The sequence below is a fragment of the Acinonyx jubatus genome, chromosome X, assembly GCF_027475565.1.
Source record: "Acinonyx jubatus isolate Ajub_Pintada_27869175 chromosome X, VMU_Ajub_asm_v1.0, whole genome shotgun sequence".
Lineage (NCBI taxonomy): Eukaryota > Metazoa > Chordata > Mammalia > Carnivora > Felidae > Acinonyx > Acinonyx jubatus.
Window position 1 is genome coordinate 23,201,560 of NC_069389.1, and position 72,089 is coordinate 23,273,648.

The following is a 72,089-nucleotide window of genomic DNA, read 5'->3' on the forward strand; positions in this document are numbered from 1 at the left end:
CTGTTTTGGTTGTTTAATCAGATTTGGCAATTGTTTTAGAGCTTCTAGGTTTTCAGCTTCCTTAAAAAGTTCTTGCTCTGGGGCACCTGGGTGGCTCAGCTGGTTGACCAATCTGACTCTTGATATCATCTCAGGTTGTGATCTCATGGTCGTGATCTCAGTCCTGGGATTGAGCCCCGTGTCAGGCTCCACGCTAAGTGTGGAGCCTGCCGGGATTCTCTCTCCCTTTCTCTTTGCCCCTCCCCTGCTTGTGCTCTCTCTTTCTCTCTATCTCTCAAGAAACAAATAAACATTAAAAAATGTTCTTGTTCAAAGTGAAACTATAAAATAGGTATTTTTAAAATATACTTGTTTGTTTGCTTCAGTGAGAAATGTGAGATCATGATCTGGGCCAAAATCGAGAGTCAGATGCTTAACCAACTGAGCCACCCAAGCACCCCTAAAATATGTTTGGTTTTTGATCTGTGTATTCCCAAATGTTTTTTGGATTATTGACTTGAGATGAAATACTACATTTAATATTTGCTCAATATTCATTTATTTTGGAAATCTCTTTCTGAATTCACTATTTTATTTTTTAAAATTTTTTAATGTTTATTTATTTCTGAGACAGAGAGAGACAGAGCATGAGTGGGGGAGGGGCAGAGAGAGAGGGAGACACAGAATCAGAAGCAGGCTCCAGGCTCAGAGCCATCAGCACAGAGCCCGATGCGGGGCTCGAACTTACAAACCATGAGGTCATGATCTGAGCCGAAGTCGGTCGCTCAACTGACTGAGCCACCCAGGTGCTCCATCTGTTTTGTCTTTTTTGATCAGCCTGTCCTTTACATTTATTGATACAAATATATTTAATATCTACCATTTTTGAGTATTACAGTTTTTTTTATATGAAATTTATTGTCAAATTGGTTTCCATACAACACCCAGTGCTCATCCCAAAAGGTGCCCTCCTCAATACCCATCACCCACCCTCTCCTCCCTCCCACCCCCCATCAACCCTCAGTTTGTTCTCAGTTTTTAACAGTCTCTTATGCTTTGGCTCTCTCCCACTCTAACCTCTTTTTTTTTTTTTTCTTCCCCTCCCCCATGGGTTCCTGTTAAGTTTCTCAGGATCCTTTTTTACATAAAGTTAAATATATGCAAATAATTATGTTATTTATCAGGGTCATATAAATTTCTAGATTAACTTGGGAAGAAATGGTAAATTTACCATTGGTCTTCAAGGCTAAGAGCAATCTTCAGCTTTTCATAGTTTTAATTCAAGTGAGTTTTAAGTTTTCCTCACATAAAATTTTCACATTTCTTAACTGTAATTTGCTCTTTTTTATTATAAGTGGTATTGCTTTATTTCATTACATATTCTACTTGGATGCTATGTAAATCTAAAAGCAATTTTAATTGTTATTCCTTAATTTATAGGTCAGCAAATTAAGGCCTTTAGGTCATATCCAGCCCTCTCCTTGTTTTTGTACCTCAGCTTTTATTATCAAACACCCATGCCCGTTTGTCTACATATTGTCTACAGCTGCTTTCATGCTAAAAAGCAAAGCTGAATGCTAAAATGGATCGTATGGCCCAGAAAGCCATATAAGAGTAAAAAATTGGTGACCCTTGACTTTATTAATTTTGTAACCATTTATATTTGTTATTATTCTAAGTCATTAAGTCAATTTTTTTTTTTTGCCTACAGGCATATCAACACATTATCAAATAATAAAATATTTCCCTCCCTTCATTAGTTTATGTATCTCTTATTTCTTTTGCTTGCCTAATTCCAATGGCTAATACTACAATGCAAAATAATGGAGATGACAATAAAAATATTTTTCACATTCCTAAAAAAAATTTTATGTAGTTTTTAACAAGTAACAATAAATTGTTTTTTATATTCACATTAAAGTATCTTTATGTTCCTATTCTATAAAAATATTTTATCCTTTCAAAATTAGGATTGCTTTTGAATTTTATGAAATCCATTTGTACACCTACAGTGAGAATGATATATTTCATCTCATCACAAATTAATATCACAAAAATTTCATAAATATCTTAATTACTTTGCATAATTATATTAGTACTAGCCATTGGAATTGGGCAAGAGTAAGGAATAATAGGTATGTAAACTATGCTATTTTGGTAAAAAGAATTTGGTACTGTCCCTCTTCTCTATGCTCTCGACAGTTTAAAATCATTGGGTTCTCCAGGACCAGATGGCTTCCCAGGGGAATTCTACCAGCCATTTAAAGCAGAGATAATACCTATTGTTCTCGAGCTATTCCAAAAAATAGAAAGGGAAGGAAAACTTCCAGACTCATTCTATGAAGCCAGCATTACTTTGATTCCTAAACCAGACAGAGACGCAGTAAAAAAAGAGAACTACAGGCCAATATCCCTGATGAATATGGATGCAAAAATTCTCAATAAGATACTAGCAAAACGAATTCAACAGCATATAAAAAGAATTATTCACCATAATCAGGTGGGATTAATTCCTGGGATGCAGGGCTGGTTCAACATTCGCAAATCAATCAATGTGATACATCACATTAATAAAAGAAAAGATAAGAACCATATGATCCTGTCAATGCAGAAAAAGCTTTTGACGAAATTCAGCAACCTTTCTTAATTAAAAACTCTCGAGAAAGTCGGGATAGAAGGAACATACTTAAACATCATCAAAGCCATTTATGAAAAGCTCACAGCTAATATCATCCTCAATGGGGAAAAACTGAGAGCTTTCTACCTGAGATCAGGAACACAACAGGGATGTCCACTCAACCGCTGTGGTTTAACATAGTGTTGGAAGTGCTAGCATCAGCAATCAGACACCAAAAGGAAATCAAAGGCATCAAAATTGGCAAAGATGAAGTCAAGCTTTCACTTTTTGCAGATGACATGATACTGTACGTGGAAAATCCCATAGACTCCACCAAAAGTCTGCTAGAATTGATACATGAATTCAGCAAAGTCGCAGGATACAAAATCAATGTACAGAAATCAGTTGCATTCCTATACACTAATAATGAAGCAACAGAAAGACAAATAAAGAAATTGATCCCATTCACAATTACACCAAGAAGCATAAAATACCTAGGAATAAACCTAACCGAAGATGTAAAAGATCTGTAGGCTGAAGACTATAGAAAGCTTATGAAGGAAATTGAGAAGATATAAGAAATGGAAAAACATTCCGTGCTCATGGATTAGAAGAATAAATATTGTTAAAATGTCAATACTACCCAAACTATGTACCCATTCAATGCAATCCCAATCAAAATTGCACCAGCATTCTTCTCGAAACTAGAACAAGCAATCCTAAAATTTGTATGGAACCACAAAAGGCCCCGAATAGCCAAAGTAATTTTGAAGAAGAAGACCAAAGCAGGAGGCATCACAATCCCAGGCTTTAGCCTCTACTACAAAGCTGTCATCATCAAGACAGCATGGTATTGGCACAAAAACTGACACATAGACCAATGGAATAGAATAGAAACCCCAGAACTAGACCCAACGTATGGCCAACTAATCTTTGACAAAGCAGGAAAGTATATCCAATAGAAAATAGACAGTCTCTTTAACAAATGGTGCTGGGAAAATTGGACAGCAACATGCAGAAGGATGAAGCTAGACCAATTTCTTACACCATTCACGAAAACAAACTCAAAATGGATAAAGGACCTGAATGTGAGACAGGAAACCATCAAAACCCTAGAGGAGAAAGCAGGAAAAGACCTCTCTGACCTCAGCCACAGCAATTTCTTACGTGACACATCCCCAAAGGCAAGGGAATTAAAAGCAAAAATGAACTACTGGGACCTCATGAAGATAAGAAGCTTCTGCACAGCAAAGGAAACAATCAACAAAACTAAAAGGCAACCAACGGAATGGGAAAAGATATTTGCAAATGACATATCAGACAAAGGGCTAGTATCCAAATCTATAAAGAACTCACCAAACTCCACACTTGAAAAACAAATAACCCAGTGAAGAAATTGGCAGAAAACAGACACTTCTCTAAAGAAGACATCCGGATGGCCAACAGGCACATGAAACGATGCTCAACGTCGCTCCTCATCAGGGAAATACAAATCAAAACCACACTCAGATATCACTTCATGCCAGTCAGAGTGGCCAAAATGAACAAATCAGGAGACTATAGATGCTGGAGAGGATGTGGAGAAACGGGAACCTTCTTGCACTGTTGGTGGGAATGCAAATTTTTGCAGCCACTCTGGAAAACAGTGTGGAGGTTCCTCCAAAAATTAAAAATAGACCTACCCTGTGACCCAGCAATAGCACTGCTAGGAATTTTCCCAAGGGATACAGGCGTGCTGATGCATAGGGTTACTTGCACCCCAATGTTTATAGCAGCACTCTCAACAATAGCCAAATTATGGAAAGAGCCTGCATGTCCATCAACTGATGAATGGATAAAGACATTTTGGTTTATATACACAATGGAATACTACGTGGCAATGAGAAAGAATGAAATATGGCCTTTTGTAGCAAAGTGGTTGGAACTGGAGAGTGTGATGCTAAGTGAAATAAGTCATACAGAGAAAGACAGATACCATATGTTTTCATTCTTATGTGAATCTTGAGAAACTTACAGAACTCCATGGGGGAGGGGAAGAAAAAAAAAAAGGTTAGAGTGCAAGAGAGCCAAAGCATAAGAGAGTCTTAAAAACTGAGAACAAACTGAGGGTTGATGGGGATGGGAGGGAGGGGAGGGTGGGTGATGGGTATTGAGGAGGGCATCTTTTGGGATGAGCACTGGGTGTTGTATGGAAACCAACTTGACAATAAATTTCATATTTAAAAAATAAATAAAAATAAAATAAAATCATTGTGTTCATACTTCCTGAAGGTTTGCTAGCAATTTTCTGTGAAACTACTAAGGCTTAGTACTTTTTGGGGAGTAACTATTGAAAAGTATTCTCAGTTTGCTCAATGGAATTGGAATGTTTAGACTATTTCTGAGATAAAGGTTAGTGTAATTAACACCCTACAGTATGCAATTAATGCATACTTTATGCTTCTTTGCAAAGATTTGAGGAAGATAGTCTCATTCTTTTCCTCAAATGTTATTACCCTCATTTTTGTTTTATTTATTTATTTATTTATTTATTTATTTATTTATTTGGGAGAGAAAGAGAGAGTGTGCACACAAGCCAGGGAGAGGGGCAGAAAGAGACAGAGAATCTTAAGCAGACTCCATTTTCAGCACAGACCCCAACGCGGAGTTCAAGCCCACAACCCTGGGATCATGACCTGAGCCAAAATCAAGAATTCGATGCTCAACCGAGCCCACCCAGACACCCACCATTTTCATTTTTAAATACGTGTATTTGTACTTTTTTATTTTTTAAGTTAGTTGATTACATTAGTTTTACTCCATTCTCCCTCAAATAACCAATTTTCAGTTTGTTTCTTCGTATCTAAGGTTTACTAAACATTAACATTAATTTATGTTGCTCTTTTTCTGTTCCCTCCATTTCCTTCCCTTATATTTATTTTATTGCTCTCTAACTTTTAACATTTTTTTCTTAATGTTTATTTATTCTTTGAGAGAGAGAGAGAGAGAGAGAGAGAGAGAGAGAGAGAGGGAGGGAGGGGCAGAGAGAGAGAGGGAGACACAGAATCCAAAGCAGGCTCCAGGCTCTGAGCTGTCAACACAGAGCCTGACATGGGGCTCAAACCCACAAGCTGGAGATCATGACCTGAGCCGAAGTCAGATGCCTAACTGACTGAGCCAATCAGGCACCCTGCTCTCTAACTTTTAAATTGAGTGCTTAATTCATTTATTTTCATTCTTGCTTATGGTATCACTTTTTGTTGAAAGAGAATATCCTTGTAAATGTGGTTGAAACAATAAGGACATTTATTATCTCATATAACAAGAAGTCTACAGGCAGGGTGATTCTACAGATGGTTTAGCAGCTGAATGATAGCTTTAAGGGCCACCTTGTATTTTCTATCTTTCTATTCTACCATTCTGAACATATCAGAGTTATCACCACTCATGTTTTATAGGTAGCTAGAATAGTTCCCAGTTCCACATGCAAATTCAACTACATCCAACAAAGCATTTGCTATCTTAAGCCTAAAACATGGAAAGTAACTTCTGCCAGCAAGTAATTAGGGGTAGGGAGATGCTGGTTAGGAAATAACAGTATCTGCCACACTTCTTAAGATTTAGAATATTTTAAGTTATTAGAACACTGAACTTTGCTTTAGCCATATCTTACTGGTACTGATATACAGTGTTTGCTTATGATTCTGTTAGGTATTTATGACTTCCAACTTTTATTTCCTTCCTTACACAATTACAAGTGTTTAAAAGTTATGCATGTGTTTTTATTTCCTGTCATAATACTTTTTTCTTACTATTAATTTGTGGTTTCATTATATTATGAAAAGAGAATATGGTATACTTATTTTCAAATATTTAGACAATTACTAGCATTATTATGTATGTGACCAAATATACAGTTGATTTTATTTTATTTTTTTAATGTTTACTTATTTTTGAGACAGAGAGAGACAGAGCATGAACAGGGGAGGAGGGTCAGAGAGAGAGGGAGACACAGAATCTGAAGCAGGCTCCAGGCTCTGAGCTGTCAGCACAGAGCCTGATGCGGGGCTCGAACTCACGGACCGCGAGATCGTGACCTGAGCTGAAGTCGGACGCTTAACCCAATGAGCCACCCAGGCGCCCCGCATTTGATTTTATAGAAATGTCATGTGCGCATTTCAAATGAAGATACATTCTCTGATTTTATGGCACAGATTTTGATATATATCTTTTAGAGCCATTCAAAATTTGTGTTTAATTGAATGGACATGAAATGACAGATGTTAGTTAAAGATGCTCAGTGATATTTCATTCTCTTATTTCTTTTTATTTTTGCTGATTTAAATTTGACTTTCTTTTGATGACTTTTTTCCTTTTTTTTTCTGCATTCTGCCAGTTTGTCTTTCTCTTTTATTCTCATTTCCCTTCAGTGAATTCTTACACCACCCATTCAAGCCCTGTTTCAGAAGAGGCATGTTTACTTTAACATCCTTGACTAAATGTAGAAAATTTTTTAAATTTGTTTTTAGTATATGCAACTTCTTTCTAAATTTGTCTTTTATTTTTAATGTTTGACTCTCTTGTTTATTTGCATAATTTTTGTATATGTCATATCCTGGACATGTTATAATTCATCTTTGTAGAGGTAAACTTCTTTTGGGACAAGTTTCAAACAGATTCCAGTTATATGGAACATAAATATTTGTAGCTATTTTAAGAACAGATTAAAGAAATTTTAGGGAATGGGCTGATAGGCATTATTTCATAATGAGCAACATAGAACAGACCCATCTGTTAGTGCTGCTACATCTTGTATTATCAAGTGACATCAGGAAGAGGTCACTGAAACTAATGCCTGCAAGCACACACCATCATAGCTTCAATCCAGTGATCATTACGTGGCTCCAGCTCGTGGCTCTAGAGCTATGCCATTCTTTCCAGATCCTCATCAGCCCCAAACAGATAATCCATTCTGCCTCTTGACACCTTGGATGCTAGCAATTGACATTCAGTGTTTGTAGGGGTGGGGACAGGGGAACTTGGCCTTCTTGACAGCAGAAAAAAATAGAAACAATGCTTCATTCCAAAATTCACACAAACACATCTAACTTATAGAATCTACCTAAGTTTCATGTTTCTAGCTAAAGAGAGCTAGAATATATTGTTTTTAGCTTTTCAGACTCTGAAGTACAAAAACACAAACTAAAATGTGGTAGAAATGAATAAAGTGCCAGTTGAACATATCTTCTACACTCAAGCTTTCATTAAATAGTGTGAGGGAGATGGGGCGCCTGGATGGCTGAGTTGGATGGGCGTCCGACTTCAGCTCAGGTCGTGATCTCACGGTTTGTGAGTTCAAGCCCTGTGTCGGGCTCTGTGCTGACAGCTCAGAGCCTGGAGCCTGTTTAAGATTCTGTGTCTCCTCCTCTCTCTGCCCCTCACATGCTTGTGCTCTGTCTCTCAATAACAAATAAGCATTAAAAAAAATTAAACACATATAGTGTGAGGGAGAAAGACTCAAAGGATGAGTTGAGGAAGCATCTTAGATTGAAATCAACAGAATTAAAACTCTTTCTCCTTGACATTCAGCACTGAGAGTATTTTCCATCTACCAAATGTTAGAAGGCCTGATTCTCAGTAAATCCAGTACTCTGGTGATCCTTCATACGCTGATGTAGCTTCCACTAAACTTCAGCTAACCAAGATCAGCAACCATAGATATTTATTCTCACCTGCTAGTCATCTATGCTCAGCCATAATTAAAATCTGATTCCTCCAATGATGGTACATCTATCTAATTCTTTGATCTCTATTTTCCCCTGAACTTCATGGTATCACATGAGTTTTGCCACACTTCTTTAGCCTGTCTATGGTAAATGGATGGCCAGTTTAGTAGGCTAATAACATATGAATAATTTTGTATGATAGATGCCTGAGAACTGAAAAGGCATGTAATTTCTATGGGGCTACTATCTTGATTTGGTCCAAATTTTACTCTAACTCATTTGGGACTTGATGATTTGGATTTGGGTTCTTTCTTTTTCTTTCTTCCTTTCTTTCTTTCTTTCTTTCTTTCTTTCTTTCTTTCTTTCCTTCTTTCTTTCTCTCCTTCTTTCCTTCTTTTTTTTTGGGGGGGGACTAAGTTTGAGGTTTTACTTATTTATTTTTCCACGTTGTTTGTCCTTAACTATTTACAGGGATGAAGATGATCCCATTTTATGTATTTATTCCCAATCCAACTTGATAATCAAACAAGATCAGTGTAAACTGGAATATGAAGAAAGTGAAGAAGAAATAAAAGGTACCAAAAGTTTTTCACTTGTGTGATCAAGAAATATAGGAGCTTAGAAAGCTAAAATCACACAAGATGACTCAGAAAAAAAACTGCAAAAACCAAGTATCTCCCAACCTCCTTATTTTATAAGTTAGGAAACTTATAGGAACACATTTGTTTATTCTAGACTTTATCAATTTTCAGGAGTGGACAGGAGAAAACTCAAATCATAAACACAGTATTTTTAGGTTAGGAGTATTTTCCAATATATATACCCAATAGAACATTTGACACAGAATTAGTTGAGTCTGTTCATTCAGAAGCACAATCGTTCCAACAACTTTGTAATGTATTATCTTTTAGTAAAGCTCATTCAGTCCTGACAGATTCTGATGGTTACAGCCTCATAAATATAAGTCACTCATTCAAAACGTGGTCCTGTGTAAAGGGAACTTAAGACACAACAAACACAGCTGCTGTAATCTTCAGTCTTTATAACTTTTTTAAAACAAATCTGTCGAAGTCACCATGTTCTCCATGGTGATATCAATTTCTTTGAATATAGTTGGACAAAAATAGAGAAGAAAGTAATAGTAAAAAAGTGTGGGAAAGTACAGAAGTAGATATTGTGGGCACAGGACTTCTAAAAAAGTAAATTTTCAAGCACATGTTTTCTTAATACCTGGAATAGTCACAAAGGAATGATCAAAGGTCCCATACATGATCCAAAAAGCCTAACATATCCATGTTTATTTTTTTTATTATATGAGCAAGAGTATCCCACAAAGAAATGAGAATGAAACATATAAAGGCAAGGTTGATAAGATGGCCACTTAATAGGAAAGCTCTAGATAGTGATTTTAGCTTAGTTCAGAAAATGTACAGAAATTGATTTCCCTCAACACCGCAAGTAAGTGTTAAAATCTCCCAAGCCAGTCAATTACGGCGTTCATTTTCCAACCATTTTCAGCCTATGGGCAGTAAAGGTGGAATTAAAGAGCAATCACCTTATAAAAAGAGCTTAATGTAGTTTACAACTCTTATTTATATCATCTTCTTAAATGCTGAAATGCTTCATTCAATATAGTATAGCATAGACTATTTTTATAAGTCTCGCTTATAAAACTGCAATCACTGTGCAATTAAAATACCACTGCAATTAAAGTGTGTGTAATGGAACATTCAGAAATGTACACAGGACTTTCCTTTATAATCACCAAGGGAAACATTTTATATTCAAGTCTCCCAACTTATAAGATTCATTCAGCTAACAAGGGAACTTCTTTATTCATACAATAGCTTTACACACACACACACACACACACACACACACACACACACACACACACACACCCCTACCCACTCTGGGGTGTTAGATGTTTCCAAACATCCAAAAGAAAATTTAAAAAGTTTATACTTTCAAAGTTTGAATTGCTATATGAAGATAATATTCATTTTGTGTTGTTTATAGGTTGTTCTTTTACATTTCAATTTTTTTCAACTTAGAAGAGAAAGTGAGCAACATTATGGCGCCAGACATTACACTGATTGCTTTATATAAGTTTTCTTTTTTTTAAATGTTTATTTATTTTGAGAAAGGGAGAAAGACTGCAAGAGAGAGGGAGGGGCAGAGAGAGACTGAGAGAGAGAATCCCAAGCAGCCTCCAGGCTCAGCATAGAGTCCAACACAGGGCTCAATCTCATGACCACAAGATCATGACCTGAGCCAATGTCAAGAGTTGGACACTTAACCGACTGAGCCACCTAGGCACCCCTATGAAAGTTATCTTACTTGATTCCCAAAACAGGTTGGCAAGGCAGTCTCTTTCTACAGTTTCACAGAGGAGATTGAGACTCAAAGTGGCAAAGTCACTTGCAGCTAGTAAGTTTTAGGGATGGAATACAAACCTAACTCACAAAACTGTTGTTCATATATGAACTCTATTCATCTAGCATTATTCCTACTATAAATATAGGTGGTTAATGTATTTAGAATTTTTTTTGCATCATTAGGTGTGCTCACTGTGAAAAGTTTCCCATGCATTTTGTTTTTTTTAAATTTTTTTTAATGTTTATTTCTGAGACAGAGACAGAGCATGAGTGGGGGAGGGGCTGAGAGAGAGGGGGACACAGAATCTGAAGCAGACTCCAGGCTCTGAGCTGTCAGTACAGAGCCTGACGCGGGGCTCAAACTTACAGACCGCAAGATCATGACCTGGGCTGAAGTCGGATGCTCAACCAACTGAGCCACCCAGGTGCCCCTCCCATGCATTTTGAATGTGCTTTACTTAAATACAAATAGACTCTTATAGATGATGTGGTTTCAAATACTATTGCAAAGCAAAGATTTGGGGATCTAAGAAGGTGAGGTGATTACTTCCAGTTCTCAGCAAGTAAAAAGGGTAGACTCGAGTTTAAAATCCCAAACACCTAACAAGAAGCTTGCTATTTATTGTTTACAACTTTCCAACAAACTTCGGTCTAATAACTATACAAGTATTGTAGACTCTAAATGTGAATCATAAATATTTCAGAGTATTCAACAAATCTAGATTTAAAAACTACATATATACCACATTAAGCACTGAGGGCACAAATATTACTACACATTACTATGTAGATCTTCCAAATGATCACATTTTCCTTTATATATTAACAGTACCTACCTCATAGGGTTGTTGTACAGATTAAATGAAATAATTTAAGAGGAATACTTAGAACAATCCATGGCAGATAATGAATTGTTAAGCATTTATTATTATTGGTAATATCACCAATCTAACCCCCACACTCTCTCCATCCATTCCATGTAAGCATTTCCTATCTGCCCCGGAGAATACAGCTCTATTTCTTAAAGCAGCTTAAAAAAACAAAGAAGAACTGTAATTGAAAAATTATGGAAATGGCATAGCAAGTTTGATTTAAAAAAAAAGATCAAGCTGAAATTTAAAAAAAAAAATCTTCGGGGCACCTGGGTGGCTCGGTCGGTTAAGCGTCCGACTTTGGCTCAGGTCATGATCTCACGGTCCGTGAGTTCGAGCCCACGTCGGGCTCTGTGCTGACAGCTCAGAGCCTGGAGCCTGCTTCGGATTCTGTGTCTCCCTCTCTCTCTGACCCTCCCCCACTCATGCTCTGTCTCTCTCTGTCTCAAAAATAAATAAACATTAAAAAATTAAAAAAAAAATCTTCTCTTTGATTCCTTCTGATCCCTATGGTGGCCTCCATGTTACCCACCACCCTGTATTTCATGCCCTGTACAATAACCCTCCCCTTGAGTGTGGAAAGGACTTGCTTCTAGCCATAGAATATGGCAAAGGTAAAGGGCCTCTGCAGATATAATTAAGATCCTAAATCAGTCTATACTGAATTAACCAAAAAGGATATTTTCCAGGGTAGGCCTGTTTTAGTCAGGTGAAAGCCCTTTGAAAAGGGACTTTGAAAAGGGACTTTGAAAAGGGTCTCTGGACAGCTTGATGAAGCAAGTGGCCATGTTGGAAAAGCCCATATGGCAATGAACTTTGGGTAGTCTCTGGGATCTGAGGGCAGCTTCTAGATGACAGCCAGCAAAAAGCCAGGGCCCTGAGCGATACAAGTGCAAAGAAATTAGTTTTGCTAATGACTTGAATGAAGTTGACAGCAGATTTTTCCCCAGTAAGGCTTCCAGATGAGAACATAGCTCAGCCAACACCATGAATGAAGTCTTGTGAGATATGGGATTATGTTTTATTTCATTTATTCCTCTCTATAGCATATTGGTATTGCAAACTAGAAAGAAAGAATAACACACTTTAATATGGACAGAAAGGAAAGAATAGCTATTTGGTTTACATGCTAAAGAATCAAACTATGGAGAAAACAATCCTTCAGTTTAGGGAGTAATTTCTTTGTAATGAACTTAAAACCATCAAGCAAGCTATCTCTGACAAAGATTTCACCATCTTCTTTCCCTGAAATTCCCATTCTTACCTTTCCCTACGGTGAAACACAATGAAGGAAACATTTCACATGCTACCATCCTAATGATAACACAGAAGTGTCCAAATGCTTTCATAGTAATGGTCTAATTTGAGTTTCATAACAATTATGTGAGGTAAGAACAAAAGAACTAGGATATTCCCAAATGCAGGGGCATAGTTGTGAGCCCAGTGGTTGTCCGTGGGCCTGAACACATCAATGGCCCTCAGGAAGCACTAAAATGAATGTAGATTACTTTTTAAGATAAAGAAATTATAGTTCAGAAAATATAAATGACTTGCTTGGCAAAGCCTGTACACAAAAGTACAAGAATTAAAACTCAGACCATCTGTAACAGAGGCCAAAAGTTATTTTCTATAATAGCATTTTACTCCTGAAAGGAAAACACATTTAGCTTTTAACAGCCATTAACCTTTTTGCTCAAATTTGCATCTCTCCTTAGCAGAGAACCCTGAAGGAAGGGATGCAAGGAGAGATGAAAGGAAATATCATGGGTATGGAGCACTGACCAGCCTGTGGAACACCTTGAAAATCTGAGCAACAGGAGGATCACAGTGGATGCCTCTAGGTAGAGCTGCCTCCTGACAAAGGGAAGATGAGTTGGAAAATGAAACATTAATATTTTAAAGGAAAACTACCTACTTATTTCCTTTTCTAGCATGGCCTTTGAAAATGCAAATCAATAATTGTTTTTTGAAAATGAATTTTCCAAAAGCTTTTAAAAATAATTTTCCTACTAACACTTTCTCTTACTCTAATATGACTTCAAGCAATAGCTCATCATATAAGTCCCTGTCTCACTGAGAGTACTGGATTGACTTGGAAACCACACCATCAGATGTTGAAAATACCAACTGAAGTGGAATACCAGTAGTGTCTTCATGCTGTCGTGAGTATACAGTAATTTGTATCCTGTCACCCGAAGACTTCTCATTGTTGTTTAACTTAAATATATGATTTGCCAGGTTTTTCCCACACACAAAAGCAGTGGTCATTGAAAAGAAGCTATGATTCCCTAAGCAGTAGTCTTGTGATATCAATGCTTGCCAGCCAAAGGCCACCAGGAAAGATACCTGGGTTTATTACTTGCTGCAGCAAAGAAGCCTGCATATCATGGTAACATGTCAACAAAAGGCTGTTAGAGAGGGCTTATTTTAGGATTTGGGCTTGTGGTACCTTTGGCGAATTTTCAAGGAAGTGGAGACTTGGTGTGGACTGGGTGCTCTCAGAAAGCAGAGGCAATTTACTGACAGGATATCTTAATAACTTTTATCTAGGAGGTATGAGAAATAGAGTAGGGTTGGAATTGTTAAAGAAAGAGCAGTCACCTTGTAAGCTGGAAAAGGGCAAGTATGGACAATTTCGTTGTTTTCAGCATTCTTGTTTTTGGCTGAGCTCAGACATGATTATGAAATGGCCATGTTTTTGTCTCACTCCATCAGGGACACAGATGGACTTCATCTGATGTTGGTATTCTGTGCATCCTTGTTCATGTTCAGCAAGAAATCCCTACCAGAATACAGCTGTCAGGGATGCTTTGTTCTTTCTCAGTGTACATTCAGGTTGTCAATAGAGAACCACTCCCCCTATCCGCAGACTGTTTGGTTCAGATGAGTCTAACTCAGTCCCTTTCCCTAAGGATGGGCACATGATGCAGGTCTGGTGAATGAAAGTTTTGCATCTTTCAGTCCACAGTGAATGTTTCAGAAATGAGCACTTGACTCAAGAAGGGCCAATTACAGACAATATCCACAGAAATTTTGCTGAAGCTACCTGGAAAGAGGTATATTGCTTTAATGATACCATTTAGGTGCAGAGGTTATAAAGGGTTAAGATGTTTTTACTACCTCTACACCAGGAGTAATAAGCCCCTACCCTAAAGCATGTCCATTTCCTGCTAAACACAAGACTATGTTTTCTTAAATTGTCCATTTTCCTTGTTAAATTTGAACTGGAGTATGTACTTTCCCAGAATTGCTTATCCATAAAACATCTACTTCAGAAAACTGGCAATTATCCACTTGCTTTGTCTCATATGTCATATTTTCTGTTTTTCTATTCCTTTTTCTTAACCACCGGAGTGCCTGTAACACATGAAACCTCAGCTAACTGCCACAAGGCACGACAATCTCATTTCAGACTATGATATTGTGTTTTATAAGAAATATATATATATATTTGGTCATTCAGATGACCAAAATTTATTTCTCATATATATTTGGTCTTTGTTCCCCATTTCTGGCACAGAGCTTCTAAACTCCTTGGAATTTTCTGTCATAAAAGCAATAAAGGTATCTTTTGCTACGTTAACAAGGTGATTCCTGGAAAACCCTTAGGTGAAATATAAGCACAAGGGGTCTGGTTGTCAGGAGAACCAACAATGTGGAGGGGAAAGGCTTGTGTAATGAAGCCTCTAAAAACACCTAAAAAGAATGGGGTTCCAAGAGCTTCTGGGTTGGTGAGCACTTAGACATGTAGGTAGAATGGTGCACCTAGACAGGGCATGGAAGCTCTGTGTCCTTTACCCATGCCCTGTCCTATGCATCTCTTCCATGTGACTGTTCCTGAGTTATACCCTTTTATAAAAATTGGTAATACAGGAAGTAAAATGTTTTTCTAAGTTTTGTGAGCTGCACTAGCAAATTAATCAAACCTGAGGAAGGGGTAGTGGGAACCTCTGATTTATAGCTAATTGGTCAGAAACACAGGTGATTACCTAGTCTTGTGATGGTATCTGAAGTGAGGTGGGGAGGCAGTCTTCTAGGACTGGACCCTTAACCTGTGGGATCTGACACTATCTGCAGGTAGACGGTGTCAAAATTGAGTTGGTTTGTAGGACACCCAGCTGGTGTCTAGAGAATTGCCTGTTAGTGGTGCAGAAAAACGCCCCCTCCACACGTTGAAAATTGGGTCCAGGAACCCAAAAGACAGACCAACCCTCCTACTAGCAGCTGATGGGGAGCAGAACTTGTCACCCCAAAATATACTCCTTGGGCGTAAGGATTATTTTAGGCTGATTATTTTTAAAAAACAGCAGACATGAGGGAAGTTCTGAAAACCAAGTAGAAGTTACCCTTTCATAAGAGACATTTACATTTATAAAGAAACTTACATTTGAGTTTCTCCCTCTCTGTATCAGAAAAATAACTCAATTTCAAGAAATTCTTATCAATGAAGAAGGCAAGGACTTAAATCTGCATAACAACCCTACCCTTGATTACTCTGCTTTGCCTTGTAACCTCTCATAACTAGCGTCTCACCCCTAACATCTTTTATCTTTAGCTGGAGATGTTATTCATTGTGGTGGTTTGGGGAGTTACAGTTTTCCTGTGTATCTTCCATGCATACAGGAGGTATATATGTTATTAAAATAATTTTTGTTTTTCTCCTGTTAATCTTTTTATCGCAAGGGGCTCTCAGCCAAAAATCTAGAAGGGTAGAGAAAAAGTTATTTTTCCTCCCCAATACAGCCAATACAAGCTTCCTTGTTCCACTGTGGAGATCTTTCAAGATCCTTTTGAGAAGGTGATGGTGGCCATTTTTGTCTCTACATTGGCAGAGCTTTCTTAAGAAGTAAACAAAGAAAAAAGCAGACTCAAAAAAGAAAATAGAAAAAAGCAGAGTCAAAACATGGAGAAAAATCGTAGTGTCTAAATGGGGTGTCTCTCGATTAAATGGGGCCTCCCAAATGTCTGGCAACTAGGGGGTGGAAGCCAGCCAATTGGGTGGAAGGCAATGGGGCAGGAGGTGAAAGAACTCCCCTGAGGAAGAACAAAGGAGATAGTTTATTGAATACACTGCAAGGGAGCCCTGGGCAGAAAAGCAGAGGAGAGGCTGTCTGCAAAGAGGCAGAGAGTGGGGGCTGCTTTCAAAAGGGAAAGATGAGGAAGTATGGCAATGTATGTAATTCTCCCTTTCTTATTAACTGTTCCTGGTTGTTAAGTAACCCATTGGTCAGTTAGAGCCTGTGGATATTCTGAAGAGGGTTGCCTGATGGGCCTGTCTGTATTCATCCAGGTGATCTCTGTGGCCCTTTTTAAATTCCACTGCTCAAGTCTGTTTACCTAAAAGTGGCCTCTACAATGATGTCCGTTGCTCTTGTGAATATTTGCCTCTATTTGAACTAAAAAACACCTCTGAAATTCTTAGTTATCAATAAATTACCTTTTTGTTTCAAGTATTTTATAGTTGGGTTTCTGTTACCTCCAACAGGAACTTAGTTCTCCCACTCCCTCACACAAACATTTTGAACACATGAAGTATGTCAAATAAAAAGAAATCCAAACTAACATGGGGACAGATTTTAATTAGCAAGAAAGACAGGGGCACCTGGGTGGCTCAGTTGGTTAACCGACCGACTTCGGCTCAGGTCTTGATCTCGCAGTTTGTGAGTTTGAGCCCCGCATCGGGCTCTGTGCTGACAGCTCAGAGCCTGGAGCTTACTTCAGATTCTATGTCTCCCGTTCTCTCTAACCTTCCCCTGCTCACGCTCTGTGTCTCTCTGTCTCTCAATAATAAACAAATGTTAAAAAAGTTTTTAGAAAGACAAAGGCAGTTGTGAAAATACCCAAGTCTCAGAAATCTGTGTCTCAAAATCAAACAAAAACTTCTTGCATTGTGTGAAGGAAGGGCAAGCAGAGACAAGGTTAATCTTTTAAGGGGATGCTGGACAGGCAAGGGGAAATGATCAGCAGGGGTTGACAGGAAGAGGGTTTTGCTGTGGTCAGCTGATTTCCAGGGAGAAATTGATAAGGAGGGTAAGTTCTACTTTTCAGTGCTTGCTCAGGCTGTGGAGCAGCAAGTGGAGCTCAGGGCCCTATAGGAAGGAGGGAAGCCTAATTAGAGTTTGGTCAAGTAGAAGGTAAGAAATGGGCAATAGTGAACACTCGGTCAAGTACAATCAGGCAGTTTGGGTTCTAAAGATCCACAAGTGTCTTGAGAAGGATAATAATCATTCCTTTACATCTAATGCATTATTACTTTAGACTGCCAATTAAGAGATTTAAAATTTAATCCCCATTTCCTTAAGTGTAGCATATGTATCTGTTCTTATAGACCACCCTGTTTTTAGACATTATCCTTTTCTTTAAGATAGTATAAAATGGCTCAAATCCCAATTCCATGAACAGTGGAAAACAGTCATCAGCAAAAATCTGTGAGGTTTTCAAGAGAGAGAGAACTTATTTTCCCTGATTCACTCCATACTGCAGCCTGCTTTTCCACCACTATCTCACTCTCCACTGATAATATGAGCTCCAGAGCTTCAGTCCTTCCATTAGAGGGTAGAGAAAATGCCTTACAAATTGCCCGTGAAATTCTCTTTAATGCCCCTGCTTCTACAACCTCTACTTGTTTATGCACTGAAATTGGTGACCCCACTGGTATTTTTATGTCTCCTTTCCAAGTCCTAATTTGGGAATAGGAAGTTATTGGTACCTAATACCTTATGGCCTCAGACATAAATAAGGCTAAACAGTTAAATTTAACATCCTGTTTTTACATTATTCATATTATGAATGGGTTATGCATAGAAAAGTCAAAATAGTTAAATAAAAATACACTGGAAAAAATTATAACTAAATTATCAGATACAACATTTTTTAAATCACACAGCTATGGAATATGTAGAGTGCTAGGACAAGAACAGGAGAGTACAATGGGAAAAATAACAAAGAAAAAAAGATTAGTTAGCACTTAATTTTTAGTGTGTCATTCACTGCTTTTTAAAATGCATTTTTATATTCCTAATTCCCCAACCAACAACATTAATACTGATAGGGTTCAGAATTAGTCTCCCCAGAATGAGGCACTTTGGCATGTAGAATAGTTTAAGCTGAAGACAATCAAGACCCAAAAGACTCAAGAAGAGCTTTTACCTCCCCCTTAGCCCTCTCAAAGAATTTCAATAGAGGGCCTGGTCCAGAAAGAGAGCTATCACCAGAAATAACTATAAACAATGGTAAGATGGCAGGGAGACCTGATAGAGCCTGTTTGTACATAGTCCTGTGTCCCATTGTCTCTACATGGCATTATAAACATATGTTCATGAAACATTTTTCTTCCCACCTTCCTGTAAAGTGTTTTCCTGGAAGGGCAGAGGAGAGATTTTTCCTTCTCTAAAATACCAAGGATGATTTTGTTGAACTACACACCATAGAGAGTTACTCATGCTGATAACTATGTGTTTCCTTTCAGATATACACCCACTGCAAGAATGCTTTTTAGCTGTGTTATTGTTCTCATCTATCAACCCAAAGCTATCTTAATAGGCAAACTAATAAGAGATTTATCAATATTTTATTTATTTTACTCATAAATGGCAGCTACCATTTCAGAATTCCAACAGGGCAAGGAAACAATTTCTTCAAAAGAAATATTAAGAGATCTAGCTTAATTTAAGTAAAGGTAAAATTTAACAAGATTTAAAACACTTAAAAATTAAAAGAGCAAAAAAAATACACTTAGCAAATAATATTCCTTATGGAAATAAAAAATTGTTGAATCAGAGAGTCACTAAAATATTTTTGTTTCAATAAAATATCCTTTAAACATTTTTACTTATAATAAGGAATATGCTGCTATTGCTCAAATGATAGAGAATCTATGCTTATACTGTCATTCCATGATTCAGGCCAGAAATGAAGGGAAGTCTTTGCTAATATATAGATTGTTTATTTTAGGGTTTTCCCCTGGGAAGAAGAAAAATTAGAGCTTAATTAGTAGGCTCAATACCAAACTGTGCATATTTTGTATTACACATTTCACAACTACCTCACATATATTTTAACATGTTTTAATTAATTGAAACTATAGAGTTAATGATACAAATAAAAATTAAGTCATGGAACAATTTTCCTGTATTTTTGAGGCTATCTTCATTTGATACAGCTACCAAGTGAATTGGGAAAAGCTACAAAATATATTTGCTCCTTACCTCTTGACAGACAGGCTTAAACATTTACATAGGTTAAAAACCCATTTGGGCTGCCTTCACTGCATCATCAAGAACTCATTCTGGAATGTTCATGTCAATTAAGCAACATTATTCTTCAAAGGATTCAGAGGTTGAGCACTATACTAGGTTGCATAGGGAGATATGCCTGCCTTCAAAAATCTAATGATCTGGGGCACCTGGGTGGCTCAGTCTATTGAGCATCCAACTTCAATTCAGGGCCTGATCTTGTGGTTTGAGAGTTTGAGCCCCACTTCAGACTGTGCGGACAGCCCAGCCTGTAGCCTGCCTCAGACTCTGTGTCTCCCTCTCACCGTCTGCCCCTCCCCCGACTCATGCTCTGTCTCTCTCTCTCTCAAAAATAAATAAAACTTTAAAAAAATGTAAAAAAATCTAATGATTATTTGAGGTTCATAGGTGAACAGGTATAATCCATATGTATTAGCAAGCTTATGAGAACGAACCAATAGATGAACTGATATTACTGATGACCATAACTCTGAGGTCAAGCAAATACTATACTTTTGATTTCTTTCTGTGTGAAGGCAGCATATCATAAAAACAACCACACAAACCAAATAAAAACATGCCAACTAAAATCCCTACTGGTTTAAACAAACAAACATGAGATAAAATCTTGGCCAGTAGTTCTACAAGTAGGATAATTTTTTAATCTCTCTGAACCTGTTTCTTCCTCTGAGAAATGTGAAAAGTTATTTGTCTCCTAAAACAGAATTATGCAAAGATCTGTTCCTGGCATACTGTAAGCATTCTATAAATGTAACTCTTTATTACGATGCATATAGTAACAATTGCTGACAGATACATAACCGGGGGAAATCCTGGTATATATGAAAGCACAAAGCAATTTTTTTCTCACAAAAAAACTCAAGAAAATAAAAAGAAGTTAAAATATGAGAGTATGCAGGGGACTTGCCTATGATTTTGCCATTGCTTGTTTGTCCCTCACTGCAATTCTCTCCTATTTCTGAATACACCCATTTTGGCAGGTTAAAAAAATAATTAAAAAAATAAATAAAAAGAGAAAAAGTATGTAATCACCTCTAAAACCATAAAAGGAAGTTAAAATTTAGATTCTAAGCTTAGAGAATGTAATTTAACAATTTGGATTATATTGGCAATGGGATTCTGGGCTCCACTTTTAGAAAGGAAGGCATACAGAAGTGAATAAACAAGAAGACTAAAAAGAAAAATTTAACTAATATATCCAAATAGAAAATTATATTTTAGGCATGAAGATGGCACCTCACAGAACTTACACAGAAAGTCTCCCTACAGAATCTAGTGCAATTAAAAAGATAAAATGTGGGAAAAGATTTACAGAGAAACACTAAGCACACGCTAAAAATTTAAATGAACCCTAAAATTCTTTTTTCTGTCCATAAATTTTCAACCCTTTGGCTTATTGTCTAACAGGAAAAATCATACAGTATTCTGGTAGCAAGAAAGCCAAAGTAAACCCTATTATACCATTTTAGTGCCAGAAGCAGGGCCAGAAAGAATGCCACCATCAAACATTTTCAAATGCCTGTATTCATGGATCTCTCAAAGAAATATCCATATGCTGAATCATATATAAGTAGGGGAAATAAATCAAACTGGGAACTATATAAACTTATAAAAGGAGAAGAGACTAAGAAAAATGTAGGAAGAAGAAGAAAAAGAACGATGGAGAGGAGGATGCTCTTGAGAGAGGAGGAAAGGAGAAGGAAGGCAGACGGGCAGGAGAAATCAGGCAAAACAGACAGGAGTGTAGCATACCTTAGAAGTATTATTTAAAAAAAGGGGGGGGGGTACCTGGGTGGCTCAGTTGGTTAAGCATCCCAGTCTTGATTTCTGTTCTCATGGTGGTGAGATGAACAGTCCCGAGCTGGGCCTGGAGCCTGCTTAAGATCCTCTCTCTCTCTCTCTCTCTCTCTCTCTCTCTCTCACTCTCTTTATCTCTCTTGCCTTCTCTGCCCCCTCCCTGCATGGGCATGGGCGTTCATGTACAGACAAACTCTTTCTCTCTCAAAAAAAAAAAAAAAAAAAAGAAACAAAGAAAGAAAGAAAGAAAGAAAAGGAAGGAAAAGGAAAGAAAAATGTTTAGATAATCCTTCATAGTTTCAAGGAAATTCAAAAGAAATCTGCCTCTATTAAAATGAAGTTATGTGTTATAAACTGAGGCAAAAACAGTATGAGGTAAAAAGAAAACTTCCAGAAATAAGGAATTAAATCTGAGGATGAAACACAGAAATTTAAAATGGATGCAAAGTACCAAAGAGCAAAAATAATGCTTCCAAAAAGTGAATCAGTGGCCTAGAAGCAAGTATTGGAAAAATTACAGAGAGAGTAAAGAAAGAATAGTGGGTAGCCTCAAAAAAGTACAGAATTTGGAACAGAAAATAAATGTTTCAAGAATATGATGCAAGGAAATTTTTCTATAATAAAAGACCACGTATTCAATCTGAAAGTGCTTACTGTGTACCAACACAATTCATAAGGAATGTTAGTGCAATCACATATGCTAGTGGAATAACTAAACCACAAAGGCTTATATTCCTATAAGCCTCAGTCAGAGAAATCACACCATTTGTTGGGGGAAAATATTAACATTAACTACTATTTCTCTTCAAGAATATTAGACCTAAGAAGTATAAGTGGCAATACCTACTGAATTTTCTTACATAATATTTCCCCCAAACTTTTAAAACTTAAAATAGGCATTATAAAAATGAAAAACCCCAAAAGGACACAAAAACATCCACAATCACAGCAGTTTACAGTTGGACTTAAACTTCAAGTTCTGTGTATGCTTGCATGTGTGTACATTTATACAAGTGAGTGCCCATATTGTGGTTAAGATCTGATAGTATGCATCATTCTTTTTCACATGTAAATATATTTAACAATTTAAATCCCCAATTGGTCATTACTACTTTACAATGTAACACACCAATTCAATCAGGATAGAAATGAAATCTTACCTTTCTCAAGGTCAAAAACTGCTTAAATGACAAAAGTGACAAGTCTTTGGATAAAAAAAAAATTGTTGGCAGAGTTACAGTTAAACTCTATATCCCAAGGGGCACCTGGCTGGCTCAGTTGGTAGAGCATGCTACTCTTGATCTCGGGGTCTTGAGATCAAGTCCCACCTTGGGTGTAGAGATTACTTTTAAAAAAATACTACATTCCCCTAATATTCAATTTAAAAGGAGACACAAAGCAGGAGTGCAATAAATATAAAGGTTTTAAGAGAATCTATTATCAGGTCCATAGCATTAAAATAATAGGTAGCAGGTATTTCCGTTGAAATGTTTTATGATGTATTCATATAGTATGGACAACAGTAAGCACACATGCATCAATCTTCTCCCTCTTTGTCTGACCCAGTAGTACAGTGTGCACTGCTCAAAGAGGTTTACCCATTACTTTCCCCAAACACAAGATTTCATATGAATTTTAAACAAGAAAAACCGTATTTATGAAATGTGTTACTTTACTAGCTCTATTTTAATATACTTCATGCATCTCAGAAAATGTATAAAGAGTAGATATTTCAAAAAAGGACATAACAAAAACTAGTAGGGAGGAATAATATCATCTCTCTGTATTTCTCCCTTCCAACCTCTTTCACTCCAATGCTCAAGTCCTGATAAACTATACAGAAGTAGTCTACCAATTATATTTTTGAAAAAATACTTCCCATCAATATTTTCAAAGCTATCCAAAACTCTTATTTTACTACCACTACTTTAAATACGTTGGGAATTTAGACATATGTAGAAAATTTAGCTATCTAAAGTAAGAACTTGTTTGTCCACTTTATACATAGTACCATTAAACACAACTACACATATGTAATGATGATTACCATCCAAGGTAACTTCTAACTGTGACCATCCTGGCCCTCAACCATGTCCTTCTCACTTCCTTCTCTATACTACCAATCCAGGGATAAATATGTTGTTCAGAGGTGGCTGAACAAATGCAAATTACTTTCCAAAAATATTTTACAGAAGACAAAGTTTCAGATGTGTTTCAACACAAAGTGTACAGATGGGCTAATGTGATTCAGATGACTCTTAAACACCTAGATACTAGATGCTGCAACATTGGGATTTATTTATCCTTTAGGTACTATGAACAGAGCAAAACAAAATATGGCTCAAAAAGGTTTAGCCATTTCATTCCCAAACAGTAAGATTTCACACAAATTTGAATAAAATATTAACAAAATGTGTTCTTTTACTACCTCTACTGTGTGTATGTGTGTATATAGATATAGATATAGATATAGATATATAATTTATTGTCAAATTGGTTTCCATGCAACACCCAGGGCTCATCCCAACAGGTGCCCTCCTCAATGCCCATCACCCACTTTCCCCTCTCCCCTACTCCCCATCAACCCACAGTTTGTTTTCAGTATTTAAGAGTCTGTTATGGTTTGCCTCTTTCCCTCTCTGTAACTTTTGTTACCCCTTCCCCTCCCCCATGGTCTTCTGTTAAGTTTCTCAGGATCCATATATGAGTGAAAACATATGATATCTGTATTTCTCTGCCTGACTTATTTCACTTAGAATAATACTCTCCAGTTCCATCCAAGTTGTTGAAAATGGCAAGATGTCATTCTTTTTCATCGCCAAGTAGTATTCCATTGTATATATAAACCACATCTTCTTTATCCATTCATCAGTTGATGGACATTTAGGCTCTACCTCTACTTTTAACAAACTTTGTGCATCTCAGCAAATTTGGAACATGAAAAATTAGATATTTCAAAAAAGGACACAACCTTATCAACTATGTAGGCAGAAGTAGAATAAAATGCATGCACAGATGGGTGGTTATAATATGAAAATATTCTTCAAATTCGAACTCTTCCTTCTCAAGGCCTTTGTTCCTACCTCTGACCCACTGAACAAATGTAGTCCCTGTGTGGCTCCTGGTGTTCATCCTAGTGGTGGCCTAAAGATTCCATTTCCAAAAGGCCTACCAGAAGACATTCTGGACATGTTTTTTTAAGATATGTTTTTTTTTTTTTTAAGAATTTTTTTTTAACACACAAAAAGTTACTTAATAAAACCTGTGATTTCCAACTCTACTTTTTTATCAAATGTCAGCAACCTCTTTAGGTTTAGAAACCTAGATGCAGCAAAATAAGAATCTGAAGTTGACTTCCAAAAGGCTGACGGAAGAAGTGAGAGAAGACTTTTTACACCATGTGTGTCAAGCGTTTTATAAATGACCAGACCATCTCTCCAAATGTATGGCTTGCCCTGCTGGCTCAAAGCGGTACGTCGTTCTATCCTTCCTGTGGCCCACTCCCTCTCCAGGCCCAGCAGCAGGCCTACTGCCCACCTGCTTGTTGCTGACCCCTCCCTTGGCCTTGTCCAGGGCTCCACTCACCTGCGGGGCCAGCAAGGCCTTGCGCTGTCCTGGTCAGCATGAAGCGGTATCTATAGCTTCACCCTGGGACACATACATAGTGCAGCCGGGTCCCGGGATGTGCATGTCCCCTGACATGGCGAGTTCATCTCCGTGAAGGTGCCTTCCCCGAGCCTTTGGGCACTCTGGCATCTTCCAGCTTCTGCGCCCCACTGCAGGAGTCAAATGGCAAACCACAGTCTGGAAGCGGGGTGGCCTCCACCCTTGCAATCCTGTCACAACACAGGTCGTCGCTGCCGCAGGGTCTGGCGGACTCCACAGCGCACAGCGCTGAAGCAAATGCGCAGGCGTCCTCAGGCGCCTGAGCGCACGGGAGGTTGACGGGTTCAAAGGGCTTCCGGAACCCTAGTGGGAGCTCACACGTGTAATCGGAAAAGCCCCCAGGGGGCACCAGCTCAAAGGCCGGAAGTGGCTGGAAAATCACCCTGTTCACGCGAGATCCAACAGTGACTGGAAGCTCCTTTGTTTCCACGGCTTTGGAACTGGTGCGTTCCACAGCCATCGGGCTGGGTTGTGGCGTGAGGAGCCCGGCGAATCCCCACCCCAAGAGTCATACTGTGGCAGAAAGGGCCACTGGGTAAGGAACTCAAAGGCGGGCGGTGACTGGAAAGTACCTCAGGGCATCAGTGTGGGGCTGGGATGGTTACTTTTGAGTCCTAGGTTCCGCACCACGTGGGCAGATTGATGACTTAAAGGAGCCTCCTGGCACCAGTGTGTGGGGAAGGATGGTTGACGAAAGGAAAAGCCCTCAATTCCCCAGAACGCTGGCAGGCCAGTGACTGGTAACCAGAAGTGCCCCAGATTAAGGTGCAAGATGATCAGAAGGGCCTTAATTTTCCCAGCAGGCAGGCACACTGTAGGCAGTAGTCTGTAGGCAGACTGTGTAGTCTTGTCCGGGAAAAGTGCACGTCTGGAAATTAGTAAAGAAAGTCTCTCTCTCTCTCTCTCTCTCTCTCTCTCTCTCTCTCTCTCTCTCTTTATAGACAGAGCAGGAGCGTGAGCTGGGGAGAGGGGAAGAGGGAGAGGGAGAGAATCTTAACCCCCAGCGCAGAGGCGGACACGGGACTGGATCCCACGATCCTGGGATCTTGACCTGAGCCAAAACCGAGTTGGATGCTCAAGTGACTGAGCCACCCAGGTGCCCCAGGAAAGTCTCTTAATAGAGTCATTAATGCAATAGAGAGAGAGAGAGAGAGAGAATTGCACTAGGCAGATGTTTAAAGCCTAAGCCAGAAATGGCTTAGAGATGAGGCGGGCAAGCAAAGCTTTTATATACACAGACCATGGGATGGATAGGTGGCTGTGGAAGGAGAAAGGAGTATGCTAAAAACAGCTAGCAGGAGGGCTTACTACTTAACAACTGTTTCAAATATTGCAGTAAGGGAAGGGTTGAGGCAGAAAATGTTTACCTGTGCTTAAGCACCTGAGTCAAAAGTTGGGCCTAAGGTGAGGAAATGAGTTACAGTGCATGAGGTTCACATTAAGTTTACAGCTTAGCTGCCCTAGTCAAGCTAGTCTAAAGCTATGTCAAGCACACAGTGTGATCTTGTCAGTCACTTCTCTTGTTAAAGACAGGTTTCATGATACTGCCTTTGGACAACTCAGGGATGAGGAGAATCTGAAGTAGGGAATGGTTAAGTGTTAATAGTTCTCAGGGTCAGTGTTTTCTCATATTTTTGTGTCTGGGGGACCAGTTAGACCATCTGTTGGACCCAGTGGCAGAGGTCACTTGTTTCAGGGTCCTACAAATCAGGCATCCGAATCAGGCATTTGCCCAAAATGCAAATGATAAAAATTATTATGAGAGGTCATATTCAAGTAAAGAGCAAGGAGTTGAACACTAACAGTATCCAGTCCAATGAATTCCAAGAGGTCAGTGGTTAAAAATCTTGGGATTACTTACCTTTGCTCATTGAGTTGGTGATATTGTCTATAGCCTTTGTTACTTCTCTTATAAAGGCATGCCTTGCCTGAGCAATTCCCTGACTTTACCACTGGCCCAGACACTTGTCCTGGAAGAAATTGGCTAATGCACAGTCTGCTGCAGTGATGAATCCTTCAAGGTATAAATCAAGTTGGTCTGGCTTTAGCTCAACAGTGCTTCTTCAGATCCTGAAGAAAGGCCAGCTATGAGGCCACCTATAATCCTCAGAAGGATCTGGTAGTCAGGTTTTAGTTCTTGTCATACCAAGGCAAGAGGGTGTAGAAAAATTGGAAATGTTAGTTTGGAGAAATGTAGCCAGATATTAAAACCAACTGGAAGAATGAAAAATTTGGTACAGTTTGGGCAAGGTAATAGGACCCATTCCAATTTACAAGCAGATAACAAAAATATTTTTTCCACCTTGGGAGACAAAGCCAATTTAACCTGTACCATAAAAGACAGAATTTGCGTATCCATCATTTACCTCCAACTTACAAAGAGGTACAAAATACGTCAGAGACAATGAACAGGACCAGAATTTGATAACCCAGAATGATGTACTATAGTTTTTGTTTGTTGGTTTTGTGTCAGGTATACAACATACTGACTTGACAATTCTATACCATGTGCAATTCTCACTACAATAAGTGTAGTTACCATCTGTCATCATACAACATTATTACTCTGTTACTGACAATATTCCCAATGCTGTATTTTTCGTTCTGTTACTTATTTTATAACTAAAATTTTGTACCTCTTAATCCCATCACCTATTTCACCCACCTCCCCCCCACCTCTCCTCTGGCAACTACCAGTTTGTTCTCTGTATTTATGAGTCTTTTTTTGTTTTTTTGTTCATCTGTTTTGTTTTTAGATTCCACAGGTAAGTGAGATCATATGATATTTGTCTTTTTCTCTGACTTATTTCATTTAGCATAATATCCTCTAGGTCCATCCATGTTGTCACAAATGGCAAGATCTTATTATTTTTTATGATTAATATTCCATTGTGTATATATGTGTATGTATGAGTGTGTATCCCACATCTTCCTTCTCCATTCATCTATTGATGGACACTTAGGTTATTTTCACATCTTGGCTATTCTAAATAAAGCTGCAATAAAGTAGGGGTGCATATATCTTTTCATGTTAGTGTTTTTTATTTTCTTTGGGTAAATACCCAGTAGTGGAGATACTGTATTGTATGGTATTTGTATTTTTAATTTTTTGTGGAACATCCATGCTCTTTTCCACAGTGGCTGCATCAATGTACATTCCCACCAAAGTGCACTAGGGTTTCCTTTTCTCCACATCCTCTCCAACAGTTATTTATCTTTTTGATACTACCCATTGTGATACATGTGAGGTGGTAGCTCATTGTGATTTTGATTTACATTCCCCTGATGATTAGAGATGTTGAGCATCTTTTCATGTGTCTGTTGGTTATCTTTATGTCTTTTTTGGAAAAATGTCTATTAAGGTCCTCTGCCTATTTTTTAATCAAAAAAATTTTTTTTGGTGTTGTCTTCTATGAGTTCTTTATATATTTTGGATATTTACCCCTTATCAGATATATAATTTACAAATACCTTCTCTCATTCAGTAGGTTGCTTTTTTCTTTTGTTTATGGTTTCCTTTGCCATACGACAGCTTTTATTTGGGTGGTCCATATAGCTTAGTTTTGCTTTTGTTTCCCTTGCCTGAGGAGACAAATCTAGAAAAATGTTGCTAAGGATGGTATGAAAGAGATTACTGCCTATGTTTTCTTTTATGAGTTTTATGGGTTGAGGTTTCACATTTTTAGGTCTTTAGTCCATTTTGGGTTTATCTTTGTGTATGGTATAAGTGGTCCAGTTTCATTCTTGCATGTAGCTGTCCAGTTATCCCAACACCATTTGTTGAAGAGATTGTCCTTTCCCCATTGTATATTCTTGCCTTCTTTGCTGTAGATTAATTGACCATATAAGTGTGGATTTATTTCTGGGATCTCTATCCTGTTCCATTTATCTCTGTGTGATATAGTGTGTTTTTTTTGAAACATAATAAAAATTTTTAATCTGATTCATTTTTTTCTTTTAGTTTTATTGAGATATAATTGACATACAACACTGTATAAGTTTAAGGTATACAGCATAATGACTTGATTTACATATATTGTGAAATGATTACCACAATTAGTTTAGTTAACATCTATTATCTCATGTAGATTTAAAAAAAAGTAAAAAATGTTTTTTTTCCTTGTGATGAGGACTTTTAGTATCTACTCTCTTAGCAGCTTTTGAATGTACCATATAACAGTATTAATTATAGTCATCATGTTGTACATTACTTTCCCAGTACTTACTTATCATATAACTGGAAGTTTGTACCTTTTGACCCCCTCATCCAGTGCCCCCACTCCCACCTTCTCCTCTGCTAGCTACAAATCTTATCTATTTTTCTATGAGTTTTGTGTTTTAAATTCTCTGTATTAGTGAGATCATACAATATTTGTCTTTCTCCAACTTATTTCACTTGGCATAATGCCCTCAAGGTCCATCCATGTTGTTGAAAATGGCAGGATTTTCTTCTTTTTTATGGCTAAATAGAATTCCATTGTGTATATGTATCACATTTTCTTTAGCCATTTATTTATTGATGGATATTTAGGTTATTTCCATGTCTTGACTCTGTAGATAATGCTGCAGTAAACATGGGGGTACAGATATTTCTTTGACACAGTGATTTCATTTCCTTCAAATATATACCCATAATAGAATTGCTGAATTATATGGTAGTTCTGTTATTAATTTGGAGGGGGGGGAACCTTTGTACTGTTTTTCCATAGTAGTTGTACAAATTTACAGTCCCACGACTGTGCATTTTTCTCCACATCCTTGCCAGCATCTTTTCTCTCTTGTTTTTTGATAATAGCCATTGTGGCAGGTGTGAGGTAGTATCTCATTATCGCTTTGATTTGCATTTCTCTAATGATTAGCGATGTTGAGCACCTTTTCAGGAACATGATTTTTTTCTACAGTCACCCCCCCCTCCGTTTTGAGCAACAATAGTTTTAAAGAAATATTATTATGGATGACACAATAAGGCTGGTCTCGTTAGAGTCTGCCTCCTTATTTACATGGATGTAGTAAGAATGATTCTCTACATAAGCCTATTTAAGTTTGTTGAAAGTTTTTGCAAGGAATTTCAGATTGGAATTTTAAAAGCCTCTTGAGGCCAGGAAGCTAAGTACCATCACATCTGACCTGCGATACCTATAGATTTGGGTGAATCCTTTTCTGGAGGTCACCAAAATATCCTAAGATTCCCTTGGCCTGTCAGGCAATGATTTTCCATGCTTATTTGTAAAGCTAGAAACCTTGTGGTCCAGGTATCAGACCAGTTTTCCCAAGAGGGGTTTTTAAACATTTAAACCTTAACTCCTTAAAAGTGTCAAGACATACCTCATGAGATGAACTTCATTGTCAAATAAGAAATTGTAGACAAAGCCTCAGTTGCATAACCAGTGATTCCGAATACGTTCTGTTGACAAGGAAAATGGACTCATTGAATCTGTGCAAATAGCTAATATTGCCATAAAAGTAATACTCAATAAGAGTTTCTGAATTAATAGCGGGATCAGGAAGGGAGAGAAACATAAATGTTTCATTCTTTTTATAAAAGCATAGTCTACTAAATTGTCATGAGTTAGAGATAGCTTACATGCAGAAATAGAACATTAAAGTACCAGCAGTATTCCTAACAAACCCTATAATCATCCTTTATCAGTTCATTCAGTCCTATGTAATTAATTCTTGTTCCATTTGATTTGGGTTACCAGTCTTGTGAACCCATCTGTTTTTCCACTAGAGTTCTGGAAATCCTGCCTCTATCCACTGGTATAGTTTTAAAGTTGTTAAAGTGATGTCATCAGAAGCCTGTACCCACAAATACCAAGCTAGCATGGCATAGTCCTTTTCCATGGGTCTCTGAGACAGTCCTTTGTAGAAGACAAACATTCTGGCCTGTAGCTGATGGCAGGCACTTTCAGGTAAGCCTCAGAATAAACAAAAACTATCTATATATGACAAAAGACGAAATAGCTATGGTTAACTTTAACTTCATACTCATAATTTTTTAATGTTTATTTATTTTGGGAGAGAAAGAGAATGAGTGGGGGAGGGTCAGAGAGAGAGGGAGAGAGAGAATCCCAAGCAGGCATTGGCTGTCAGCACTGAGCCTGACATGGGCTTCAACCCATGAACTGTGACATCATGACCTGAGCTGAAATCAAGAGTCGTGTGCTCAACCAGCTGAGGCACCCAGGCACCCTTACTCATGATTTTCAAAATGAATGATCTGATATGAGTTCATTATAAAAATAATGTGACTAACCAGAAAGTTTGCTTGTTTTATGGCATGAAAAATGAAAAAGTCAATCCAAAAAAGTTTTAGACAAAATCTATAAACATAATGATCAGCCCTGTTTTCAAAAGAAAAGTGGATATCTAACTTATGAAAATGGATGAATGTAATGTTTACAGAGAAAAAAATCTTCAAATGTAATGTGTAATACTCCCAAGAACCATGAATGCATCAATAATTTATTTAGATTATACCAAGAAAATATCAAGAATATCAAGTAAAGAATATCAAGTGTAAGGCAGGTCCTAAACATCTTTGTATTAATAAAATTTCATAGGTAAGTGATGTGAATTCTCGGTTGAAAATCACCGGGTTAGAACATTCTGGATTCACTTTTGAGAAGTAAAATTTGACCAAGTTAACATTTAAAAAAATAACTGAAATTATCATTAATAACATTATACTGCTGTTGTCTAATATCAAGTAAAACAGCACCAGGACTCTGACGTAGCAAAGGCTTTGATATCTAGGAACTTCATTTAATTTATTAAATATTTTTATTAATAACATTTCTACACATACATATTTAGCCTCGGAAAGGCTAAGTGTCTCTTCTGATTTATAGTGCTTCCCATGTAACTCAAAACATCAGATAAATTTAATTATTGCTAGCAACTTGATTTTTACAAGGTGAAAGAACAAATGTTTTGTGATTTTCCAGGGACCCTCTGGGAAATACAAAGACAGTTTTAGGTACAAAAGATAACACTTAGGATTCAGTCTGAGGATGGCAGAATGTCAAAAGTGGTCAAAACACTTAAGTACTTAATTAAATGGGATCATGGTTCAGTGAAAAAGAATACTTGGCTACCCATTTAACCCAAGTGACAATGGAAGATTTTTAAAGTAAAGATAGGAAGGAACATGATTATTAGAAAGCTTAGGTCTTTTAAAAGTGAGAACATTTTGTTTTCTTAAATAATCAAGGCCATTATAGAGTAACATAAAGCACAGGAAATTATTCTAATAAGACATAGCCTATTGGTGTTCAAAACAGATTACTCAGAAGATAAAGAAAAAGCTTTTACAACTCTTATTAAGAGCAGACCAATAATGTAAGAAAATTGTGTCAATTCAACAGAGGGAAAACCACATTCTAGTTTTACATGAGTTTAGTATTTGATGCTAAAGCTCTTTTAGAAATCTTATAAATAAATTTTTCAACAAAATTCCCTGTACGACAAAATTCACTGCTGATGAAACTTTTAAAACTTGTCAGGTTTTGTCCTACACTTTTTTCTTTCTCATTCTGGGACAACCAATTCTTTTACTTTAGGACAAAACTATCCTCTTTTCCATAATAAAAACATACTCTTAATACCTTGTATACAAGAAATATTAACAATTGGTAACTTCTGTTACAGTGAGGAAACTTGGAAGTGGATAATTATGAACTATCTGTCATATACTAGCATTTTAGAGTGGACTAGCAAGACTTACAGATAAACATCTCACAACTTTCTATGGTTATATAAAGGATATAGTAATATATTCTTGTAATACAGTTTCTCAACTTGGCAAAAATAAAAGTGTTGATTAATAAAACCAAATATATATACCCTTAAAATTATGCCTAGCAATTAATATTTCAGTTTTTTATCTCATTTATAATGATCTAGTTATTTAATGAATATCTATTAATTAATTTAGTATAAGCCTAAGGTTTTTAGTTACCTAAAGATCTTTAAAAGCGGGGCACCTGGGTGGGTTAGTCGGTTGGGCAACCAACTTTGGCCCAGGTCATGATCTCACAGCTCGTGAGTTCGAGCCCCGTGTCGGGCTCTGTGCTGACAGCTCAGAGCCTGGAGCCTGCTTTAGATTCTGTGTCTCCACTTCTCTCTGCCCCTTCTATGCTCATGCTCTGTCTCTCTCTGTCTCTCAATAATAAATAAAATGTTAAAAAAAATTAAAAAAAAATAAAAGCATCTTTTTATTTTATTTAATTTTTAATGTGGTTTTATTTATTTATTTTTAAGTAATCTCTGCATATAATGTGTGGCTCAAATTCATGACCCCAAGATCAAGAGTTGCACACTCACATGACTGAGCCACCCAGGTACCACAAATGTATTTCCTTTTTAAAATAAAATAGCATAATAATGTATACTCTGTTCTTTGCATAAAATCTTTCTGAAAATAATGATTTTTTTCCTTAATAGTCATTGAAGCATTTTTTTTTTAATTCTCAAGATAGGTAACATACACTGTAGTCTTGGCTTCAGGAGTAGATTCCTGTGATTAATTACAACACCCAGTGCTCATCCCAACAAGTGCCCTCCTCAATGCCCGTCACACATTTTCCCCACCCTCCAACCCCCCCACCCCCATCAACCCTCATTTTGTTCTCTGTATTTAAGAGTCTCTTATGGTTTGCCTCCCTCTCTGTTTTTTATCTTATTTTTCCTTCCCTTCCCCTATAGTTATCTGTTAAGTTTCTTAAATTCCACATATACATGAAATCATATGATATCTTTCTATCTCTGAGTGACCTATCGCTTAGCATAATATCTTCCACTTCCATCCACGTTGTTGCAAATGGCAAGATTTCATTCTTTTTCATCACTAATATTCCATTATATATATATATATATATATATATACATATATATATATGTACACACACACCACTTCTTTACACATTCATCAATTGATGGACATTTGGGCTCTTTCCATAGTTTGGCTATTGTTGATAGCACTGCTATAAACATTGGGGCGCACGTACCCCTTCAAATCAGCATTCCTGTATCCTTTGGATAAATTCCTTAGTGCAATTGCTGGGTCATAGTGTAGTTCTATTTTTAATTTTTTGAGCAACCTCCACACTGTTTTCCAGAGTGGCTACACCAGTTTGTATTCCCACCAACAGTGCAAGAGGGTTCCCCTTCCTCCACATTCTCGCTGACGTCTGTTGTTTCCTGAGTTGTTCATTTTAGCCACTCTGACCTGTGTGAGGTGGTATCTCAATGTGGTTTTGATTTGTATTTCCCTGATGATGACTGACTTTGAGAATCTTTTCATGTGTCTTTTGGCCATTTGGATGTTTTCTTTGGAAAAGTGCCTATTTATGTTTTCTGCCCATTTCTTCACTGGATTGTTTTTCAGGTGTTAAAGTTGGTAAGTTGTCTCTAGATTTTTTTAATTTTTTTATGTTTTTATTTTATTTTTGAGATAGAGACAGAGTGAGAACAGGGGGAGGGGCAGAGAGCGAGGGAGACAGAATCTGAAGCAGGCTTCAGGCTCTGAGCTGTCAGCACAGAGCCCAATGCAGAGCTTGAACTCACAGACTGTGAGATCATGACCTGAGCTAAAGTCGAACACCCAACTGACTGAGACACCCAGGCGCCCCAAATAGATTTTTGGTAATAACCCTTTATCTGATATGTCATTTGCAAATATCTTCTCCCATTCTGTCAGTTGCCTGTTAGTTTTGTTGATGTTTCTTTCGTTGTGCAGAAGAAGCTGTTTATCTTGATGAGGTACCAGTGGTTCATTTTTACTTTTATTTCCTTTGCCTTCAGAGATATGTCAAGTAAGAAGTTGCCATGGCTGAGGTCAAAGAGGTTGCTGTCTGTTTTCTCCCATAGGATTTTGATGGTCTCCTGTCTCATATTTAGGTCTTTCATCCATTTTGAATGTATTTTTGTGTATGGTGTATGAAAGTGGCCCAGTTTAATTCTTCTGCATGTTGCTGCCCAGTTCTCCCAGCACCATCTGCTAAAGGGACTGTCTTTTTTCCATTGATAACTCTTTCTTTCTTTGTCAAATATTAGTTGGCCATATATTTGTGGGTCCAATTCTGTGTTCTCTTCTATTCCTTTGGTCTCTGTGCCTACTTTTTGCCAATACCATACTGTCTTGATGGGTTCAGCTTTGTAATACAGGCTAAATTCCAAAATTGTGATGTCTCCAGCTTTGGTTTTCTTTTTCAACGTGACTTTGGCTATTCAGGGTCTTTTGTGGTTCCATACAAATTTTAGGATTGTTTGCTGTAGCTCTCTGAAGAATGCTGGTGCTATTTCGATTGGGATTACATTGAATGTATAGATTACTTTGGGTAGACATTTTAATGATATTTGTTCTTCTAATCATGAGCATGGAATGTTTTTCCATTTCTTTCTGTCTTCTTCAATTTCTTTCATAAGCTTTCTATACTTTTCAGCATACAGATCTTTTACCTCTTTGGTTAGGTTTATTCCTAGGTATTTTATGGGTTTTGGTGCAATTATAAATGGGATCAATTCCTTGATATCTCTTTCTGTTGCTTCATTATTGGTGTATAGAAATGCAACTGATTTCTGTACATTGATTTTATATCCTGCAACTTTGCTGAATTCATGTATCAGTGCTAGCAGTTTTTGGGTGGCATCTTTTGAGTTTTCCATGTAGAATATCATGTTATCTGCGAAGAGTGAAAGTTTGACTTGTTTGCTAATTTAGATTTTGTTTCGTTTTGCTGTCTGATTGCTGAGGCTAGGACTTCCAACACTATGTTCAACTATAGTGGTGAGTGTGTACATCCCTGTCATGTTTCTCATCTCAGGGGGAAAGCTCTCAGTTTTTCTCTGTTGAGGATGATATTACCTGTGGACCTTTAATATATGGCCTTTATGATGTTAAGGTATGCTCCTTCTATCTGACTTTCTTGAGGGTTTTTATCAAGAAAGGATGCTGTTTTTTGTCAAATGCTTTTTCTGTGTCTATTGACAGGATCATATGGTTCTTATCTTTTCTTTTATTAATGTGATGTATCACGTTGATTGATTTGTGAATATTGAACCAGCCCTGCAGCCCAGGAATGAATCCCATTTGAACATGGTGAATAATTCTTTTAATGTACTGTTGAATTTGATTTGCTAGTATCTCATTGAGAATTTTTGTATCCATGTTCATCAGGGGACTGTAATTCTCCTTTTTAGTGAGGTCTTTGGTTTTGGAATCAAGGTATTGCTGGTTTCATAGAATGAGTCTGGAAGCTTTCCTTCCATTTCTTTTTTTGGAACAGTTTGAAAAAAGAGGTATTAATGCTGCTTTAAATGTCTGGGAGAATTCCCCTGGAAAGCCACCTGGCTCAGGACTCTTAATTGTTTGGAGATTTTTAATAACCAAATCAATTTCCTCACTGGTTATAGGTCTGTTCAAATTTTCTACTTCTTCCTGTTTGACTTTGGTAGTATGTTAGTGTCTAGGAATTTGTCCATTTCTTCCAGATTGTCCAGTTTGTTGGCATATAATTTTTCATAGTATTCTCTAATTGTTTGTATTTCTCTGGTGTTGGTTATCTTTCCTCTTTCATACATGATTTTATCTATTTGAGTCCTCTTTTCTTTTTGAAAAGTTTGACTTGGGGTTTATCAATTTTGTTTATTATTTCAAAAAACCAGCTTTTAGTTTTCATTGATCTGTTCTACTGTTTTTCTGGATTCCATGTTTATTTCTGCTCTAATCTTTTTATATTCCTTCTTCTTCTGGCTCTGGGCTTTCTTTGCTGCTGGCTTTCTAGTTACTTGAAGTGTGAGATTAGGTTGTAAATTAGTGACCTTGCTTGCCTCTTAAGATAGGCCTGGATTGAAATGTATTTTCCTCTTATGACTGCCTTTGCTGCATCCCAAGGGGTTTGGACTGTCGAGTCTTCATTTTTATTTGCTTCTCTATATTTTTTAAAATTTCTTCCTTAATTTCCTGGTTAACTAATTCATTCTTTATTAGGATATTATTTAACTTCCATGTATTTGGGGACTTTCCAATTTTTTTTCTTGAGATTGATTTCAAGTTTTATAGTGTTGTTATCTGAAAAGATGCATGGTATGATCTCAATCCTTTTATACTTGTTGAAGGCTGTTTTGTGATACAGTATGTGATCTATTCTGGAGAATGTTCCATATGCATTCAAGAAGAATGTGTGTTCTGTTGGTTTTGGATGAAAAGTTCTGATTATATCTATTAAGTCCATCTGGTCCAATATGTCATTCAGAGCTGTTGTTTCCTTATTGATTTCCTGCCTGGATGATCTGTCCATTGTTGTAAGTGGAGTTTAAAGTCCCCTACAATCATGGTATTATTATCTGTACGTTTATTTATGTTTGTGATTAATTTATACATATATATATATATATATATACACACATGTATACATATATATGTATATATATTTGGGTGCATGTAAGTTGGGGCTTAAATATTAAAATTGTTAACTCTTCTTGATGGATATACCCCTTAATTATAATACTCTTCTTCATCTCTTGTTACAGTGTTTGTTTTAACATCTAGTTTGTCTGATGTAAGTATGGCTACTCCAGCTTTCTTTTGATGTCTGGTAGGTTGATAGATTGTTCTCCATCCCCTCACTTTCAGTCTGCAGGTGTGCTCAGGTCTAAAACGAGTCTCTTATAGACAGAATATGGATGGATCTTGTTTTTATTTTCAATCCATTCTGATACCCTATGTCTTTTGGGGCATTTAGTCCATTTGAATTCAGAGTGATTATTGAAAGATGTGGATTTAGTGTCATTGTGTTATCTGTAGATTTCATGCTTGTGGTGATGTCTCTGGTCCTTTGTAGTCTTTGCTGCTTTCCACTCACAGAATCCCCCTTAGGATCTCCTGCAGGGCTGGTTTTGTGGTCAGGAACTGCTTTGGTTTTTGTTTGTCTAGGGAAGCCTTTATCTCTCCTTCTATTGTGAATTACAGCCTCACTGGATAAAGGATTCTTGGCTGCATATTTTTCCTCTTCAGCACATTGATTATTTCCTGCCACTCCCTTCTGGCCCATCAAGTCAGTGGGCAGGTCTGCTGGTAACTTTATGTGTCTACCCTTGTACCCTTAGCCTTACCCTTGTAGGTTAAGAACATTTTGTCTGTACCTGCTTTCAGAATTCTCTATTCATCTTTCTATTTTGCCAGTTTCACTATGATATGTTGTGGTGTTGACCTTTTTTTATTGATTTTGAAGGGAGTTCTCTGTGCCTCTTGGACTTGGATGCCTGTTTCATTCCCCAGATTAGGGAAGTTCTCAGCTATAATTTGTTCAAATAAACCTTCTACCCCTTTCTCTCTCTTCTTCTTCTGGAACCCTTATGATTTGGATATTATTTCATTTCACTGAATCACTTAAGTCTCTAATTCTCCCCTTGTAGTCTAATATTTTCCTTTCCCTCTTTTTCTCAGCTTCACCATTTTCTCCATAATTTTATGTTCTATTTCCCCTATTCTCTCCTCTCTTTCTTCTATCCTTACTGTCACTGTATCTAGTTTATTTTGCATATTATTTACAGCATTTCTTAATTCATTGTGACTATTTCTTAGGTCTTTGATCTCTGCAGCAATAGATTCTCTGCTGTCTTCTATGCTTTTTTCAAGCCCAGCTATTAGTCTTAGGATTATTATTCTAAATTCTTTTTCAGATATATTGTTTATATCTGTTTTGAGCAATTCTCTGGCTGTCATTTCTTTCTGGATATTGTTTCGAGAAAAATTCTTCCATTTTATCATTTTGGATAGGTATCTTTTACGTGTTTTAATAGCTTGTTATGTGTCCTGTACCTGTGAGTACTACCATATTAAAAAGGGATATACACTGTCCAGGGCCTAGCACTTCAGGAAGTGTTTTTGGAGTGTTGTTGCATATTTGGCTGCTATTTCTCACTGGACAGTCTTTTACAAAGCTCCTCCTTGCTCATAGTGGTGGATCGTTTGGACCGTCTACCACATTCTTTGATTTGTTTGTTGAAGTAACCCTGGAGAAAAACCTGATCCCATGCAAAGAGGAAAATGAAAGGGGAGAATACAAAAGAACATGCAAAGAATCAAAGAAACTATAGGGCTTAATCCAGAGAGAGAGAAAGAAAAATAAAGAAGGAGATAATAGAAAAGATATAAAAAGAATAGAGTAAAAATGCCTAATTAAATAAAAAACAAAACAGAGTAAGAAAGAATATATGTGTGTATACACACACACACATATAAAATAAGAATTGACCAAAAATCAAATAAGAAACTATGAGCCTTATTCCAAAGGAAAAAAAAAGAAGAGGATAGAACAAAAAGAAGAGAAAATAGAAGAAAAGAGGAAAAAAAAAGAGAAACAGACTAACCTACAAAACCACAGGAGAGTTATCTTTTGGTGCCTGGGACCGGTGGCTGTGCTGGTCTGGAGGAGAGGCCTTCTGGTTCACTCAATGTCAGTCCTGCTCTAGTAGATAAGCAGTTGCCAGGCATAGAGGGGCAGATTTGGTATAAGCAGGTCCAGCCTCCACTGGGGGCCGCTCTTAAGTCCCATTGTGATGCTCTCTTAAGTCCCATTGTGTTAGTGATGGGGAGAAAAATGGCAACACCCACTCTCTCCTCTCCTGACTGGGTGTCTCAAACCACGCTGTTCAGGCAGCCCTCACAGAGTAGTATGGGCAGGTGGCTTGTCCTGCTCCACAGTCTCCTGTACCTCCAAGGGGCTTGGCTGGGATTCAAACCCAATGTCTTATGGATCTCTGCACCTCATGGATTCTGTTCTGGAGTAGCACAGAGCCTCCAGGCTCCAGTGCTCACAGCACAGAGCCTCCAGGCTCCAGAGCACCACTCTGGAGTAGCCAATAAAGGGCCTTTGGCTGGTGCCTGCAGGGTCTTTTGTCCTTGGGGATGTAATAAACCCTCTTCCCACAGTACTCTGGGAAGGGAACTGTTCTCTCCCAGTGCACCTCTGAGATTGCTACCATGCCCAGGGGCTGGCTCCCTCCCCCACCCGGGCACATGCACAGGGCCAGCTTCTGTCTAGAGAAAGTCACACACTTTTGAAAACTCTGATCTTCAGCTCCTGAAGCTGTTTGCAAAATAGAAACTGGTACTCTTCATATTTCTCATTCTGCAGTCTGTGGTCTACAGAGGTTTTTCTCTTGTCCTAGCGCAATACTGCACTTCCATAGCCTCTGTCTTTCCCTTTTGTCTCTCCACAGAAGGGGTTCCCTCCCCTCCATGCCTGTGCTGTTTTATTTCCCCCAATTCACATACATGCACCTCTGTCCCACCAAGCTGTCTCCCTCCATCTGTGGATATTTTTCTGTTACTCAACATACCAATTTCCTGGGTGTTCCAAGTGTTTTGACCTCAATACAGCTGTGTTTGAGGGGCAAGGGAAGTCCCAATCCCCCTACTTCCCTGACATCTTAACTACTCCCTAAAAGCATGTTTATTAGAAACAACTTTATTGAGGGGTACCTGGCTGGCTCTGTTGGTAGAGCATGTGACTTTTGATTTCTGGGTAGTGAGTTCATGCCCCACATTGGGAATAGAGATTTCTTTAAAAAAAAAAAAACCTTTATTGAGATATAATTCACATAACATACAATTTAGTGGTTTTTGATATAGTACATTATTAATTTTTTAAAATTACGTTAAAACATATATATAACATAAAATTTCCGTTTTAACCATTTTTAAGTGTACATTTCAGTTGCATTAAGCACATTCCCAGTGTTGTACAAACATCACCACTATGCATTTCCAGAACGTTTCATCATCTCAAATAAAAGCTCTACATCTGTTAACCTGTGTCATACTGCCTATCTGTTTGAATTTGTCTATTACAGGTATCCCATGTACGTGGAATCATATAATATTGTGTCCCTTTCATGTCTGGTTTATTTCACTTAGCATGTTTTCAAGGTTTGTCCATGTTGTAGCATGTATCAGAACTTTATCCCTTTTCATGACTGAATAATATTCCATTGTGTCTCTATACTGCATTTTGTTTATTCATCTGTCAATGGACAGTTGTGTTGTTTCCACCTTTTGTCTAGTGTGAATAATAATGCAAAGAGAATTGGCGTATGAGTATCTCTTTGAGTACCTGCTTTCTTTTGGGTATACATCTTGGAGTGGATTTACTGGCTCATATATTAATTCTATGTGTAGTTATTTAAAGTACCACCAAACTGCTCTTCATAGTGGCTGCATTACTTTTATTCCTACAAGCAATGTATGATGTATGAGGGCTCTAATTTCTTCACATTTATCTCTGTTACCTTCTAAAACATTTATGGTTTTATATCATTTACATTTAAGTTGTTCCATCTTGAATAAACTTGTGTAGAGAGTGTAAATTAGGAGTCTGACTTCTTTTGAATATGGAAAGTCAGATATCCTAGCTACCATGTGTTAAAGAGACTGTTCTTTCCCCAATGAATGGACTTTCCACCCTTGTCAAAAAAGCAGTTAGCCATGGATGCATGGATTTATTTTTGAACTCTTAATTCTATTCCATTGTTCAGTATGTCTGTCCTTATGCCAGTACCGCACTCTTTTGATTACTGTAGCTTTGTAGTAAGTTTTGAAATATGGAAGTATGATTCTTACATCTTTATCTTTTACAAAACTGTTTTGTCTATCCTTAGCCCCTTGCATTTCCATGTGAATTTGAAGTTTGGCTTTTCTATTTTTGCAAAAAAATACTGTTGGATTGTTGATATGGATTGCATTGAATATGTAAATTGCTTTGGTTAGTATTGACTTTTGACAATATTAAGTTTTCCTAACCATGAACAGGAATATATTTCCATTTGTTTAGGTCTTTAATTTTTTTCAGTAGTGTTTTATATTATTCAGCATATAATTCTTTTGTCTCCTTGGTTAAATTTATTCCCAGGTATTTTATTTTCATTCCTAGTATATTGAAATGCAAGTGAATTTGTGTGTTGATATTGTACGCTGCAACTTTGCTCACTTTTTAAAAATAACTGTATTAGTTTTCTTATGGATTCTGTGAGATTTTCTATATATAGCATCATGTCATCTGCAAATTGAGATAGTTGTACTCCTTCATTTCCAATTTGAGTGTCTTTTATTTCTTTTTCTTGTCTAATTTCTCTGGCTAGAGATTCTAGTACAATATTAAATAGCAATGGTGATAGTGGAGATTCTTGTCTTGTTCTTGATCATAGGGGAAATCTTTCAGTTTTTCACCATTGAGTCTGATGTTAACTCCGTTTTTTTCATACCTGACCTTTGTCATATTGAGGAAGCTCCCTTCTAGTCTTAGAGCTCTCTAAGAGTTGTTCATTAAAGGGTGTCAGATTTTGTCATATACCTTTTCAGTGTCAAATGAGATGACCATGCATTTCCCCCCCTTGGTTTTATTAGTGTGATATATTATCTTGACAGTTGCATTCCTGGGTAAAATCCTGTTTGATCATGGTATATAATCCTTTTAATGTGCTATTTTATTTGGTTTTCTAGTGGTTTGTTGAAGATTTTTGCATATATAGTCATAAGGAATATTGGTCTGTAATTTTCTTTTCCTGTGATGCCTTTATCTGATTTTGGTATCAAGGTAATGCTTGTCTCAAAGAATGAATTAGGAGGTGTTCCCTCTTATGTTTTTTGGGGAAGAGTGTAAGTAGAATTTGTGTTAATTCTTTAAATGTTTGGTCGAATTCACCAGTGAAGCCCTCTAGTCCTGGACTTTACTTTCTTGTTGTTTTGGACGACTGAGTCAATCTCTTTATGCATTGTAAGTGTGTCAAGATTTCTGTGTTTTCATTTTGTTTTGGTTTTTGTTTGTTTTTTGAGTCAGTGTAGGCAATTTAGGCTGCAGTGGAGGCAGGACAGCTAGGAGTGGGTGCAGTCTGGGTAAGTTCCAGGGCCCACTGCTCTGGGGCAGCCTTGGCAGGATGGCTAGATCCAACACAGGGCCACCTTGTCCCAGACAGGGGATGCCACACCATAATTACCTTGGGAACATGGCTGGAGCTGGTATGTGCCAGGGGACCCAGGTACACTGGGATGACCCTAGCAGGCCAGCTAAGGCTTCTAGACCCTATTCCCACCTGTGCTATCAATGTGAAGGGGGGAAACATAAAAAATTGCACTCATTGGAGCCTTCAACTCCCTGGGAAGAGTTCTATCAGTTTCCCACCTAGGATATTGTAGGGTTAGTAGTAAATGGATTTCTTTCATTTAGAGTCTATTTACCCTTTAATTTAATTTTTTTTCAGCTGTGCAGACCACTCACTGATATCCCTCCCTTTTGAAGGTCACTGTATCAGCAGTGGGGCTTGCATCATTACCTGGTCTCCTCTTCTCCTACCCTTCTCTTTGTAGTCCTCTGTGGTTTATTGTGCAGAAGCTCTTTAGCCCTCAGTTCCTATCTGAGAGGAATTACTCTGTGTATAGATATGGATTCACGGTGTCCATGGGAGGAGGTGAGTTCAGGTTCTTTGAACACCACATCTTAGACTGCCCTTCTCTATCTCCTTTAGTGAGTTGTCTGTTTATATATTTTACCCATTTTTAAATTGTTTTCTCTTCCTTAATTTTGAGTTCTAAGTGTTCTTTTCATATTTTAGATAATAATCCTTAATCAGACACGTGCTTTGCAAAGATTTTCTCCCAGTCTGTGGCTTATCTTTTTTTTTTTTAATTTTTTTTTCAACGTTTATTTATTTTTGGGACAGAGAGAGACAGAGCATGAACGGGGGAGGGGCAGAGAGAGAGGGAGACACAGAATCGGAAACAGGCTCCAGGCTCTGAGCCATCAGCCCAGAGCCTGACGCGGGGCTCGAACTTACGGACCGCGAGATCGTGACCTGGCTGAAGTCGGACGCTTAACCGACTGCGCCACCCAGGCGCCCCTGTGGCTTATCTTTTATTTCTCTTAATAGTTTCTTTTTCACAGCAGTTTTTAATTTTAATGAATTCCAATTTATTTTTTTCTTTCGTGGCTCATGCTTTTGATGTTGTATCTAAAAACTCATCACCCACCAGAACTATCTAGATTCTTTTCTATGTTCTCTTCTAGAAATTTATACTTTTGTGTTTTACATTTAGCTCTTTGATCCTTTTCGAGTTAAATATTGTGAAGGGTGTAGGTTGTGTCTAAATTTAAATGCATTTCTTTGCACTTAGATGCCCATTTCTTTCTGCATCATTTGTTAAAAAACTATTCTTTCTCCATTAAGTTGCCTTTGCTCCTTTATCAAAGAGAAGTTGACTTTGAAGGGGTCTATTTCTGGACTCGCTTTTCTGTTCCTTTAATCTATTTGTCTTTTCTTTCACAAATACCACACTATCTTGATAACTGTAGCTTTGTACTTAGTCTTAAAGGTGAGTAGTGTCACTCCTCTAACTTTGTTCTTTTCCTTCAATACTGTGTTGGCTATTCTGGGTCTTTTACCTCTCCATATAAACTTAAGTATCAGTTTGGTCAGTACAGCTGGCCCTTCAACAACATGGGTTTGAACTGCACAGGTCCACTAACCATAAATTTACTCACAAACTGCGAGATCATGACCTGAGCTGAAGTCGGTCGCTCAACCACCTGAGCCACCCAGGCGCCCCTCTTATGATTTTCTTAATAACATTTTCTTTTCTGTACGTTACTTTATGGTAAGCATGCAATACATAATAATACATATACCATGCAAAATGTGTGTTAATCAACTGCTTATTTTATTGGTAAGGTTTCTGGTCAACAGTAGGCTATTATTAGTTAAATATGGGGGGAGTTAATAATTATATAGATTATTGACTGAATGGAGATAAGCACCCCTAACCTCTGCATTGTTCAAAGATCACTTGTATCCATAAAATAACTTGCTGTGATATTGACTGAGTTTGCATTGAGTCTCTAAAGCAAGTTGGGCAAAATGGACACCTTAATATTTAGTCTTCCTATCCATTTACCTGGAATATGTCTCCAATAATCTAGTTCTTTTTAATGTCTTTATTTTAATGTTTATATATTTTGAGAGAGAGAGACAGAGAAAGAGAGAGAGAATGCACAGGGAAATGGCAGAGAGAGAGAGAGAGTGGGAGAGAGAATTTCAAGCAGAATTTCTGCACTAGCGCAGAGCCTGATGTGGGACTTGATCTCACAGTGTGAGATCATGACCTCAGCTGAAATCAAGAGTCAGACACTTAACAGACTGAGCCACACAGGTGCCATTTCTTTCATCAGAGTTTTATAGTTTTGTCATATAGATCTTGGATATATTTTGTTAGATTTATACCTAAATATTTATTTCTGCTGCTAACATAAATGGTATTACATTTTAAATTTCAAATTCTAATTATCCATTGCTTTTATATGAAAAAGCAATTGAGTCTTCTGTATTAACACTATTCTGCAGCTTTTCAATGATTGCTTATTATCAGTTCCAGGTTTTTGTTGTTGTTGTTGTTGTTGTTGCTAATTGAGATTATATTTTTCTTCTTGTATACATTTTGGCAGATTGTGTCTTTCAAGGAATTTGTCCATTTCTTCTAGGTTATCAGATTGGTGACCATAGAGATTTTCACAATAGTCCTTTATTTTCATTTTACTGTTTATGGGATTATTAATAATCACCCTTCTTTCATTTATGATATTAGTAATTTCTTCTTATTTTTTCTTACTTAGGTTCTTATTTTAAATGATCAATTTTATTAATCATTTCAAAGAACTATCTTTTGCTTGTGTTCATTTTATGTTAATTTTCTGTTTCAATTTAAATGATTCTGCTAATTTTTTTTCTTTGTTTATGTGGATTTAATTTTCTTTATCCAGATTTCTAAGGAAGAAGCTTAGATTGTTGATTTTAGGTCTTCTAATTTATGCTATAAATTTCCCTCTAAGCACTACTTTTGCTGCATCATACAATTTTAATAAGTTGTATTCTCATTTTCATTTCATATTCTTTCAAGTTCAAAACATTTTCTAATTTCTCTTGAAACTTGTTATTTAATTTAGAAGTATGCTGTTTAATTTCAAAGGGCTTGGGGATTTTCCAGCTACCTTTCTGTTATTGATATCAAGTTTAACTTACTGTGATCTGAGAGCATAATATATATTATTTTATAATTATAAATTATATTATTAAAATATATATCATATATGTATAATATATATCATATATAGTATACTACATATACTCTATATTACATGTAGATTATACAATATATGTAGTATACTATAGTATATAGTATATATACAGTACACTAGTATATCACATGTAGCATACTATATATGTTATATATATAGTAATATATAATATATAAATTTATTACTTTATAATGATTTATATTATTCTCAATTTGTTAAATTGTGCTTTGGAGCCCAGAATGTAGCTTGTCTTTGTGAATGTTAGGTGTCAGCCTGATGAAAATATATTCTGCTGAGTTGGATGGATTATTTTTTAAGGTCAATTAGATCTATTTGATGGGTACTATTTAGTTGAATTCCATCCTTACATATTTTCTGCCTGTTGAGTCTATTAATTGCTTATAGAGGGGTGTTGAAATCCCCATTTGTAAGAGTGGATTAATTTATGTCTTCCTACAATTCTGTCAATTTATGCCTTATGTAGTGTGAGGCTGTGTTATTAGTTGTACACATATTAAGGATTAAGGATTGTTATGACTTCTTGGAAAATTGACCTTTTTATCATTATTTAATGCCCCTCTTTATCCCTGATAATTTTCCTTAATTTTATTTCTGCTCTGTCAGAAATTAATATAGCTCTTCCACCTTTTTTAAATTAGTTTTAGTGTGTAATATCTGTCTTTGTCCTTTCATTTTTAACCTGTGTTTTTATATTAAAAGTGAGTTTTTGTAGAGGATATATAGTTGATTTTTCATTATTTAACCATTCAGCCAGTCTCTTTGTTTTAATTGGTATGCTTAGACCATTGATATCTATGTTGATGAGTTTTTTTCTTTGAACACTGTAAATATTTCATTCCACTTTTTTCTTCCATATTTTAATTTTTTAATGTTTATTTATTTTTGAGACAGAGAGAGACAGAGCATGAGCAGAGGAGGGTAGAGAGAGAGACACACACACACAGAATCCAAAGAAGGCTCCAGGCTCTGAGCTGTCAGCACAGAGCCCGATGTGGGGCTTGAACTTAAGAGCTGTGAGATCATGACCTGAGCTGAAGTCAGATACCCAACCAACTGAGCCACCCAGGTGCCCCTCTTCCATATTTTTAAAGAGAAGACTAGTGTAATTGTTATTCTTGCTTCTCTATATGTAAGGTGTTTTTCCCCCTTCTGGATTATTTCAGTATTTTCTCTTTGTCTTTTACTTTCTGAAGTTTTTTTGTTTGTTTGTTTTTTTGTTTTTGTTTTTCTTTAATCTAGTAGTAAACTTTTTGGTATTTATCCTGCTTGGTCTTTCAGCTTCCTGCATCACTGATTTGGTGTCTTTTGTTAATACTAAAATTAACAAAACTAACTAAGTATCTCTGGTTCTGATACTTGCTATCACTCCTCAAGTTGTGTTTCTTGTCTTTTAGTATGACTTGTAATTATTTTGTTGAAAACTAAACATGATATAATGGATGAAAGGAACAGGTACTGGCTCCAGTGGTTGTTTCTGCTCCTGAGCTTCTGCAAGCTGCTAGTGTCTGCATGTGTATCACTAAAATTTGAGGGATATCATTTTTCCCTGTTACCTCATTTCTGATGGGTGTTGACCTTATTTGGTGGCCTAACATATGGTCTATCCTGGTGAATGTTTTATGTGTGCTGGAAAAGAATGCATATTCTGCTATTACTGAGTGGTCTGTTCTATACATGCCTGTTAGCTCTAGTTGGCTCTATAGTGTTGTTCAAGCCCTGTATATCCTTGTTGCTCTTCTGTCTAGATATTCTATCCATTATAGAAAGGGGTGTATTGAAGTCTTCAACTACTCTTGTTAACTTTCTAATTTCTCCCTTAAATTTGGAGCCTAAAAGGCCCTCTAACACTAATGCCATAGAGATAACAGGGGCCAAAAGGGTCCCAAGGTGTTGGAATTATGGTTTTCAAAAGAGTTGTATAATCTATGACATGTGATTTGCCAGTGGGTAGTCTCTTCATCAGAAGGGCTCACAGGGAAGATGGTGTCCAGAAGTTCCACACACAGCACCAGTGAGCTGGCAGGTAAGTGTCAGGAAGAATCCCAGAAGTTGAGAGGGTACAATTGGACCCAGGCATAAAGGCCTTGTCTTGCTGATGACCTAGTAGGAGGATTCTGTAAGTCTGTCACTTAAAGACAGTCTGGGAGCTTGAAGGTCCCCAAAACCCTAAGGAGTGGGGGCACAGAGTTTCCTTGGGGCACTTGCATGAATGATAGATGATGGATGAGAGGGCTCAAGATTCCTGAGCTTGTGGGCTGACTGAAGGCCTAAAGGGCCTTGATTCCTGTTTGGGATGCCAAGTGCCATGACTAAAATGCTCTCCTTTCAGTCACAGTGACATGGGCAGACATGTCACTAAAGAATCATCAGTTCCCCAGAGTACACACAGGCTGGAGTTTAATAAGATACCCAGAACCCTAGCTGGTAGGAAGCCTGTGGCTAAAAGGTTCCCTGTGACACAGCCCATATAGAGATATGGTAGTGAAAAGGTACCCCTTGCACCAGAGTTCTAGATATGTGGTTGTCAGTAGAGCCCTGTGTTCCACAGTACCAGGTAAGGCTGGTGCCCTCATAGACTCTCCTGGAACACAGTGTACATGCTCTCAGAAAGGACCTGAAGGACACCAGTCTCCAGGCTGACAGTTTCCAGAAGTGCTTACCATGGACAGCGTGTTTCCAGAAAGCCTCCAAGGATCTAGAGGTCAGAATAGACACGATGTCCAAGGGCTATGAATGTCACAGCCTACAAGAAGAATGATGGTCAGAAGGATACACATTTGCCCAGCTCAGAGCTGACTAGTGGCAAGATGACATGTGGAATTCTGAGATCTAGGTTGGATGGTCATCAGATTGTGCCCTTGGGCCTCCTGTGGAGTCCCTTGACAGAAAGGATTCTGGGCTCTGATTCTAACAGTATAGCTGAAGACTAGAAGAGCCATGGTTTCCCATGCATATCTGTTAAGAAGGTTTCTGGTTTCTTCATTACACTATCAGGTTTATGGCCAAAAAACTTTTGGTTTCCAGCAAGCTGGATAACTCTAGGCCAAAAGGAACTCTGGAACCATAGTGAAGGGGCACGTTGATGTTCAGAAGGTTGTTGATGCATCTCCATTGAGGGTAAGTATGGTGACTGAAAGGACTAATATTTCTTAGCCGAAAGAGCCTGTGTCCCAGTGCAGGGCCTGTGGTATTATAAAAAAAAAAAAAATGCTCTGTTTCAACAGCAGGTGGAAAAACTGATGGCCAGAAATCACTCAGGTTCCCAGCATGCCAACTGACTGATTAGAAATTTAACGTCAGAAAGCCTTTTATGACACTAGTGCTATGTGGAGTAAGATGCTTAAATGGGACCAGGAACACAGGCATACTGGAAGTATGGTTCATAGTGAGGCTGTATACTCTACAGCAAGGAATCTGGTTAGAGCCCATGGAGTTCTAATTTGCAAAAGTCTAGTTGCAAAATGGGCCCCCAGGGCAGCAGTGCCAAGGCAGATGACATTATAAACTGCTTCCTGAACAGTTGTATGAGTGTATCCAGCAAATTGGGGCCTGAAAAATTGAGATTGACTTAGAAAAACATGTCTTGTTGTACTGATAGCCTAGGTTTCACCACAGAAGTGCGATTGGGAGTCTGAATGATTCCTGGAATCTTAGTGAATGGGCATGTTAGTGGCAAGGAGATGTCTTGGCGTGCCCATGGTAGGGATATATGGTGACCTAGAGAGTTCATCATTCCTGGGCCAGAAGCATTGACAATACCTCTTTGTGAGGCCTGTAATATGAACAAAGGTGTCCCGGTTTCAACAGCAGGTGGGCAAACCTATTGCCAGAAAACCCTGAGGTCCCCCATGTGCTGTGAGTCTTTGGGCAGGAGGGAATCCTGAGATCTTTTTCCCACTTGGTTGTATATTCAACAGCACCCACAGTGGGAAGTGGAGGGTGGAGGGTGTAGATAGGAGAATGGACAGTATCTGAAAGGCTCAGATTCATGATCAGAAAGGGCCTATACTGTTAAGGAAAGTGCTTCTGTTTCAACAGCAGACAGGCCAATTGATGGCCAGAAACCCCGCAAGTCTCCAGAATGTCAGTATACTTTGGGTAGGACAGACCTCTGTAAACTTTTAGAGCCAGAATTGTCCTGAAGACATTAATACAATGGGAGAACCTGGGCCAAATGGGACCTAAAGGCATCAGTGAGATAGAAATATGGTTCTCAATAGGGACAAATATTCTGTAGCACAGGATCTGACTGGGGCCCATGGGACTCCAGTTTGCACACAGTTTTGTTGCTAAAATGGTCATCTGGGCTGCAGTGCTGGGCAGATGGTGTCTGGAAGGGCCTCTATCAGCACCAGGCAGGTGTCAGGAGAATTCCATAGGAGTACTGGACTGTTAGAGGGTACAGTGAACCCATGCTGAAAAACCTCATCTTGCTGATGGCATAGTAGGAAGAACCCAGGGTTTTACTACATAAGGAAAACTTGGGGGCCTGAAGGATCCCCAGAACCTTAACCATCAGGGAGATTGGTGGGTCACAGGTCATCCAATACAAGGGATAGACAGTGGCCAAAAGGCCTCATGCCTCCCAAGATTGCCAGCTTCCTAAAGGCCTGAAGGTCTCATGGATCCCATGGTAGATGCCAATGTCCTGACCATAAATTCTGTGTTTCTATTAGAGTTAGGCAGGCCTTGTCACCAAAGAACCTGAGGTTCCCCAGCACATAGACAGGCTGGGGGTAGAAGGAATTCCAGAACTCTAGGTGTTGGGAAGTCTGGTGGCCAGAAAGTTCCTCATCCTCAGTTCACCACTGTGATTGAGGTTCATTGCCTTAGGATGCCTTTGAAAGGCTGGTGTTCCTGACAGGTTACTGATAATAGGCCCTAGATTCTATGGCACAGGATCAAGTTGGTGCCTATAAAGGTTCCCAAGCACCTAGTGTTCAACTGACTGGTAGCTGAAAGGGCATTCAGGGCTTTAGTTAAAGGGGGTACTGTGTCCAGAAGTGCTTCCAGGGCACCAGTGCACTTTCAGGCATGTGTCTTTAGGAGCCATGGGACCACAGAGGGTGGGATGGACCAAGCCTAAAAGAGTTCTCAGTTCTAAAGCTCATAGGATGTTTGATATCTTATGAACTTTGGTCTCCCCAGCACAAAGGGAGACTTGGGGCAGAAGGACCCTTGGCACCTTAATAGGCAGACCTGCTGGTGACTGGAAGATTCCCCAGGACACCAGCTTGATAGATGGACAGTAATTAAATGGTTCTACTTTGTCTGTGTGTATTCTGGGTGAAGGCTGGTAGGACTTGTGGTTCTTCTGCAGGAAGTTAGTACTACAACTAAAAGTGCTCTCATTTCTACATCAGGCAGCAGCTGATTGCACAGATTCCTCAGTTCCAAGGACATGGGTAAGTTTTAGCTAACAAGAGCCCTGTAACCCTAGATGGCCAGAAGTCTGGTGTTAAGAAGGTTCTTTCTCCAGGGCACCAGCATGATGTAGGTATGGTGGGGAAAGAGGTCACTCACACCAGCATTCTAGATTAATATTCCACAGTGCCAGAGCAGACTGGTTCCCATAAGTAGTCCTGAGTTGTCTGGTCACCAAAAGGTCCCTCAGTGAGGCAGTGCAAGGACAAGTGTTTCTGGAAAATCCTTGGGGAATACAAAGGTGGCATGTAAAGGGCTCACAGTTCCACAGCATGTAGGGTAGCTGGTAGTCAGAAGGTTTCCCAGAGCATTAGTTCCATGGACAGATGGTGGCCAAACTGACTTTTGTTTCCTCAGTTTTCAGGCTGACTAAAGACTGATAGGACTTATGGTCACCCTGTGAGAGGCCAGAACTGTGACTAAAAGTACTCTTGTTTCCATGGCATGTGGAAGGCTGATCAGCAAAGAACCTCCACTTCCCCAGCATGTGGACAAGCTGGGGGCTAGAAGGAACCCTGGAACCCTAGCTGGAAGGAAATCTGGTAGCCAGGACATTATGTAGGGGATCACCAAGATGGAAGTAGAATGGCTGAAAGGTGCTCCTTACATTAGCATTTTGGACTGATCCTGCCAGTAGCTCCTTGTGTACCACAGTACAGGTACAGATTAGTGCCCGTAACTGCCCCCAGGAAGCCAGTATGTAGGATGCCTAGTTGCCAAAAGGGGACATATTCCTAGTTTCCAGAAGGACACAGTGCAAGTATAGGAGTGTCTGGAAGTGCTCTCGAGGCATGTGTCCAGAGGAGCCCCAGGGACAAAGATGGTGAGAATACCAGTGTCCCAAAGGAACTGGGTTCTGGTCAGTAGACTGTGCACTTCCTTAGAACACAGGTAGGTTGGGGGCTTTAATGACCAGCAGAACCCTATAAGGTGACCTGGCTGGTGGTCAGAAAGTTGCCAGAGATACGAATGTGTGGGAAGGACAGTGGCAAAGGGTTCTAGGTTCTGTAGCACAAAAGTTGGTTGATGTTCAGAAGGGTCCTTAGTTCCCCATTGTGATACCTGTTTAGTGACCAAAAGTATCTGGTTTCTGCATCATGTGGGTAGGCTTGCAGTTTAAGACCTTCAGTTTAAGATGAGAAGGAGCCCCAGAACTGTAGACGTTGGGTTTCCACAATAGCTAGTCAGGCTGTTCGCTGAAGAACCCTCAGTTTTACCGCACTGGGACAGGCTGTGATCCAGAATGAAACACAAAACCCTGAGTTGTGGCAAGTCATCTGGCTGCAAAGTTCCCAAGGGCACAAACACAATGCAGGTATATTGGCTGGAACGGTCCCAAAGCACCATCAGTCTGGATGGGTTCTTATTTATAGAGCCAAAATTGTATATCTGGGAAGTGCCAGACTTGAAGACACCACTGCTGGGCAGTTTACTTACCAAAAGGGCATCCAGGACATCAGTGCAGGGCTAATTGGGTCCAGAAGTGCCCCCAGGGCACCAGTGCCCTGCCATGCATGTGTCTATAAGAGTCCCTGATGTGTAGAAAATGGTATGGACAGAAGCTGAAAGGCTTTCTTCAGCAGACCAGACTGCTGATAACCTATGAACACTCAGTTCCCAAGCACAAAGACAGACTTGAAGGTAAAGAGACCCTTGGAACCCTGTCAGACAAGTCCACTTGTGGCTGCTTAGTTCCCCATGGCACCAGTGCTATGGATGCACTGTAGCTAAAAAAGGTCTTGCCTCCTCAACTTGTGAATTAGCAGAGAATCTGTAGGGCCCATGGTTACCCTGCAGGAGGCCAGCACTGTGACTGAAAGTGCTCTCCTTTCTGCAGTAGGCTGTAGACTGATTTGGCTCCCTTGATGGAAAGATGTCTGGTGCCTGGAACTTCCCCCACCAGGCACCAGCATGCTGGTGGTACAGTGGTAGAATAGGGCCCTGTGTTAGTTTGCTAGAGCTTCCACAACAAAATACCACAAACTGGGTGTCCTAAAGAACAGAAGTTTACTTTCTCACACTCGTGGAGGCTAGAAGTTTAAGATCAAAGTGTCAACAGGGTTACTTTGTTCTGAGGACTCTCCTTGATTTGTAGAAGACTGGCTTTTCACCATGCCTTCTCATATGTTCTTAATCTGTACATACATATCTGTGTTCTAATTTCTTCTTATGGATACCAGTCATACTAGATTACAGCCACACATACTACCTCTTTAAAACCCCAGTATGAAATAGAACAATATTCTGAGGTACTGGGCGTTTGGGCTTCAACATATGAATTGTGAGGAGCACTGGATCCCTAGTGACAGAAGACATTGGTGGTCAGAAGGTTCAGCATGGCACCTGCTCTGGGGGGAAGGACTCGAGCCAAAAAGACTCAATTCCTGAGCTAAAAGGGCCTGCACACTCCAGCATGAGGCCTATACTGTGACCATACTTGCTTCAGTTTTAACAGCAGGTGGGTAAACTAATGGCCAGAAACACTGGGTCTCCAGGATGCCAGTGGATTGTGGGCAAAAAGAAATCTCAGAAACTTTTATTTTTTTTATTATTTTTAAATGTTTATTTAATTTTTAGAGAGCTAGAGTGTGTGCACATGCACATGAGGTGGGGAAGGGGAGAGAGAGAGGGAGACAAAGGATCTGAAGTGGGCAGCATGCTGACAGCAGAAAGACTGATGTGGGGCTTGAACCTGATCCAAAGTCAGACGCTTAACCTACTGAGCCACTCCAGCGCCCCAGAAATCTCAGAAACTTTTAGAACTCAGGATAATAATACTATGGGAGTATCATGCCTAAATAGGACCCAGGGCATCAGTATACTAGAATTATGATTCCCAGTAGGGCCGTATAGTCCACAGCTCAAGATCTGACTAGAACCTTTAAACCCACAATACAGGCAGTTTGGTCACCAAAAGGGCCCCCAAGACAGTAGTAACCACTTAAGGCCCCAGAGCAGTGGCAGACAGTACCCAGAAGAGTCAAGGGGCTTGAGAGGCAAGATGGACTTGTGTGGAAAGGATTCATCTTGCTCACAGCCTAGTAAGAAAAGTTCATGTTTCTAGAGCTTAAGGACAGTATGGGCGCCTGCAGGGTCCCTGAAATGTAGGCAAGAGGGGAGATTCGTGGCAAGAAGGTTTCCTTCCCTCAAGAGGGACAGACAGTAGCCAAGATGGCTCAGGATTCACAAGCTTTCGAGCTGACTGCAGGCCTGAAGTTCCTTTGGAGGATGGTAGTGCTACGGCAGAAAATGTTTTTCTTCCACAAAAGGTGGAAGGCTGGTCATGCCAGAACTCTATGTTCACCATACTGTACACAAGCAGTAGACAGGATAGGGCTTGGGGTGGAGAGGCAGGAATATTGGAACTTTAGCTGGTGGAAAGTCTGGTAGCTGGAGGGTTCCCCAGCCACTTCCAAGAAGGAAGTGCAGTGGCTAAAAGGGACCTTCTTGCTTTAGGGTTCTGTGTTCCATAGCACTGAGCAGGCTTATATCCTTATGGGATCTTCTTGAACTCAGTGCCCAGGCAGCCTAGATTCAGAAAACACCCCCAAGATATCAGCACCAGGGCAGAATATGTCTAGAAGTGCTGCTGGAGTGCCACTGTCCAGAGAACTTCCCTGGTTTTAGATGTCAGGATGGAAACGATGCCCAATGGACTCTGGGTTCCACAGCCTATAGGGAGGGTGATTGTTGTAAGGGTACATGGTTCTCCAACTCACGGGAAGACTGGAGGATATGAAGATACAGGGAGCCCTAGAGGTAAGCTGAAAGTCTCCAGAGACACTAACTCGTGGGAGGGCAGGGACTGAAAGGGTTCTGGATTCCATGGAAAATAGGGTAACTGAGGACTGGAGTACCCAAATGTCCCCTCTTGCTAGGCCTTATCATTGACTAGAAAAGTTCTGGTTTCTGCATCCTGGGGTCAGGCTGGTGACCAAAGGATCTTGCATTACCAGGCACACTAGAAGACTCCAGGTAGAAAAGAACTCTAGAACCTTAGTGAGGAGGTATGTTGGTGGTTGGAAAATTAACTAGTTCACCCACTTGGGGTAGAGGAGAGGAGGAAGGAGGGAAAAAGGTGGTCAAAATGGTTATAACAGCTGAAATGAAAGTTCCCACGTTATTTCAGCACTTGCTATATAATGTGATCAAACGTCCTCCTGTTTCAGCAGTAGGCAGCTAAACTAACGGCAGGAAAATCCTGGGTCCCAGCCATACCAGCGCACTGTAGGCAGGAACTACTCCAGACACTTCAGAGCCAGACGCTATAGGTGCCAAAATGGGTCTGGAGTACCAGTATTCTTTAAGTATATATAGCCCTAAGTATATATAGCCCCAAGAGGCTATATATTCCACAGCACAGGTTCTGGCTAAGGCTTATGGGCCATCCCATATGCATGTGATGTCTTTATCTAAAGGGCTTAAGGAGCAGTCTGAGGGCAGATTCTGTATGGGAGTCATGCCCATGGCACCAGTGGGTGGCATGCAAGGGTCTGAAAGTGTCTGGACTGCCCTGGGTCACCCACATGAGGGACAGACAGTGGCTAAGAGAAATTAAGATTCCCCAACTAGGAAGGACTGAAGAACTCTCGGTTCTCCTGTGGGATGATAGTGCTATGACCCCAAATGGTATCCGTTCCACCTTAGGCGGGCAGACACATTGCCAAGACTGCTCAGTTTCCCAGAACATGCACAAAGTGGGGGGGCGAGTAGAAAATCTGGAACCCTAACCGGCAAGAAGTCTAATGGCCAGAAGCTTCTTTCTTCCTTTTTTTTAAAGTTTTTATTTATTTATTTTGAGAGAGAGAGCATGAGCAAGGGAGGGGCAGAGAGAGAGGATCCCAAGCAGGCTACACACTGCCAGCACAGAGCTCGACATGGGGCTCGAACTCATGAACTGTGAGATCATGACCTGAGTGGAAACCAAGATTCAGACACTTAACCAACTGAGCCACCCAGGTGCCCCTAGTGGCCAGAAGTGCCTGACGCATCTCAAGATCCAGGTGCAGTGGTAAAAAGAGGCCCCTTGCACCTCTTGGTGGATGGCTGTCAAATAGGGCCATGTGTTCCACAGCTTAGATGCAGGATGGTGCCCATGTAGGCTCTCCTGCAACCCAGGTAATCTGGTCTCAGAAAGAACACATAGGGCACCTGCCACAAGGCAGAATGTAAGTGTTCCATTCTTGTTGGTGCTGTGGATCAGAGATGTCCAGAAGAGCCTCAGGGGCAAAAAGGTTGGGATAGGTACAAGGCCTATGAACATGCGTTTCATAGTCTACAAAAAAAGGTGATAATATGAATGGTAACTGGTTCTTTCCAACTGGCGGGCAGGCTAGGGCTATAAGGATACATGGAACTTTAGGTGCCAGGCCAGATGGTGATCAAAAGGACACTAAATCTGTGGGGAGTTCCATGTTTGAAAGGTTTCTAGGTTCTGGTTCTAGATAGCCCAGGACCAGAAGAGTGATAGGTTTCCCATGCCCAGGCCAGGCTACTGAATTGGAAGAGTCCTGGTTTCTGCATCACAGCATCAGGCTGGTGTCTTAATAGCTTTAGGTTCCCAGGGAAGCAGAACAATTTTAAACCCTAAGGAACACCAGAACCTTAGAGAGGAGATACCTTGTTGGTCTGAAAGTTTATTGGTTCACACACACAGGCGGTAAGTATGGTAGCTAAAAGGGTTCACATTACTTCACTGTAAGGGCCCACGCTACACAAACACAAGGCCAGTACTATGACCAAAAATACTCTAGTTTCAACAGGTGACAGGCAAAATAATAGCTGGAAATGCCCTGAGCCTCCAGTATGTCACTGGACTTTTGGGCAGTAAGAACTCCTGGAAACTTTTTTGTACCTAAGTCCTTTCATGACCATAAGGCTACATGGAGTACAGTACCCAACAGGGATCATTGGCATGCTTGAAGAATGGTTACCAAGTGAACCATATATTCCACATCATGAGATCTGGGAAGGGCACACATGATGCCAGGTAACAGGGATCCTGGTTAAATAAAGGTCCCCAAGGCAGAAGTTCCATGGCAGATGATATCCAGAAATAACCCCGCTGTGGCACCAGCATGGTAGCAAACACCTATCCAGAAAAGTGCCAATGCCTGAGAAATCAAAATGGATGCAGACCTAAAGGACTCTTAAGGTTGATGGTCTATGACTAAGAGTCCATGTTTCCACTGTATAATGATCCACAGAACCTTGGCAAGAGGGAAATTTGGCAGCAAGAAGGTTTCCTGGGCCACCCATGAGGACAAGCAATGGCTGAGAGGGCTCATTAATCCCTAGCTTGCAAGCTAACTGAAGACTGGGAAGACTCATAGTTCCCATGGCGGGTGGTTAGTGCTGTGAGGGGAAAATGCTGTCTTTTCACTGCTGATGGCATGCTGGTTGCTCAAGAACCCTCACTTCCCCAGATCAAATACAGGCTGGGGGTGGCAGGTATCCCAGAACTGTAGCTATCAGGAATCTGGAGGCCTGAAGGTTTCCCGGTATACCACCTACATGGAAGTATGGTGGGAGAAAGTGGCCTTCTTGCACCAGAGTTGTGGATGGAAGGTTGCTTATAGGGTACTGTGTTCCATAGCACTAAGCAGACTAGTATCCTTAAGGGATCTCCTAGAACCTAGTGCATAGGCAGCCTGGTCTTAGGAAGGACCCCTAAGATACCAGCTCCAGGACAGAATGTATCCAGATGTGCTCCCAGTGTCCCAGTGATGGGATGGAAACTATATGCCTGGAAACTATACTCCCCACCCCTGCCCTAGAAGTCAGGATGGAAATGATCCCCAGTGGACTCTCACTTGCACAGTCTGGAGGGTAGGTGATGTTAGAAGTTATATGATTCCCCATCTCACAGGCTTTGGCCATAAGGACATGGGGAACCCCACAGGCAAGGCTGGATGGTAATGGGAAGGTCCCCAGATATACTCCCTTGTGGGAGGCCCTCGACCAAAAGGATTTTAGGTTCCATCACAAACAGGGTAACTGAGGACTGAAAGAGTCATGACTTACCAAGTTCCATGTCTGTTCAGTGACTCTAAGACTTCTGGGGTCTTCACCATGCAGCCAGGCTGGTGTCCAAATATATGATTCTCAGGCACACGTGATGACTCACAGCCAGAAGGAGACTTGGAACCTTAGTGAAGGACCATGTTGGTGTTAGGAATATTTCCCTGGGTGACCAAATGGGGACACGGGAAGTGGAGGGTAGGGTAAGAGGCTGATGGATGGTGCCTGAGAGACTCAGAACCTAGATCCAAAAGGCTCAAGTTATCCCAGTAGGAGCCGTGAACTGTGAACAGTGGTAATTCAGTTTCGATTAGCAGCTAAATTGATGGCCAGAAATCCCAGTTACCCAACACGTACTGCAGGAAGGATTCTCAAAATTTATAGTGCCATAAGGGCCCTCAAGACATTAACATGATGAGACTACAAGTATGGTTTCCACTGGAGGCATATATTCCCCAACATGAATTCTTACTTTGGCCCATATTATTCCATTATGCAGGCAGTCTGGGCACAGAAGGGCCCCAGGATTACAATGCCAGGGAAGATGGTGTCTGGAAGTGCTCACCTTGACTTCACTGTCGTGGTAAGCAAGCATCTGGAAGAGTTCTTGGATTGAGAAAATGAAAATGACCCAGACCGAAAGAGCTAGTCCTTGTGAAAGCTGAGTAGGAGGAGCCCATGACTACACTTCATAAAGACAATATGGGGGGGACTGAATAATCCCCAGAACCACACTGAGTGGTGAGATTGTTGGGAGAAAGATTCTTTGGTTCCCCTGAAATAGAGAGAGGTTCCTGGCCCTGAAGGCTCAGGAATCCTAAGCTTGAGGGCTGACTGATGGCCAGAAGGGCTGAAGATTCTGCTGCAGGATGGCGGGACCATGACTGAGAATACTTTCTACTCAGACAGCAAGACAGGTCACCAAAGAACCTTGAGTTCCCCAGAGTGTGTATAGAGTGTAGGCCTGTAGAAAACTGGGAACCCTAGAAGGCAGAACCCTTGATGGCCAGAAGGTTTCCTAGATCAATACCCAGATGTCATTGTGATGAAAAGGAGCCATGCGCACCAGAGTTCTAGATGGGTGGTTGCTAATAGAGAACTCTGTTGCACAGCAAGGGTGCCAGGCTATTGTACAAAAGGGCTATGTGCAAGTAGTCTGGTCTCAGAAAGGACCCACAGGTCACCAACACAAGGGAAGAATGTGCCCAGAAGTCCTTTCTGACTGCCAACACCCAGGCCAGTATGATTCTGGAAGAACCCCCAGGTTTCTACTGATCAAAACAGACTAGATGCATAGAGAGCCCTGAGTTCTGCAGCCTATTAGGACGGTGACAGTTACAACGGGTATGCAGTGACTTCAAGTCACTAGGTGGGACTAGGGGCCATATGAACACTAAGAACCTTAGTTGCTCAACCAGTTAGTATTCAGAATAACTCGAGAGACACTAATTCATGAGTAAGCCTGTGACTGAAAGGGGTCTAAGTTCCACTGCACGTGAACTCACTGAAGACTGGAACGGTTATAGACTCACCACCACCAGGCCTATCAAGTGACATAAATGGCTCTAGATTCAGTGTCACTCAGGCAGGTTTGTGGCCTAAGAACCTTCGGTTCCCAGACATATGAATGACACTGGGCTGGAAGGAGTGCTGGAACCCTAGAACAAGGGAAATGTTGATGGTTGGAGGTTCACCAGAGCAATGGCACGGGGAAAAGGAGGGTGGCCAAAAGGGCTCAAATTCCTTAACCACAGGGACCCATGGTACCTGAGAGAAAGGCCTGTACTTCAATAGAATGTACTCCAGTTTCAACAGCAGGTGGTCACACTGATGGCAGAGAAATCCCTGATTCCCATATGGACTTATGGGCAGGAAGGACATGGACATTTTTAGGTCTGGAATGGTCCTGATGACACCAACATATCATGGCAAAGGGGACCCCAAGCACCAACAAGCTGTCAGCATGGTTTCCAGTGGAGCCATATATTCCACAGCAGGGGTACTTAATTCTGGTCACAGGACCCCAGTGCGCTGGCACTCTGGTTGTCCAAAGGGCTATCCGCACCCCCAAGGCACTAGTGAAGGGTCAGGCTTGGGCTGTGAGAGGGAGAAGAGGGAGCAATGACTCAGTGGGTCCTGGGTATAAGGGTGGCTTGCTGCTGAGTACTGGTAAGGAGCCCATGGTTCCACCAGTGAGAACCCTCTTGGGGGTTTGAGGAATCTCTGGAACTTTTTTTTTTTTTTTAATTTTTTAACCTTTATTTATTTTTGAGACAGAGAGAGACAGAGCATGAACGGGGGAGGGGCAGAGAGAGAGGGAGACACAGAATCGGAAGCAGGCCCCGGGCTCTGAGCCATCAGCCCAGAGCCCGACACGGGGCTCGAACTCACTGACCGCGAGATCGTGACCTGGGCTGAAGTCGGCCACTTAACCGACTGAGCCACCCAGGCGCCCCTCTCTGGAACTTTATAAAGGCGCTAGGTTCCTGTCAGGAAGGTTACCCTAGGGCACCAGCTAGATGGGTGGACAGTGGCTGAGGAAGACTTCACTTCAGCAGTTTGCCAGCTAAGATGTGGTTGAGGCCCACCCTTCCATGCCAGTGGCCATTGCCATGGCCATGGAGGTTTTTCTTAACACCACAAGCAGGCTCTCTGGCCACTAAAGAACCTTAGATTCACTAGTGGACATATAGGCTCAGGGCCAGCAGGAATTCTGGAACCCTAGCTTGCAGGAAGTCTGGTAGCTGGAAGGTTCCTCAGCGCACTGCACAGATAGAGGTAGGGTAGTGAAAAGGAACCCTTTACACCAGTGTTATAGACGGATGGTTTCTAATAAGGCCATACATTCCACACCAAGCTAGTGCTCATAAGGGCTCTCCTGGAATCCAGTACGCGGGCACAAGGTCTCATAAAGGACCCAAAAGTCACCAGGGCAGAAGGTGTCTGGAAGTGCTCCTGGAGTGCCACTGCCTTGGACTGAACATGTATGGAGTTCCAAGGGGTCCCAGATGCCCAAGGTCCCTGGATTCCATAGCCTCAAGGGAGAAACGTGGTCTGAAGAGTACATACTTCTTTGATAACTAAGGGCCAGAAGCGTTTGGGGATTTTAGTGAGGGGGCTGAACTGGAGGTCCGAAGCTTTCTCAGGATACTCCAATAGGTAAAGGGCAGAGTGGAGAAGTACGGTGGCTGAAAAGGCTCAGACTACTCAGCCGAAAGGAATCACTAGCAATCACGCAAAATAATGGCCACTAATTTCCCTGGTTCCCTGCTTCCACCGTGGTCTGAGGGGAAGAACTACCTTGACTATTTAGGTGTCAAGGGCTTTTGTGATGGTAATGCTATGTTATTATACAGGACAAAAGGGGAGTGGCCTCGGGGTCCAGGGAACTAGAAGTTTAGTTCCGTCCGAAAAGGACCATGTATTCCATAGCAAGGGGTTTGGGCAGGGCCGCTGGCAGTACTGTGCTAAGTCTGGTTGCCAAAAGGGCCACCAGGGCAGATATCCAGAAGTCCCCTCCTTGCCCCATGCCTTTTCTCCGTGACATGAGAAAAGTGGTGGAAATGTTGCGGAAGATTTCAGCTGCCTCTGCAGGGATGTCTCCAGCCCAAAAGGCCAGGTGACAGCCTAGTAGGAATTGCTCGAGTTTCCACGTAAGTACTGCCTGAGGGCCTGAAGGACTCCCGGAACCCTGAAAAGCAGACAGGTTCCCGGCGGGCAGGTTCTGGAGCACTTGCGCTAGGGAAAGACAGTAGCCGAGAAAAGCTCATGATTCCTGAGCTGAAGGTTGAAAGACTCCTGCTTCCTCTGCCGGCTGCCAATGTTGTAACAGAAAATGCTCTCCTCATAGCAGATGGACAGAGAGTGGTCGCCTCTAAGAGCATTCAGTAGCCGAGAAAAGCTCGTGATTCCTGAGCTGAAGGTTGAAAGACTCCTGCTTCCTCTGCCGGCTGCCAATGTTGTAACAGAAAATGCTCTCCTCATAGCAGATGGACAGAGAGTGGTCGCCTCTAAGAGCATTCACTTCCTCAGCATTCTTACAGACTGGCGTTGAAGGAATTCCAGATCCCTAATTGGCAGGAAGTTTGGTGGCCGAAACATTTCCTGGACAACCCTGGCTCCCAGTGAGTGGTCACAATGATGCTGCAAGGGGGGTGCTTCCCCATGGGAGAGTCTTTGTGGTCTATAGTCTTCTGGGTTCACTGTGTCAAAAATTCAGAAATCGCGTAAGTGAAACCAATGAATTGCTGAAGTGGTAATTAGTAAAGCTTAGTGTGCACACACCAGAAGACAGTTCACCAATCAGGACCACTCAAACCAAAACATGGAGGTTCAGCGGTGTATTGTTACAAAGCAGCTTATGTAGTAAGAAAGCAGTGATTGTTCATTCTTCATAGTGATTGGTTATAATATTAGAATTCTCTTAAATTATGGGGAATTCAGTGGTTATCTCATATCAGCCTTAGGAAACTGGTTTGCTTGTGATTTCTTAAGGCATAAACAGGTAATGACCCAGGTTATTCTTGGAAAAGAAGCTAAATTAAGCTTTGTTTGTATGACTGAACAGGCTTTGCCTACTCAGGGAATTTTAAAGGCTGGTCTCCATTTGTTTTTGATTTAGCATCCCCACTCCTACCTCCCCTCTTAGTCATTCAGTAGGCTGAGTGTCACTAATGAGTACAGTGTTATTCTCCATAACCACCATTGTTGAAATGTGGACAAAGAATCATATTTGCTGTTTTCACTAGTTGAGTCCTCAGGCCCAGAGGGTCCCATAGCTACTGTCTTTCTCATTTATATAATGATTGTTGATTGCACTCAGTTGTTTCAGCCTGATGTCTACCATTTGGTGTGTAAGTGCCTACTGATCAGCTTTTAAAGGTAGTCTTTTAAAAACCTTTGAAGAGTGTATAAAACACACTACAGAGGTTAATAAGATGACTATAAGGAGAAAAATAGCCATGGATTGGAAAATTCCCCAGAGTAGAGCTTCCCAGGAGCCAAGATTTAACCAATAAAATAACTCAAGTGTGTTATAATGTGTTTAAGTTTTTATTTGAATTTCAGTTACAGTGTGATATTAGTTTCAGGTGTACAATTTAGTGATTCAACTCTTCCATACATCACCTGATACTCATCACAAGTGCACTCCTTAATCCTCATCACCTATTTAACCCATCCGTCCCAGCCACCTCCCTTCTGGTAATCATTAGTTCTTTATAGATAAGAGTCTGTTTCTTAGTGTGCCCCCCTCTCTTTTTTTTATTTGCTCATTTGTTTTGTTCCTTAAAGTCCACATATGAGTGAAATCATATGGTATTTGTCTTTCTCCAACTGACCTATTTCACTTAGCATAATACTTTCTAGCTCCATCTGTGTCACTGCAAATGGCAAGATTTCATTCATTTTTATGGCTGAGTAATATTCCATTGTATATGTGTCCTACATTTTCTTTATTCATCAATTGATGGACACGTGGGCTATTTATATAATTTGGCTGTTGTAAATACTGCTGCTATAAACATCAGGGTGCATCTGTCCCTTTAAATTAGTGTTTTTATATTCTTTGGGTAAATGCCGAGTAGTGGGATTACTGGATCGTAAGGTAGTTCTTCTTTTTAAGAGTTTTTTTTTTTTTAATGTTTATTTTTGAGACAGTGCGAGCAGGGAGAGGGGCAGAGAGAGAGGCACAGAGGATCGACGTGGGTTCTGTGGGCTGACAGCAGAGAGACCAATGTGAGGCTCGAACTCACAAACCACTAGATCATGACTTGAGCCAAAGTTGGATGCTTAACTGACTGAGCCACCCAGGTACCCCAAGATAGTTCTATTTTTAAAATTTGAGGAACTACCTTGCTGTTTTCCACAGTGGCTGCACCAGTTTGCATTCCCACCAACGTTGCAAGCGGGTTCCCCCTTTCTCCACATCCTTGCCAACACCTTTTGTTTCTTGTGCTGTGAATTTTAGCCATTCTGACAGGTGTGAGGTGATATTGCATTGTACTTTTGATTTGCATTCCCTGATAATCAGTGATGTTGAACATCTTTTCATGTGTCTATTGGGCATCTGTATGTCTTCTTTGGACAAATGTTTATTCATGTCTTCTGCCCATTTTTTAATTGGATTATTCATTTTTTGGGTGTTGAATTGTGTAAGTTCTTTATATATTTTGGATACTAACCCTTTACTGGATATGTTATTAGCAAGTATCTTCTACCTTTCTATAGGTTGCCTTTTAGTTTTTTTATTGTTTCATTGGATGTGAAGAAGCTTATGATCTTGATGAAGTCCCAGTAGTTTATTTTTGCTTTTGTTTCTCTTGCTACAGGAGACATATCTAGAAAAAGTTGCTATGGCCCATGTCAGAGAAATTACCACATGTGCTTTCTTCAAGGACTTATATGGTTTCTGGTCTCACATTTAGGCATTTTATGCATTTTAAGTTTATTTTTGTGTATGGTGAAAGAGAATGATCCAGTTTCATTCTTTTGCATGTTACTTTCCAGTTTTATCAACACCATTTGTTGAAGAGATAGTCTTTTTCACATCGGATATTCTTTTCTGCTTTGTTGAGGATGAATTGACCTTATAGTTGTGGTTCATTTCTGGGTTTTCTATTCTCTTCAATTAATCTATGTGTTTGTTTTGTGCCAGTACCATAGTGTCTTTATCACTACAGCTTTGTAATATAACTTGAAGTCTGGAATTTTGATGCCTCCAGCTTTCTTTGCTTTTTTAAAAAATTTTTTTAACATTTATTCATTTTAGAGAGTGTGAGCAGGGAAGGGGCAGAGTGAGAGGGAAATACAGAATCCAAAGTAGGCTGCAGGCTCTGAGCTGTGAGCACAGAGCCTGACCTTGAGGCTCAAACCCACGAACCACATGGCCTGGGCTTAAATCTAACTCTCAACCGACTGAGTCACCCAGGTGCCCCCCACTTTTTTTTTGCTTTTCTTTTTCAAGGTTTCTTTGGCTATTTGGGATCTTTGGGGTTCCATAAAAATTTTTAAATGCTTTGTTCTAGTTCGCTGAAAAATACATATTGGTAGGAATTGCACTGTGTAGATTGCTTTGGGTGGTATAGACATTTTAACAATACTTGTTCTTCCAACACATAAGGATGCGGTGTCTTTCCATTTCTTTGTGTCATCTCCAATTTATTTCATCATTGTTTTACACTTTTCGGAGAACAAGTCTTTCACTACTTTGATTAGGTTTATTCCTAGGTATTCTATTTTTTTTAATTTTTTAAAATTTGTTTACAAAGACTTAGCTTTTTTAAAAAATTTAATTTATTGTCAAATTGGTTTCCATACAACACCTAGTGCTCATCCCAACAGGTGCCCTCCTCAGTGCCCATCACCCACTTTCCCCTCTCCCCCACCCCCCATCAACTCTCAGTTTGTTCTCAGTTTTTAAGAGTCTCATATGGTTTGACTCCCTCCCTCTCTAACCTTTTTTTTTTCTTCCCCTCCCCTATGGTCTTCTGTTAAGTTTCTCAGGATCCACATAAGAGTAAAAACATATGATATCTGTCTTTGTGTGACTTATTTCACTTATCATAACACTCTCCAGTTCCATCCACATTGCTACAAAAGGCCATATTTCATTCCTTCTCATTGCCAGGTAGTATCCCATTGTGTATATAAACCACAGTTTCTTTATCCATTCGTCATTTGACGGACATTTAGGCTCTTTCCATAATTTGGCTATTGTTGAAAGTATTGCTCTAAACATTAGGGTACAAGTGCCCCTATGTATCAGCACTCCTGTATCCCTTGGGTAAATTCCTAGCAGTGCTATTGCTGGGTCATAGGGTAGATCTATTTTTAATTTTTGGAGGAACCTCCACACAGTTTTCTAGAGCAGGTGCACCAGTTTGCATTCCCACCAACAGTGCAAGAGGGTTCCCATTTCTCCACATCCTCACCAGCATCTATGGTCTCCTCATTTGTTCATTTTAGCCACTCTCACCAGCATGAGGTGGTATCTCAATGTGGTTTTGATCTGTATTTCCCTGATGAGGAGTGACATTGAGCATCTTTTCATATGCCTGGTGGCCATCTGGATGTCTTCTTTAGAAAAGTGTCTATTCATGTCTTCTGCCCATTTATACACTGGATTATATGTTTTTCAGGTGTGGAGTTTGGTGAGTTCTTTATAGATTTTGGATACTAGCCTTTTCTCCAATATGTCATTTGCATATATCTTTTCCCATTCCGTTGGTTGCCTTTTAGTTTTGCTCAGTGTTTACTTTGCTGTGCAGAAGCTTTTTATCTTCATGAGGTCCCAATAGTTCATTTTTGCTTTTAATTCCCCTGTCTTTGGAGATGTGTTGAGTAAGAAATTGCTGTGGCTGAGGTCAGAGAGGTTTTTTCCTGCTTTCTCCTCTAGGGTTTTGATGGTTTCCTGTCTCACATTCAGGTCCTTCATCCATTTTGAGTTTATTTTTGTGTAAGAAAGTGGTCTAGTTTGATTCTTCTTCATGTTGCTATCCAGTTCTCCCATCACCATTTGCTAAAGAGACTGTTTTCCATGGGATACTCTTTGCTGCTTTGTCAAAGATTAGTTGGCCATACATTTGTGAGTCCAATTCTGGAGTCTCTATATTATTCCATTGGTCTATGTGTCAGTTTTTGTGCCAATACCATGCTGTCTTGATGATTACAGCTTTGTAGTAGAGGGTAAAGTCTGGGATTGTGATGCCTCCCGCTTTGGTCTTCTTCAATATTATTTTGGCTATCCGGGGTCTTTTGTGGTTCCATACAAATTTTAGGATTGCTTGTTCTAGCTTCAAGAAGAATGCTGGTGCAATTTTGATTGGGATTGCTTTGAATGTGTGGATAGCTCTGGGTAATATTGACATTTTAACAATAATTATTCTTCCAACCCATGAACACAGAATGTTTTTCCATTTCTTTGTGTCTTCTTCAATTTCTTCTTAAGCTTTGTATAATTTTCAGCATACAGGTGTTTGACATCTTTGCTTAGGTTTATTCCAAGTATTTTATGATTCTTGGTGAAACTGTGAATTGTATCAGTTTCTTTGTTTCTCCTTCTGTTGCTTCATTATTGGTGTATAAAAGTGCAACTGATTTCTGTACATTAATTTTGTATACTGCGACTTTGCTAAATTCATGTATCAGTTCTAGCAGACTTCTGGTGGAGTCTATCAGGTTTTCCATGTAGAGTATCATGTCATCTGTAAAAAGTGAAAGCTTAACTTAATCTTTGCCAATTTTGATGCCTTTGATTTCCTTATGGTGTCTGATTGCTGATGCTAGAACATCCAACACTATGTTAAACAACAGCGGTGAGAGTGGACATCCCTGTCATGTTCCTGATCTCAGGGAGAAAGCTCTCAGTTTTTCCCCATTGAGGATGATAATAGCTGTGGGATTTTCATAAATGGCTCTTATGATGTTTAAGTATGTTCCGTCTATCCTGACTTTCTCAAGGGTTTTTATTAAGAAAGGATGCTGAATTTTGTCAAATGCTTTTTCTGCATCAATTGACAGGATCATAAGGTTTTTATCTTTTCCTTTATTAATGTGATGTATCACATTGATTGATTTGCAAATGTTGAACCAGCCCTGCAGCCCAGGAATGAATCCCACTTGATCATGGTGAATAATTCTTTTTATATGCTGTTGAATTCGATTTGCTAGTACCTTATTGAGAATTTTTGCATCCATATTCATCAGGGATATTGGCCTGTAGTTCTCTGTTTTTACTGGGTCTCTGTCTGGTTTAGGAATCAAAGTAATGCTGGCTTCATAGAATGGGTCTGGAAGTTTTCCTTCCCTTTCTATTTCTTGGAATAGCTTGAGAAGGATAGGTATTATCTCTGCTTTAAATGTCTGATAGAATTCCCCTGGGAATCCATCTGGTCCCGGACTCTTATTTGTTGGGAGATTTTTGATAACTGATTAAATTTCTTCGCTGGTTATGGGTCTGTTCAAGCTTTCTATTTCTTCCTATTTGATTTTGGGAAGTGTATGGGTGTTTAGGAATTTGTCCATTTCTTCCAGGTTGTGTAGTTTGTTAGCATATAGTTTTTCATGGTATTTCCTGATAATTGCTTGTATTTCTGAGGGACTGGCTGTAATAATTCCATTTTCATTCGTGATTTTATCTGTTTGGGTCCTCTCTCTTTTCTTTTTGAGAAGACTGGCTACAGGTTTATCAATTTTGTTTATTTTTTTCAAAAAACCAACTCTTGGTTTCGTTGATCTGCTCTACTGTTTTTTTTTTTAAGATTGTATATTGTTTATTTCTGTTCTGATTTATTATTTATCTTCATCTGCTGGGTTTGAGGTGTCTTTGCTGTTCTGCTTCTAGTTCCTTTAGGTGTGCTGTTAGATTGTGTGTTTGGGATTTTTCTTGTGTCTTGAGATAGGCCTGGATTGCAATGTCTTTTCCTCTCAGGACTGCCTTCGCTGCATCTCAAAGCGTTTGGATTGTTGTATTTTCATTTTCATTTGTTTCCATATATTTTTTAATTTCTTCTCTAATTGCCTGGTTGAACCATTCGTTCTTTAGTTAGATGTTCCTTAACCTCCATGCTTTTGGAGGTTTTCCAGACTGTTTCCTGTGATTGATTTTAAGTTTCATAGCATTGTGATATGAAAGTGTGCATGGTATGATCTCAATTCTCCTATACCTATTGAGGACTGTTTTGTGACTCAGTATGTGATCAACTTGGAGAATGTTCCATGTGCACTCAAGAAGAAAGTATATTCTTTTGCTTTGGGATGCAGAGTTCTAAATATATCTGTCAAGTCCATCTGGTCCAATGTATCATCCAGGGTCATTGTTTCTTTACTGATTCTCTGTCTAGATGATCTGTCCATTGTTGTGAGTGGAGTATTAAAGTCCCCTACAATTACCACATTCTTATCAATAAAGTTGCTTATGTTTGCGATTAATTCAAGTTCAGTGCATAGACATTTATAATTGTTAGCTCTTCCTGATGAATAGACCCTGTGATTATTATATAATGCCCATCTTCATCTCTTGTTACAGCCTTTAATTTAAAGTCTAGTATGTTTGATGTAAGTATGGCTCTTCTAGCTTTCTTTTGACTTCCAGTAGTATGATAGATAGTTCTCTATTCCCTCACTTTCAATCTGAAGGTGTCCTCAGGTCTAAAATGTGTCTCTTGTACACAGCAAATAGATGGGTCTTATTGTTTTTTGTTTATTGTTTTTTTTTCTGTTTTTGTCAATTCTGATACCCTGTGTCTTTTGGTTGGAGCATTTAGTCCATTTACAATAAGTGTTATTATTGAAAGATAAGGGTTTAGAGTCATTGTGTTATCTGTAGGTTTCATGCTTGTAGTGATGTCTCTGGTACTTTGTGGTCCTTGAAACTTTTCACTCACAGAGTCCCCCTTAGGATCTCTTGTAGGGCTGGTTTAGTGGTGATGAATTCCTTCAGTTTTTGTTTGTTTGGGAAAACCTTTGTCTCTTTTTCTATTTTGAATGACAGACTTGCTGAGTAAGGGATTCTTGGCTGCATATTTTTCCTGTTCCTCACATTGAAGATTTCCTGCCATTCCTTTCTGGCCTGCCAAGTTTCAGTAGATAGGTCTCCTACAACCCTATGTGTCTACCTTGGTATGTTAAGGCCCGTTTATCCCTGGCTGCTTTAAGAATTCTCTCTTTATTCTTATATTTTGCCAATTTTACTGTGATATGTTGTGCAGAAGATAGACTCAAGTTACGTCTGAAGGGAGCTCTCTATTCCTCTTGGACTTCAATGCCTGTTTCCTTCCCCAGATCGGGGAAGTTCTCAGCTATGATTTGTTCAAGTACACCTTCAGCCCCTTTCTCTCTCTTCTTCTTCTGTAATTCCTGTGATACGGATATTGTTCTGTTTGATTGCATCACTTAGTTTTCTAATTCTCCCTTCATACTTCTGGTTTTTTTATCTCTCTTTTTCTCATATTCCTCTTTGTCCACAGTTTTATCTTCTAATTCACCTATTCTCCCCTCTGCCTCTTCAATCTGCACTATGGCTGCCTCCATTTTATTTTGCACCTCATTTATAGCATTTTTTAATTCATCATGACTATTTTTTAGTCCATTGATCTCTGTAACAATAGATTCTCTGCTGTCCTCTATGCTTTTTTCAAGCATAGCAATTGGCTTTATGACCATTATTCTAAATTCTTGTTCCGTTATATTGCTTAAATCCGTTTTGATCAATTTGTTAGCCATCACTACTTCCTGGAATTTCTTTTGAGAAGAATTCTTCCGTTTCATCATTTTGGCTAGTTTTCTGTCTCTTATGTGGTTTAAAAGCTTGTGTGCATTGCACTTGCGAATCCTGCTATATTAAAGGAGGGTCATATACTGTCCAGGGCCTGGCCCTTCAGGAGGTGTTTTTTCAGAGATTGTTACTTGGTCTCTGTTGTTGTGACTTTGGTTATTTTATTACCCTACTTGTAGTGATATTTTGGACCCTCCACCAGTTGTACTTTGTTTTGTTCTTTGGAGTAGCCCTGTAAAGGAAAACAGATAGACAAACAGGAGACAAAAACACACAAGCACACAAACAAATAACACAAACAAATAAACAAAAACAAAAAAACTAAAGACTAAAAACAGAAAACTAAAAAGCACTGGCTACAGTGGAAGCTGGCTTTGTGCTAACACACTTCAGGGAGGATTGCCTTCTAATGCGGACTGAGCCACCGCCCTCACAGATGCAGGCTGGATGTTGGCCGACCCAGGCAGGCTTTGTCTTTTCCCACAGCACTCCAGTGAGAGCACTGCTTTCTCCTACTGTAGACTACGCCACTGACCTCACCGTGAGCCCCCAGAGTGGTGGACGCAGGCAGGCTTTGTACTATGGCATAAGCCCTCCAGGGAGGGAACCGTTTTCTGCAACTGTGGACTGAGCCCCTAACCTACCATCACACCCAGGTCTGGATCCCCTCCTCCCCAGGTGTGCGAACAGGGAGCTGGCCCCAGTCTGAAGAAAGCCCCACAGTTAGAGATAGGATCCCTCTCAGTCTCAGTCCGAGGTCTTTCTCCTGTCCAGATATGGCCGTACACTTCCCTAGCCACTCTTTCTCTTCCCTTGTCTCTCTGCAGACAGGGGTCCCTCCCCTCTGTGCCTACACGGCCTCTTTTTATCTCCCCCAGTTCACAGTCACCCACCTATCTTTTTTCCAGCTTGCCCATTTTCTTCCTGATAGATTCAGTCTCTTTTCCTCCCAG